Source organism: Dipodomys spectabilis, unplaced genomic scaffold, assembly GCF_019054845.1.
Source record: "Dipodomys spectabilis isolate Male_0828 unplaced genomic scaffold, ASM1905484v1 ptg000138l, whole genome shotgun sequence".
Classification (NCBI taxonomy): Eukaryota; Metazoa; Chordata; class Mammalia; order Rodentia; family Heteromyidae; genus Dipodomys; species Dipodomys spectabilis.
The window spans coordinates 12,221,960-12,294,048 of NW_024870815.1; the positions used below are offsets into that span (position 1 = coordinate 12,221,960).

A 72,089-nucleotide genomic window follows, 5' to 3' on the forward strand; every position below is an offset into this window, starting at 1 on the left:
TTGAAAGCTAATGCCCTTTCATTATCTTACTGTGAAGCATACTAAAACTATAAGCTGCTGGGTGCTAGTGGTTCACACCTGTAACCCTAGCTACTCAGGAGGCTGAGATCTGAGGATCATGGTTCACAGGTAGCCCCAGCAGGAAACTCCATGAGACTCTTATCTCCAATAAAACACTCAGAAAACTAGAAGTGGTGCTGTGGCTCAAGTGGTAGAGCACTAGCCTTGAGCTGAAGAGCTGAGGGACAGCGCCCAGGCACAGAGTTCAAGCCCCACAACCAACAAAAAAAAATTTTTTTTTAATAAAAAACTTATAAGCTTTCTAAACTGTCTTAGCATTAATACTTCTCCATAATGACACTTACTTGCCATTGAGTAAAAAAGGTCTATTTCCTATTTACCTGAAAGTGACTGCAAGTCAATTCTATCCATGATGCAAACTTGCTGTGTCTGTAGAGAACTGTGTCTGTAGACAGTATCTCTCAGTATTTAGATCTCCACCCACCTCCAACCCCAGCAAAAGAGTGTGACCTCAGGGTCTATTTCTTGCTTGTCCTGGTGAAATTACAAATACTTCCTTCTTTCTTTTCTGTGCTTGAATGATTTTATGGTTCCTCTCACTAGTGACAAATAAAATGAGTCAAACAAGCAAGGCAGCTGACTCCCCAGAAACCCTGAAGGAACACAGAACCGATTGTGGTTCCATAAGCCTGGAAAGATTATAGAGCTTGTGATAATCACTAACCAGCTAAAAGAGCACTCTACTGAAAAAGGAACATGACTGGGTAATAGGTTCATTTCCTAAAAACTGTGTGACTAACAAATGAGGACAGACCCACATGACAGACAGGCCAAGAAGGGCCCTTGAGGAAAAGTCTTTGCCTTTCATCCTAGGATGATGATAGGCAATTTACCTAATTCCTGTACACACGTGTTTCCATGTCTACAGGGTAGATAAGAACTTGGTTTTATTAGAGGATGATTTGAGGATTGAGTGAAACACTTGAAAGCATTTTGTACATTATCATGTGCTATAGAATTAATGTTAGTTATTAGTAAATGTGACAAATCACTACTGAATATAGGGCTTGTAACTAACTCTATAGACACGGTAAAAATTCTTTTCTAAATATATGAAAGATGTGCATTTATTTCTGGATTTAAATACCTCTCAATCCAGGGAATGAGCAAGACAAAACTTTAACTGATGAATTTGAGGAACAATGTTTTCAGTGATCAACACTAAATAAGCCAACTTTTATAAATTATTCTTTTCAAATCGAATTCTGGAGTTCTGATGTGTTCTAAGGATGTCACAAGCTGTGGCAGAAGCAGGAGTGTAAAGCATAGTAGTGAAACAGGCACAAACCCATCATCTCTTTATTGTCAAACAGGCCCCAAACCATCAACTCTATAGTACCATGTGAAAGAATGGAGCTGTATTAAAGTCAATGTGTAATTAAGTTAAAAGATTAAAAAATAAGGTTTTTGTGTGTTCTGTCCATAAAACCTGGGAACAATATGAATTTAAATGAAAAGCTACATAATTTTGGAAATTACAGAACTCATTTGTCACAATTAAAATTAGATCAAATTTATGAAACTTATTAAAATATTCATCTACTCAAAACATTCTTTTTCTCATCTACTCAACATACACATCTTCATGGTTATAAGCTAATTTTGAGATGCCAGGAAGCATTTTGGACCCAATCTCTTTGTCAAGATTAGTTCAACACCCTGGAGGGGAGACTGGCAATGTGGTGACCTGTAATGCAAAAACTTTGCTATCTCTCAATGTGATTTGTTTCTGTTTTATAAATAAGACTGGAGCAGCAGTGCCAATGGAGTGAAAAGTGAGGCTGACAGAAAAATCAAGACCTTAGGTGTTCTAGTCAGGAAAGGTCTGGTTGGGGAGAAAATGGGGGTGGGGGTGGGGCGAGGGCAGAGATGCACAGCCATTAGGGTCAAAGGAGTAAGGGATTCATAACTGGAGTAAACAAAATACCCTAACAAATATTAAGTTTAGGCCTTCATGACAATATGCTGGGGGAAAAAACTGCAAAAAGGAGATTTTCATTTTATGAGTATCTGGGAATTTTATGACATTATTAAAGCTGTTTATCGTGCTGGAAAAACCTCATCAGCTGGAAAGATTCATAGCATTCCCAAGGTGTAAATGTACATTTGGAGTTTTCCTACCCTAGCTTTTTCTGCGTCTCTGCAGCCTGATCTGCAGTCAATTCACAACCAGCCCTTAGCCAATCCACTGATCATCTGAACTTTGTTCATGGAAGCACTCCATTTTCAATTAAACAATGGCAAAGTAATTTTCTAGAAGTCCTCTAGAGACTCTGAAAAAGCAAAAATCAACTTAAAAGGTTTGAGTACTCTTTCTATATAATGTTACTTAAGATAACTTGTCTTTCCTAGAAAAATAAATAGCAAGGATTGCTACTTAAAATTTCAAATTACTCTATAAATTTTTCAGATTATTTTACCTTAGGGGCAGCAGTTTCTTGTGCTTGAGAACTATTTTAACCTAAACAGTGGATGATAGTAAAACACAGGGATATATATGTAGATGAAACGCATGTTGCTTGAGGTTCTGTTTATACCCTGGCATAGATATATGCAAATGAGCTGCATGTTATTTGGGATTGTATATAAATACTCAGTCAAAGATATATGTAAATGAATTCTATGTTTGGGATTTTGATATACCCAGTCAGATATATGCAAATGAGCTGCATGTTATTTAGAGTTGTGTATATACCCAGTCACAAATATACTGATTTGAATGAGATGTGTTCAAAAACAGGTTTCAGAAAATTCTTACTGAATTCAAATCATTCAGATAAATTTCTCTAAATGCCATCATATCTCCCAAGGTAATTTTGTGAAGTCAATAATGAATTAAATTGAAATAATTGCATTGCTCTGAGACCAAAGAGAATGATCTAGATCAACAAAATGTACATGGGTAATTAGCATGGTTTACAACCAAACACTAGTTTTTACAAGATGATTTGTGGTATACTGTGTCTCAGCAACAAAACAATGAACAGCTTCCATAAAATCATTTCCTGTGTATCATTCCTCCTAGTAATATTAGAAAACATTATAAGAATGTACTATTGACAGCCATAACACATGGTGTAAATTTCTATGATGTATTTGTTCTCAGATCATTGAGATTGTTTTCTGTGCATACCTGAGATCCCAGAACCACAAAAGCCCAATCTAGTCTCCTGACACACAATTTTAATATTTCATTTAAAACAACTGACAACTTTGCTTGTCCATTCAGAGTTTATTTGATTTGGTAATAGCTAGTTAATACAACATTTCCAATATATATGCGATAGAAACTAATCATCCCATTTGTGAAGATAGATGTAAGGCATTTTTATCAAAATAAAAGAAATACTTTGGTATTTCTAGAATTCAGAAAACAGAAATTATTATTAAAAAGCACTAACAACGCATTTTATAATATAGTCCATTTAACTGGCCACAGATTCCCCCAAACTAGGTATACAATCAAATATACCAGGAAACTATGAACCATTAAAGCACTCTAGATAGCAGGGCTGCATTCTAACTACGAAGATTGCCCTCAAACATCAACATCCGATGGATGTGAAGAAGCCCAAAATGGGACTTTGCAAATTCACACACCTACACACACGCACACACGCACGCACACACGCACACACGCACACACACACACACACGACACATCATTGCTCTACTTCAACTCTAAGAAGTACTTTGGCTTGGTGAGAAAAGCAGTGGAAAAGTGTAGAATAAACAGGTAGTGATTTGCTTTTGTAGTGATAATGCTCTGGGAAAGCACAGGTTTTATTCCCTTGTCATCCCCCTTATTTACAGAATGAAAACCTGTCTTCCAGTGGGGTAACCACCATTAACAAAAGCACAAAACATCCATTTCCCTGTGAAGACATGTGTTTAGGACCAAAGAGCATCAACACACTGGAGACAAATACCTTGCTTTAATGTAAAACCAATTACAAAAAGAAACTGTATCTCCTGATCTGAGCCAGCACATGTTGTTTATGAAGCTTCTGTGATGCATTTGGGATGAGCTTTTCACCATCAAAAAGCAGAAATAAAAACTGCTGCTCTTCAAAACAAAGATAAAGATACAAAGCTGAGATCAAACTTGGTACATCTTCCCCATAGCTGATCAGATCTTTTCCATTCATTGGTCCACAGATTCCTGAGTTATAGAGCATATAATTAAACATGATCAATTTCCACATTATTTTATAAAATACAACTTACTTTTTTAAAGAAAAAAACAACTATCACATTAGCCAAGCAAACAGTGCTAGAAAATGCTGGTTACAATCTACTGCCTACAGTAATAGCCAACACTGATGAACTAAGAAAAGGTAGATCATTAAAGAAAATCAGTCATTAAAAAGTATTTCATAGCACCAAGTAATAATAATTGTAATAGATATATAACATTATATAATAATATGTATGTATAATATAATATGGGAACAAAATATATAATATATAACATATAATAATATGGGAATATTTATATATATACACATTGTGGGAATAAAATAACAGAACAACATAGGAATAAAAAGCTACATGAAAAATTATAAAAGAAAAACTAGCCAAGGTGATTAAAGAAAAAAAAACACACACCTATAGTACAATGGTGTTAAAAGCCTAAAATCCCAGCACTCAGAAGGCCAGGGCAGAAAGATTTGAATTCAAGGATAGCCTTGTCTACGTAGCAAGACCCCTCCCCTGCAAAATATGGACAAGCAAAATGGGTGGACAAGCAAAAAGGAAAGGAAGAGAAGGGGGGGGATGAAGGGAAGGAAAGCCAAGGAAGAAAGATGAAGGTTAGCAGAAAGAACAGAGGGGAGAAGGAAAGGGGCAAAGGAGTGGGGAGAAAGAAGAAAGGAAAGTAAAAGCAAAGGACAATGGAGAGGAGGAGGAAAGGGAAAGAAGTCACTGGTTGATTTATATGGGTTGCTACCTATTCACTGGTGGAAAGGAATGCAATTGATTTTTGTATCACTATGTATTTTCTTCCATAATAGTATGAACAAGAATATTTAAAGCATGGAGCCAATGACTCTTTTGTGAAACTTTTCTTTTTAAGTAGTGATTCATAGGTAGCCAAGCCAGGTGTGGTAATGAACACTTATAATCTCAGCACTTGGAAAGCTGAGGCAAGAGGATTATAAAATCAAGGCTGGTGTGGGCTCCATACCAAGACTAGCTTGCTTGCTTCCTTGCCTTTTCTCTTTTTTTCCTTCTTTCTTTCCTTTAAGTGGTTATGCAAAGGAGTTGTCATTTAACAAAGCAGTTTATGAATACGATGTATCTTAAGCCATTTTATACTGGATCTTTGATATAGTTCAGATCCTTCATTTGGACTACATTTGAAAGTAACTTACAGTTTTTCTGAGCCTGGGGGCTTTATTTTCTATACCATTGCTATCATCTGATTTCCTGTGAGGAAAACAAAAAAGAAAATCACCATATGGCTACAATGCATAAATTAAGCCAGTATACCATCTGTACCACTGCTATTAGGATAAATGTCAAATTGCAACAAAACCAGAACTACTTCCTCCTAAGTCAAAATGTTGATTTCATTTTACTTTTTTGGATTGTTTGGAGGACTGTTGCCACAGCTAACAATGACAAAGACTTGTTGGGCTTGTACCAAGGAAGAGAGCTGTTTCTCCCTGAGCAGGAGTAGGGGCCTGGGCATAAGATAGTAACTCTGCCTTGTTTCAAAACATACAAGAGAACAGCCAATCAGGAACTCAGCCAGATTCCGAAAGACAAGTGTCATACAGTGGTGGTGATCATTTGAAGTTAATGGTAAAATGTGCATGAGAACAAGCTTCCAAATGATAGAACTGACAAGACTAGGTAATGATTCTGCATAATCAATGTCTTTGAATATCTTAGCAGCAGGCTGCACTCATAAAGCTACCAGGAGCAGATAATAAATCTAACCAAGCAACCAATAATGTCAGAATTGGAGGGTGTGAATTAAACATCCACTGAATTACTTGAAGGCGCTGGTTTGCTTTGTTATGCTGCATTTTATTGTTTTTACTGTTTTTGTAAACTAAGAAATCCCTCTGGACCATGAGTATCTACTGACAAACATTATATGCAAAATACAGTGTATGTGCAACATGCAAAAATGTTTGCCGAAAAATAATAATTTCTCAAAGGATTACTGCAGAGGGCTGCTACAATGAACTTATTACTCTCAACTAAGTGAAAGACACTGAAAGAACGTGAAAGGAGGCACTTCCAAGTGGTTCCTGTGGTGTGATAGAACATAATGAAGAACATGATGAAGAACATGGTGTAGATTATGTTCTGTACCTATTAGGAATCAATGTAGAACAAAAAAAGTAAAGTTCATTCTTTGTAACAGAGATTGAGTCATTTTGACACTAGGCCTAGAAAAGAAAAAAACAACAGTGAACAGGGCAGGTGCACAAATGAACATTAAATTATATGAAGCTCAGGGCCCATTTTACAGTCCTGGCAGCTTCCTTTCAGAGTGTGCCATGACTCGAGGAGGTCAGAGACGTGGGAGGTGCTGGGGAGCAGAACCAGGGCAAGTACATGAATGGCTACCACACTTCCCATGGCAAAGAATAAGAATGAAACCCTGTCTGTGCCAATCAGAAAACAAAAAGATTCCAAGTTCAGGTCAAATGTCCAATTTTTCCAGAAAGAGTTCAGCTCGTCCACACGCTCTCCCACCCACAAGAGTCTCCAACAACATGTTTTCACTGATCTGGTTTTATGAAAACCCTGAACTAATTATTTTGTTCCCTTAACCTGAACGCACATATCTTATAAACTGAGTCAAAGCACCCATTTGAACCATGCCTCTGACTATCTGAAGGACAGCTACTTGGCTCAATCTGGTTACTAAACACAGCTATGGATTCATAACCGTAAGGTGCTGGGGTGAGTGTCCTGCGATGTCCAGGGCTGTGTTATGCTAGAGATATTTGGCCACTCCACACTTCCCAGGTTCCCCTCTGCTGCCTTAGCTCACAGCCACAGGCTGCTACACAGACATTTAATTGCCTTCTGAGTTGCCTCTGTTTTCCAGCTTGGAGAAAGAGACATTCCCAACATATCCCAAAACAAACTGCCTCCTGGGGATTCTCCTCCCAGCCTTCTTATTATTCCCATATCTGCAGTGTGTGTGAGAACTCCAGCCAGTTGTTCAGAACCATTGGTGGATGTTTACAAGAAATAGATGCCCAGGTCCCACCTCAGAGCATATAACCTGGGGGACCCAGCCAGGTCTGAGTCACTGTCATTTCAAGAGCCTCTTTAGTGATTACAGCCAAGTTGAGAATCAATAAATAATACCTCCTTATACAGGCTGAATGTTTTCTTTGTATCTAAGTCTGTACTGAGCATGCATACATATATATATATGGATATCTATGACATATATAATATTAGTATATAATAACACAGCAGATGGATATCATAAGTATTACCATGAAACCGTTTGCAGAAGAGAAAACTGAGGCAAAAGAAGCAAGAACAATGGTAATAAGAGGGCCAGCACAGGCGGGTGTGTTCCCAAAGGTCGAGGCCACACAGCAAGGCAGGTATACAGTGTACCATACATGACTGTGCTTTTACTTTAAGTATAAACATCACATTTCCCTATTCCTTTGTGGTTTTCTCAATAGAAAATTAGTCTGTAAAAGGAAATAATACTTACAGCTGTTCAATCTGTTCAAATTCTTTCCCATCATCTGTATAACAAAAGAAGTAGACAATTAAGAATGGCTGATTCTTGTTTATAGGATATACACGTTCAATTTTTGAACCTGGCTCCTAAGTGACAAAATACACTTCCTATTGGAAGGGAAAAGAAGACAGATAACCAGAGATACTTCAACTCCTTCATAGCAGTGAGACTTTACCTGCATTCCCGTTGACTTAGCACCTAGGACTTTTAAAAATATAATTGAATGAATAATCTGCCATTTAAGGCACTACAAATTTACAAATCCACACTGGTTGAGGTGGCTTAGGCTGTAGTCTTAGTTAGCTACTTGGGAAATGGAAATCGCTTGAGGCCAGCCTGGGCAAAAAAAGTTCATGAGATTCTAATCTCAGCAATCAAGGCAAGCATAATGGGGCAAGTCTGTAATTCAAGGCTAGCCTACACATAACCTAAAGCTACACTCCTAGAGGCATGGCGCAAGTAGTAGAGCACTTACTAGAGGTCCTGAATTTAAACTCTAATACCAATACCCCTGGAGGGATGTTGGGGGGGGAGGGACACAGAATTATCTAAATGAAATTGTCTTTGCATCTTATAAATAGTAATCAATCACAGATTTTAACTAATACTCCAGGTATTAACACACATATCCCCTAGTTGGTGCCAGTGGCATCAAAAGAAAACCAAGTAAATTTTAGTGCTATTTTTTTCAGAAGTGGAAATAATAAAGCCATCAATAAAGGCTCATAGCTTATTACCATCACTGTGATTGATTCAAATACTAAGAAAATAAAAAGGATTTTCCCAAAAACTCTACTGGCACTACATCAGATTAAGTCATAAAATATTATCTAGGCAACATTGTCTAGGAAAAGGCAATCCTACCTGGGCCCTGCTTCTTTTTCTTTGTGTATACTTCACAAAGAAGGATGATGGCCACTAAAACGAACACTTCAGCAACGATGGCAATAAATGGTTTGAGTGGAACCAGGAAGCTCAGCACGACCAGCTCTACGTGGTCTTCGCTCTCACCCAGCTGGAATACTGCATGGCAGGAATAGAAGCCCTTGTCATCCTCTAGAAGCTGCTTTATCCTCAGCTTGGTTTCGTTGGCGTACGTTCCATTGATGACGTATTTATCATCCAGGTGTGTATCAATAGGAACCTAACACAAGGAGACAGTACAATATTTATATTCTATTTTAAAAAAAAACCAACTAGTTTCTCATGTGATCTAATTTTAAGCAAAGTTCTAAGAAAATTCCACAAAAGAAAAAACAACCCTACTTACTGGAAAAGCACATTGAGTTGTATGAGAAGTTACACATAAGAAACTTTAATCTTGCTCTCTCTGCTCTTTTCTAAATCTTTCTCAGCTCTTTCCTTCTCTTCTCTTTCCCAGCTCCCTTCTCTTTTCTAGCTCTCTCTCTGCTCTTTTCTAGATCTTTCTCAGCTCTTTCCTTCTCTTCTCTTTCCCAGCTCCCTTCTCTTTTCTAGCTCTCTCTCTGCTCTTTTCTAGATCTTTCTCAGCTCTTTCCTTCTCTTTCCCAGCTCTCTTCTCTTTCCTAGCTCACTCTTTCCCAGCTCTCTCTCTTTTCTAGCTCTCTTTCTCAGGCCTTTCCCCACTACATGGAGGGCCAAGATGGCTTGATGCCAGCTAGAACGATGAACAAACCTACTCCTCACCTGGAAAAAAAAAAAAAAAAGAAACCTTAATCTTATCAAGAGAGCAACAAAGGAAAAAGCACACTGGGCTGTCAGTCTTTAAGCATGAATGTTTGAAACTGTAAGTGTACATGCAGGTCATCACAGAGAGAGAGAGTAGATGAGAATTCAAGACTGAAAAACATCCCAGCCATGGGGGACCAACATTTCTATACCTGAGCAGCTCTACACAAGACGCTCACCCAGGGGAAAGTCACTGCTCTTTCCTCATCATTCCTTCCAAGAAACGTGGCTAGAATTTCTCATGCTAGACATGAAGCTGTAACCTTTTCATGTACTGATTCTGCCCCTTCCAATTTTGTCTGTCTGTCTGTCTGTCTGCCTGCCTGTGTGTCTGTCTGTCTCGTCTGTCTGTCTGTCTATCTGTCTCTCTCTCTCTCTCTCTCTCTCTCTCTCTCTCTCTCTCTCTCTCTCTCTCTCTCTCTCTCGCACACAGGTTGGTTCATTGGCTATCAAGCTGGCTTCTTAAAATTTACTGGGTTTCTTCACCAGGCTAACAAGATCTACACTAAGTTATCTGGACGCCATTCTACTTACTCTATTTAAATTAAATTTTATTCTCAGGCCATCTGATGCCTTTTTTGCTCTCTCAACTCTACTGTGTAGTTCAATAAATACTCATTGGTATACATATATTCTTAGAGGTGATCTAAGAATTCTGTGAGTTTATTATTGCCAGATGCATACGTGCAGCACTGCCTGGGAAGCTTGTGACAAAGGAGTGCCCCCTCTCTCACAGCAGATAAATCATACTACTGCGTCTTGAGAAGTACTCAGCTGTGTGGGGTGCAACTGCATGGTTACTACTGCGTCTTAAGGACTCAGCTGTGTGGGGTGTAACTGCGTGGTTACATTTTGCAAAACACGACTTAAAGTTCAAACCTGTACCCTCTTCTTCCCTGTACATTCCCAACTTAATATAACCAGAGTAGATGGCTAAATTAAAAAGACTGTAATGATTTGTGTAGCAAACACAAAAAGCACAGGCATAGGTAAAGTGACATATTCTAAAACTTGACTATAATTGATTTAAGCTGCTGTTTATCTGGTATCACATATGATTGAATAACTTAGGGATGTATATTTAAAAAATTGCATACTCCTTTTGTAATTATTAGTAAGGCACAAACAGAATGAATAATGATTAATATCTACACCTATATGATAGGCAGCTATTTCCTTGTGAAAGTAAATCTGCATTACCACAAAATCATCCTCTATATCTTTCCTCTGCCGACCTTGAACCAGCTAGGATGGCGTGAATTTCATGCTGAAATGATTTAAAATGTCATCGTTTAGGATCTGTTCTGTTTCATACATTCCTTCTAGAATTACAGCTTGCCCTTAGTGGGAAGTCAATCTCAATGTTTCTTAGCATCAGAGCAAGAGAAAGTTGTCCCATAAAGAACAATGCTCTAAATTGTCCAGCCTGGAGGCTATTGTGGAGAAGAGAGAAAGTCAAACATGATTTACTGAATTTTCTTTATTTTCTTCACATGGGCTCTTTGGGATGCCATTGCTCTTAGATAAATAAGAAACAAAGTATAATATTTGGGTTCCTCCTAACATTTGGAAAGCCATAAAAAGTCAATGACATGGAAGACATTGTCTAGAGGAAATGTACTCACTAGGCACTTACTGAACAAACATTAGACCTAGTACAAGTGACTAAATTTTTATTATGTTTTTCAAATGATGCATTATATTATTATATCCTGTCACAGATCTCAGGAGGAAGAAGCAGGAAGAAAGCCAGGCTTTCTTTAGTTTGATTGTTTCCCTCATTACTTGCATGAATGGACTAGAAAGAAAACATTTTAATGGTGATATTCTTTCCAAACTAGTCAACTAAAAATCAACTCTAGCTTTCTTGGAAAGAATTTAAATAAAGTATTTACCCCTTACCCCCCCCCCCAAATGAAACATTAGAAGTTCCTTGAGATGTAAAACATCATTTGTAACTATGTTTTTCTTTACGACACATTAACTATCAAAATAACAGAAGTATAAGTCATCCTAAAATTTCTGAATGTGTCATAATCTTGTTATTTTGTTTTCTCTAAACCCTAGAAATACCACCTTACCTGTGCACTCTCGTTCATTCTGTACCAGGTCCAATTTAAAGGATGACAGCCCTCACATTTACACATCAAGATAGTGGAATCTCCAACGTAAGTGATCAGTGGCTTGTTTTTTCCATGAAGTTGAGGGACTAGAAAAATTTAGAGAAACATATTAGCAAAACAGAAAAATGAAACTACTAACCTTGAAGATATCTTCTCTTTCATTTCTTTGTTACATATGGATTTCTTTAGGTCACTCTAGTTATATAAAAAAGAAAGCCACTAGAGGAGAAAGTAATCAGAGCCATAGTGAACAGTACAGCAAGCTCCAATATAACTGTCTCCGGTGGCAGAACTAACTGGAAGGAAAGTCTTCTATGCTTCAGCTGGAAGCATCTTCAAGTATTACTATAAGCATATTTTGGATAACAACTTCTGTGTTTAACAATCCATTCTTCTTACCTACTAATATTACTGCAAAGCAATTTTTAAAATTTTACCCTTGAGATAAATTTAATTAGAATACACTTTTAAGATAAGAGTTCCAGGTGAGAAAGTCTTTAGTTGATGTAAGTATTACAGGAGTAGAGAACAAAAGAAAATTAAGAGGAAAAACAAAAGAAGTGTAAGCAGGAAAATAAAATTTAAAAACATCTCTTTGTAGTCTTGTAAAAATGCAGAATAAATTTTGAAAAACTTCTTCATAAAGGAATGTCAAAGCAATTGAACTCTGAATTGAATTTAGAATTTGAACTGAATTTAGAAACATTAAGTTTTACAGGTGAACAATATGGTAAAGAAATTAAAGCACAGTAACATACACAATAGAATAAAAAATGAGAGAATTGTTTGGGGAAGGAAGTAGAAAGAGACTCTGATAGAGCGGTCACTATTGATTGGAATGCATTGTAAGCATGTGTGGAAATTAACAGTGAACTCTCCTGCTGTGTACTAATGTAAAATAATAATAATAAACACAACAATATAAAAGTTCCATAAATGGTCTACTTTCAGTTAATCTCAAGAGATATATTATCAAAATGGATACTGAAAGTGAAGACATGGGCTGATCAAGAATACTGGGGCTGGGAAGTTGGCTTAGTGGTAGAGCGTTTGCCTTGCATGCATGAGGCCCTGGATTCAATTCCTCAACACCACATCAGCAGAAAAAGCTGGAAGCAGTGATGTGGCTCAAGTGGTAGAGCGCTACCCTTGAGCTGAAGAGCCGAGGGACAGCGCCCAGGCCCAGAGTTCAGTCCCCATGACCAACAACAAAAATACTTTGTTGCTCTTTTTTTTTTTGCTTTTATTAATTTTAACGTGTTTTCACCTTTATGGGTACTTTTTCACTTTCTGTTTGTTTAGTTTACCAACTACAGGAAGAATGGATAAAATTACAAATATAAAAATTTTACTACTGTAAAATGTACAGTAAAATACTGAAAAGTTTATGTTTTTCAAATGCTTTTATACATGTTACTCTGCTTTTGATCTTCTTACACTTGAGAGGGACAGGGTAGGGAATAGAAAGACCAGTTTTAATTAATGAAATTAAGTGTTTAGATTAGCTGTATTTCCCAAGTGCTCCTGAATTTCTACTGGTCAAGATAATCTGGCATTTTCTAAATATGTGAATTATGAAGACCTAAAAAAAAGGAAAATCATTGATATTAACCATGAAAGAAATTATAACTTATGTAGTCACCAGACAAAAGTTCAGAACAGGGTTTTATGGGTTTTTGTCCCCAGGAGACTAACATTACAATGCTGAAGCAGGGAAGTCTTCTATCATTCTTTAGTGTTTAACAGAGATGAGTCCACTGGCTGCCAGTCACACACACCTCCCTCTGCATCATGATCACTCACCAGCAGGGCTGAATGAGGCACTGGCCATAGTGATGTTCATGAGAGGATGTTTCAATCATCAAGAGACTCATAATAGAACAATCTGTAAGTCAGTAAGTAGTTCCTATACTCTAGAACTAAGAGAATGCATTTGGATTAACTTCAACAGTCTACAATTACCCAAGATGTGGACTACCGAATTTGTAGTGACCCTAAATAAGGCTCTGCAAACACCTCCAGAGGAGCTCTTGGAATACCTCTGCAGACATGACTGAGGGCTGTCATCCCAGGCAGAAGAAACTAGTGGACTGAGCTGGCTGGCCAGGTCTCCTCAGCACTCCTGGGGAGATGCTAACTCACATTTTCTACTGGCCACCTTGAAGCTGATGAACCCTGAACCTGGGGTTAATTTCAAAGGTCAGTCATTTGTATAGGAAGCAGACAGATTGATATAATTGTGTAAAAAGATAAGCCTTAATGTCACTAGCTTTGAAAACATGGGCTAAGCCCTAACTAACCTTCTGTAGTTCAGTTGTAAAAGATAAAATAGTAACTTATGTGGTGCATGGTAATTAAATTTTGCTAGGATTATACACCAATGCAACTCTCTCTCTATTTGTTTCTCTCTCTCTTCCCACTATTTACCAATAGACAAATAACATTAAATAAACAAAAATAAAAGAGGAGGTGTGTCACATGTATGTTCTGTCCTTTTATATCAAGCTACTCTTTGCTACCCTTCTTTGGTTCCGTTTCCTCAGTTTGCAGCTACCCCTTCTCAGCTCATTTATAAACCCTGAAATGGAGAAAAAGAACCAGTGTAAGAAAATGGAAAACAACTCTTGGATCCAAGAAACTAAGTCATCCATCTGTCGTGATATGAACGTAACAAGTATATTTTAAGTTCTTGAGAAGAAAATGACTAAGTATCAAAATGTTAAATGCTCAATCAAGCTGAGTCACAGAACATTTTATTATTCTGTTTTTTTTTCTAATGGCAGGACAATTTCTTCAATAGATACTGTAGGTCGTGGCTTTTGAAGACCAAGCAACTGTCTGTGAACTATACTTCCTGCTTTATAAATTCCCTAATTCAACACTCCTGCTTTCTAACCCAGCCCGACAGAGGAAGGCTGTCCTGAACTGGTCATCTAGGGCCCTATTGTTTTAGAACTAGGAATTTGGAGGCATACATAATTCAGCTCATTCTCATTGGTTTCTCTTTCTGGTTCAGGTGAATAAATATTCTTTCTCTAGAATAGTAGGCACCAAATTGGGTTTGGGTAGTGGAGAAATATGCTAGTCTATCTGGGTTTATGGTTAAGATCTGGTGAGGGGTAACTCTTTCATACAATTTAAAGTAAAATTTGAAAAGAATAAAATAAAGTGAGTGATATATATATAGCTGCAGGAAAGCTGCTAGCCGCTCGTATAGTGAAACGTTCCTGGATTTCTTTGGCAAAACTTGTGTTCCTAGCAAGCCCATAATCGTGTTTTTTTTCCTTTGCTGTGTATTTCTTTTTCTAAGATTTTGTTTGTGAAACAGTGGTAAGCTAAATTATTATCATAGCAAAGCACTATCACGCTATCAGATCAATACCATATCTTAACTATAATTCTTTTGAAAATATCCAAAACCTAGAGAGTTTTTCATTACTTAAGAGAAATATGAGAACATAGAAGCAGTTGACGGTTAAAGCTCCACTTTAGAGAAAGAACGAGATCAGCCCTACTTTCAAAGAAAGTTTAACCAGGGAGGAGCAGGTGAGCAGGGATTAAAATTAAACTAACCTAGGGATTTTCAGAAGTCACTAGTTTCCTCCCCACCAGCAAAAGAGCAAAGGCCACACCTGTGAGCCTCCTGTGGTTAGGAACAAAACACATCCACAACACTGTGGAACAATGGCTCAGGCTCATCCTTAACACAAACACTGCTCTCAAAAGAAGAGTCTGAGACTGGCTGTGTTGGGCACTAGTGAAGGCCACCAATTCAGCTTGCTTTCTCAGTTGTTTAGCCTCTAGATATTCTAGTGCTCAATGCAAGTAAGCTTCTTTCCGGAGATTACGTCATGCTTTTTCACGCAAACAGGAACATTTGTGTTGAAATATGACCAAAATATTGATATTTGTCCACAGGATAAGAACCAAAAATGAAAAATACTGTGTTTTAGTAAGCTTCTGAGACAAATGCCTGAGACACAGAGCCAATACCTACACAGGGCTTTCACAAAAATCCTGGGTATTCAATGATACCGGTGAGGGACACAAGATTTCACAATGAAACCATCCCAAAGAGTCTTAAGATCAGGCTGTACACTGCAGATAAATGACAATGCCTTAGTGATGACATGGAGATGACATGGAAATTCTGTTTTCTGTTCATCTTTTCTCTTTCCTGGATTACCTCCTATCCTTTACCCACTCGTCTGTTCTGTTGTGTATAGTATGCACTATCTTCATAAAACACTAATTTATTTAAACTGTTCTGGAAGTCACAGTTAGTTTGGGAGCACTGCCTATATTTGTGTATATTTACTCATCTAAGGACATTATGACAGTAGTCACACTACACCGTTGATCTCTAGAAAGTTTTGATAAAGAAGGTCACAGGAGAATCTTGGGGCAAGAATAAGTTTCAAGATTCTGGTTAAGATTCAGGCTGATTCACTCTGCTGATGCAGGCTGGCAAGATGGGTTTAGACCCGAAGCAACAGCTCTCTAGAATTGTAAGACTAGAGATAGGTATTTGCATATTCATGAAATAAGCCAGTCGGCCTAAACGTTATGTTTGGCGAAAGACATTTAGATATCAGCACATCAGGAAAAGATGTTTCCATAGGGCCAATGACATCTTATCTGGACTTTAACCCCAGGATTTAAGGCTACTGTTCCATACTTGTCCTTCTTGGATAATTTCTGAGGAGGGCAGATGGCTGAGATATAACAAATCTCATAGCATTTAGTCTAATCAAGATCTTACCATGAATTCTAACTGGTTTTGTTTTTTATACCAATTAAAATTTTGCAGTTTCTACAAAAATTTTTAACACTGATGAACAGCATGAAAGTTTTCAGCAATTCAGAATATTCAACACATGAAACATTCATCTCTCATCTTTCTTGGATGAAATCACATCCAGATTTTGTTTCAATCAACACATTAGCAGCTACAAGTTTCCAGCAAGTACTTTATTTTTTTTGGGGGGGGGGGTGAGGGTGGGAGGTAAGCAACACTAGAGCTTGAAATCAGGGCCACACACTGGCTGAGCTCATACTCTCACCACTTGAGCCATGCCTTCAGACTTGTTTCTTTATTGGTAATTGTAGAGATAGGGGTCTAGCAAACTTTCAGCCAAGTCTAGGTTTGCACAGCAATCCTCCAGATCCTAGCCCCTTAAATTTCAGGATTACATGGCCAGAGTGTATTACTGCTATCTCTCCTCTCCTGGCATCAACTGGCATCACACAAAGTCAACAGGATTGTTTGCTTTTGTTTTACATAGTACTAATCAATAATGCTGACGCCCTTTTGCATTCTTCTAGTAACAAATCAACAGCTCTCATGAAGAAAGGAGCAGGGACTCTGAGAACCAAGTGTCTCAAGGCTCAAATTCATGAGCTATCTATAATTGACTCTTACAATCTATGGCTAAATAAAATTGGGGAGGGGTCTTAACTAAAAGCAGAGAATGAAATATGCCTTCCACCCATATTCAACAGTAGCATCACTTAGAAATTATCCTTGCTAGGAAAAACCACAAAGCAAATCATGTGCAGAATGAATGCAATAGGAGATTTATATTTTTAAAATGACTATTTTATTAGGTCCTTCCAAACCTAATAAAATAGTAACTTATAATATGAATTGTTATTAAGGTGCCTTTAACTCAATGAAATTATTTCTCTAAGCAATATCCAATTTAGATGATTTATACAAAAATACTTTTTTTAATTCTTTAAGGAAGATCTCAAAGGACTCAATTTACTAATTTTATAAATATCTTCAGGATGCAATATATAGTTAAAAATTAGATCAGGGTAAAGTGGTAAATGATTTGAACTAAACTGCTTCCAACAAATTAAAGAAAGTAAATATTTAGTGGGGTTTTTTTTTCTGCATTCCTCAAAGATCTGATTTAAAAACCTCGACTTTGTGCTTATGTTCCTGATAACACCTAAAACCAGCTTACCTTATCTCACCGCAGTTCAGGAATTCTATGACCTTCCTGAATAATACCTGGCATGAAGCTGACAGACACAGTAGCAAGGAAAATGTTTCTCATATACTTCACATTAAAAGGAAGATTTTAAGTAATTTAAGCAGTGTATGTAATTGTAAGTAATGTATGATAGCTACTAAAAATATGCATCAACACTTAAACTTTGACCAGAATAACTAGTACATATTTCTAGAAAACAATGGAATCTAGAAAAAAGAATTGACTATTAAAATCTATGGCTAAATGAAATTTGGGGAGTCTTAATTAAAAACAGAGGATGAAATATGCTTTCCCCCCATGTTCAACTGTAGCACCACTTAGAAATATGTTTATATTTATTGGATTTTTGTGTGAATGTGTTCCATGTTCTTTCTGTTTATTAGAAAAAGACAGAGGAAAACAGGGAAGGGAGGTAGGGAATGAGGGGAAGGAGAGAGAAAGGTACAAGAGGAAAGAGAAGGACAGCAGGGTAAGAAAAGAAGAGAAATAAAGGAATGAGGTTATATAACTGTAACACTTCTATACAGCATCTTCACAACAAAAATAAATTTAAAAAAATCAGTGTTTACATACTGAAACTGGATAAAAGAAAAAAAAAGGAAAGGAAAGAGATGGGAAATAAATGCGGTATCTCTTCCTGCACTACAGAATTAAGATTAGGAAAAGCAGAAGAGATGATTTCCAGGTGTTATCTTTGAAGTCCATGCAGTAGGTAAAGGCTTAGAAATAGAGACAATCATACCAATGAGCCTGACTCTGTGTAGGCCTAGGCTAATCTCTCTCTCTTTGTTTTTAATGAAAATAAAAATGTATAACAAAATTTAAAGAAAGCGAAATACAAAATCTTAAAGAATAAGCACACATATAAAACATTTTTTGAATAGTGGGTAAAATGTGGTTTGAAGGGATAATTTTCTTAAAAACTAATTTATTAATTAAGCTACAAAAACCTGATAATTAAAAAATAATAGTATTGGCACCCCAAGATAGGGACACAAGAGATATTTTTCTTTGTCACTGTTGTTTTTATTTTATTTTATTTTTTTGGTCGGTTGTGGGGCTTGAACTCTGGGCCTGGGTGCTGTCCCTCAGCTCTTCAGCTCGAGGCGAGCGCTCTACCACTTGAGCTACAGCGCCACTTCCGGTTTTCTGGTGGTTTATTGGAGATAGGAGTCTCACGGTCTCTCCTGCCCGGGCTGGCTTTGAACCGCTATCCTCAGATCTCAGCCTCCTGAGTAGCTAGGATTACAGGCGTGAGCCACCAGCGCCCGGCGTCACTGTTGTTTTTAATGCACTATGTGATCTTTTTGTTTCTGTTCTTCCCCCCATGGTATAACCCCTGTTGTCACTCTATTTGATTCAGGTACCTTGTATCATATATATACATTTCTATTTTGGAGAAGGGAAGGGAAATAACAAAACACTGAAACAAGGATACAGGTTGACCCATTGTAACAATGAGACATATAAGACACTATGTTGAAAATGAACTTTACAACTTGGGTGGGTAGGGAGGGAGGAGTTGGGGAGGTGGGGAGGAAAAGGATAGTAGGAGAAAAACAAAGGAGAGGGTAACAATGCTCTTATAGGAAATATACTCATTACCTTACTCATGTAGTTAAAACCCCTCTGCACAGTATCTTTACAATAAAAAGTATTTTTTAAAAAATAGTATTTGGCAGGAGAGAGAAAACTGGAAAGGGTGCCATTAACCAAAATGCGTTATACTCATAATTTGGCAAGTCAGATTGAAACTCTTTTCTACAACTGTTAAAAGATGGCAATAATAACAATAACTGATTTCAAAAAAATAAACTAAAAAGTAAAGAAAAATACTATTTGTAGATTTAGTAGAGCCAAAGCATGCAGACTTTATAAAGTCTGCAGTGTTGTGCTGCACCTGGCCTCTGCTTACCCACCTTTCCCTTGCTGACTCAGCCAATCAGTGGACTGCAGGCTTGTAAATCCCACTCACGGGAAGTGACCTTCTGAAGGGCACCGTCATATTTTCTATGTTTAGATAAACAAATACCATTGTGTCACAAATGCCTGCAGTACAGCAGTATCCAGAACATTGATGTACACTTGACGATACTCTCATGACAATGAAATCACCCAGCAACAAACTCCTCAGATCAGATCTCTGATACCAACAGCCAGGCTGTACTTTTAGGAATGGCTAAATTTTTTTTAAATGATGACATCTGACAATACAAAATATAGACAACCTTAGCACATCTCTATATTACTTTAAAATTGTATGGGTCTCTAAAAATCTCAAGTCCTAGAGCTACAAACACAGAATGCCAAGCCTTAAGTTAGTAGTCGAAGAACACACTAACTCAGAAATCTAGAACATGTTTTAAAAGCTCTAAACTTAGAGGGCTAAACTTGTAAATAAAATAAGACGTTGATGGGAGGCTGGAAGTGGGAAGGGTGGCTGCAAAACCACTTTCCAGTTCACCTCTTGTAATTCTTGGGAAAGCACATATCACTTCAGCTGCATTATGCATACTGAGGTAATCATAATTCAAAACCTGAAGGGTTTAGAGATCTAAGAACATAATGATGAAGTTATTATTCCTTGTTATTAATACTGACCTTTGATTTTAAATGTCCCTCTTCGTTCCTTTTCCTCTCCAAAGAAGCAAGAATAATCTCCCATTTGCTTGCTGTTAATGATGGTGAACCTAAAGACAGTTCAACTTATTAATACATTTTGTTTTCACAAATACTTCTGAATGAAAATGAAGATGAAGCCACTAATCAAAGCTTAGAAACAATTCTGTCAACAGGCAAATTAAAATCAGTATAACATTCAAGTGCTTTTAAGAAAAAGAATGCTCAAGCTGTAAAAATTGAGGCTAGCAAGTGAAGCTCTTGTTCACTTACGTGTATTGGGTGTACACGGTGTTTCCTGTCGTGTTGATGACAAAATTGTTCGGAAGTAGCTCATCACCTTGCTTCCAAGTCACGTTCACTGCATTCACATCCCCAGATGTGGTGAGCTGGCATGCGAGTTCCACTTTAGAAGCCTTTTCCAAAGTGATATTTTTTTCTACTGGAGTACTCACATGTTCTGTTATTCCCAAAAGGAAAAAATAGATGTGAAAGTTACAGTTATGGGTATTTTCAATCCATAAAACCTATTAAAGTTTTCCACGACATTCTAACAGGTAGTGTATAACCCATTTATGTGTTTGAGGAATGTTTCCTGTCAACATAGACCTGGTTACTAGTCATTCTCTTTTCTAGGCACAACTGAAGAAAAGCTCTGATATAACGTTAATATCACAAATAATAATATAATATAGCATAATACTAATATAGCATTTATATCGAATAGTAGTATAGCATTAATATCACAAATAATCACAATCTGAAACTGTGATGTTTATCTCCTTACCATCCTATTAAGGGAACAGGAGAATGAGGTAAGAGTAATATAATTGTCTTCATATGCTCTGACAGGGTAGGAAGAGAAACAACTGTAAAAGCAACACACACTGGTTAGTGAATCATGGAATGACTGTTTTAATTCTGCTCAGTAAGCATAATCTTGGTTTTTGAACAAATGTTTTGTGCATACTATGGATTGAATTGATACTGTCATTTACACTTTTCTTAAGAATCTGTAGAAGCTGGATAAAGACACAGATATAAGACAGAATTTATGTAAGTATCCTGCAGGTTGAATTTTAACTGAATCTGAAATGTCATTATGAATTTATAGTTATGGTTTGATATGAATTGTCCCCCTGCCCCCGCCAAAAAAAAAAAGAAAAGAAAAACAACTGCAGTATTGAAGGCATGATCCAAAGCTGGTAGATCCAGTCATTCAGAAGTAATTTGATGATGAAGGCTCTGATCTGACCAATGAGTTAATCCATGAGATTCATGAAATGGCATCACTGAGAGGTGATGGAAATGTTAGGAGATAAAATTGAGGTGGAGGAAGTAGGCCATTTGGTGTTCTGCCCTGTAAAGAAATGGCTTGTACTTGGATTTTCCTTGCTCTCTGCCCTCCTGCAATGATGGTCTGTCTGAGCATGGCCCAGAAACAAGGGAGCCATTAACCACAGGCTGAAACCTTTGTACACATGAATCAAAAACAAATCCTTCCTTCTGTAAATTGTTTCCCTAACGTGTTTATCACAGCTATGAAGATCTAATGACAGTCTAATACCAATGTTGCATTTTGAAAGAAAGGGAACTTTCAGTTCCTGAAATCTCCTAGCTGAACAAACAAGAGCATCTTCCAAAATTGTTAGAATTCAGTTGTCCTAAAACCCCTCCCCAGAAGCACTCAGGGAAGATCAGCTCTTATCACTAGAGAATTCTTCACACCACACCTGAGCAAACATTGTCACACAGCTGGCAGGTCTCCTATTTAATCTCCTATTTTACTCGAAGATAGATAAATCAGCTTCCCTTTCCTCTACTAAGCTCCTATACAGATGAGCCCAGATGTTAACTAAATGTCAGGCTCAGAAACTTAAACTTGAATTTACAGAGCTTATATGTGTAAACAAAAACCATTAATCTCAGGAAAGTGGAATGCTGAATCATGGTTATGAGGCCTCAGAGGGTGGGGGAAAAGATTAAACAAGGTTCACTAACAGGCACAGGAGCACAGCTGGAAAGAAGGAATAGGTTTACTGTGGTAGAGCACAGTAGGATAAACGCGGTTAACAATTAATTTCAGAAGACCTAGCACACAGGATTTTGGATGTTACCAACACAAAGGATGGAAAAATGCATGAGGTGCTGTATTGTCCGTTGCCCTTAGGTGATCGCATTTTCTTTTGAACTGATGTTCTCTGGGGCAGCCACAGCTGTTCTGAAGCACCTACACACTATTTGACCTTGGATGACACGAAGAATATCAAGATCGCAAAAAAATCAAGGGCCAAAGTTTTCTTGGGTTGTCAATTAACTTTTTAATGTTTAAAAAGATGAGATACAAGACTACAATCCTAACTACTTTTTTGAGTTAATTTTTGTCCCCCTGAGAACTACTATGACAGGTGCAATTAAATCGGTTCCTTTCTTGCTAATCCTTTTTGTCAGTTTAATTCCTGGTAACAAAGAAAAGTGCTCCCTCCCCCACAGTTTGTTACAAGGATAACATCCCAGAGCCTGCAGGTGAGATGTCTAGACCCCAGAACCAGCCACCAACCTTTATTTACCAGTCGATTTCCAGATTTCAGCTGGTGTCCAGCTGAGCGAGGATGGTTAACAGCCTCCTTTACCTCTTTTTCTCTAATCTTTAGGCTCCCAAACATTAATACCTTACACACACACACACACACACACACACACCAATTTAAATTCTGAGCAATTGTTTAAAAGAAGGAAAAATATCAAACATGCTAATTGTACCACTGGCTAAAACAACTAAAGGAAGTACAGTCTGGTATGCTAAGCATGATGTTTCAGCTGTTGGATTGTGGATCCAGACATTGAGCATAAACCACAAATACAAGAAATAGAAGGAGACACGACATTAAACTATATCCCTTTAGATTGTAGGGAAACTCTACAAAATAAATGATCTGGGCTTTTTAATAAAAAAATAAAAATAAATTAAATGAGGGTAATAAGATACTTCACCGAGTATCATATATGTATCTATGAAAGTAAAACTAAACTGTAATGTTTCAGGCTTCCATATTTGTCCTTATTATACCTAGAAAATTATAGGCAATACAGAAAAGTGGGAAGGCTTCTGTGTAAATGTCCAAATAGTAGTACTTACAAGAATCAGAAAAGGAACCACGTTTGAGAGAGGCACTGCACTATATACACCAGTTTCTTCTGGTGCAGAGCCCAAACGTACAAAGAAAGTGCAATAGAATTCAGGTTTAAATACCTCATTACTTTACATTATATTTAAGACCTCACAAAATGCAAAGTTTGCAGACAGGGAAGTACAGGCTAGCAGGAAGTGCTCTGTGAGTACATGCTCGAAATAACTGCTGTCTAACTGCAAAACTGCTGGACTTAATTCTAGGCTCAAATCAACAACAAAAACCAAGGCCAGGTACACACATCCTTAGCAAGAGTCAAAATATGCAGTGGGAGAAAAAAATGGAGTAAAACTGAAAGAATTTACTCATCTCAGCAGAATTACTGAGCTGAGCGCCACCTATATGTCAGCAATTACACTAGGTATGAATAATAAGAGAAAATATTTCAAGGTTAACTATATTCAATCCTGAGATTATGTTTACTGCAATGTTCTCCATGTGTGCATTTAGCTCTGGGGTAAAGCTTAGTTTTACCCTTAAAACTTGGTGCCATCTCTTGGCAAAACTCAGCTAATTCTTTTGTAATTTCATTAGTTACTTGCTTCAATGAATCTGCTACCTACAGCCTGTCCTCACCCCATGCCCAACTTAATATGGTATATTCTGCTGTCCCAACTCACCAAAGAAAAAGCTTTCACTTACAATAGAACCAACCTAACTACTAAACCCTGATGGTATTTATTCAGAGTTCAAGTTTCACATACATGATTTCTACAGAAAGTCAGATACTGCTAGAGATTTCCTATTCGTTGAAATTCCTTGTATTTTGCTTCACTTTTTTTTCTACTTTCACTTCACCACTGTAGTGAATTTTAAACACTTTGCTGGCTACATCAAATGCTACCAACTGCTCCTTTAAATGTTGTTGCTTTGTGGGTTTGTTTTGTTTTGTCTTGTTTTGTTTGGTAGGGGGAGAGTGGTGTTGCTATGTTTTCTCCTGTTCCTTTTGGTGGTACTTAGGACTGAACTCAGAGCTTCACAATTTGCTAATCAAGCACCATACCATCTGTGCCATACCCCTGGGATTTTTCTCATAGTTCTGGCTTTTTTTTTGGTACTTTTTTTATTGTAAAAATGCTGTTACGTGTGTTTTATAGTAAAAATGGGTTACAGTTACATGAGCAACAATATTCAATTTCCTATTGAACATTGTTGCCTCCTCCATTGTTTTCCCCCTACCATCCCTTCCCTCCCCCCTTCCCTCCCACTTGCACACCTACCTGCCCCCCCCACACACACACAAGTTGTAAAGTTCGTTTTCAACATAGTGTGTTGTATATCTCATTGTTACAATGGGTCAACCTGTATCCTTGCTTTTAGATGCGGTCTCTCACAACGTTGTCCAAACTGGCCTCAAAATATCTACCCTTCTATCTTTACCTCCTGAAAAGCTAGAATTACAGGTATGAGCCTCACTTGGGACTTTTAAGATAGAATCTCTAACCATTTTTTTCTGGGGCTGGCCTCACATAGTGAGTCTCCTATTTCTGTCTCCTAAGTAGCTGGGATTGCAGGCTTATACCACTACAGCCAGCACTCGCTGGCTTCTTTCTTTTCTTAACAATATTGTGTTCAATTCACTGATCACTGCTAGTATCTTTTACTTGAAAGACCCGAAGCTCAATTCTTGATCTAGTTCCATGCTCCACATGTCTACTAAACCTGGAAAGCCGTAAGTACTGAAAACTTGGTACATCTGAGTTGGTCCACCAGCCTTCCCTTTCCTTGGCCCCAATGCTGACTTCTGGTACAGCAGCATTCGGTTGATTTTACCCCACTGCAATATCAACCAAGTTTGCCCTCCTCCCCCACCCCAAAAAAAAAACTTTTTCACTGTTAGGTCTTCATTACCTTTCACCAGGACTAGACAAATGACCTAATGTCTCTTGGCTACTTTCTCTTCCTCCATCTGTTTTTGTATAACAAAATACCAAAATTATACCTCAAATTATTTAGTTGCTATCATTAAACAACTTTCATTTGTAAAATGAAGTGTCTGTAATGAATACCACCATTTCCACATTTGGCCCATTTTCTTGATCTCTAAACTAAAACAATACATATCCCATAAGACTGGAAAGAACCACAGTACAGCAAGCAGTAATCTCTGGTAAGCGCTCATTTCCTCTCGCCAAGAAAAGCTATGGTGTATGCTATCCGTCCTTGTGGGTTGATGACATCACTTCATCTTCACAACAGTTCCCATAAGGTAAGAACAATTTTACAGGGAAGTCCTGGGTAAGTCATCAAGACACTAGCAGAGCAGACTGTTAAACTTAGATGTGGCTAAGACCAGACTATCCTAATCCACACTACCCATCAGTTCTCAAAGACATGGAATTCTTATTACAAAGGAATCAACTTCATCACCTTCAAATGCTTTAGTCAAGATTTTAAGTTAAAAAGTATTAATAGCATTATTATTAATAGCATATTATAAGCAATGTACCAGTATGAACATAAAAGAGTCGAAAGGTGTCATCAAACACATTTAAATCACATTCTCAACGCAACACTTTTGTGGTATAATATAGATGCATTATAACCTTCCTTAGTGGCATGTCATTCACCAAGTCTAATTGTTATCTCATTGTTTTCTGCAATATTTCTGCAGGTTGGGAAGCTCAGCCTCAAAAGTACGTAGAACATTCTGTTTCACTTTTTTATTAATTTACTTGATTGTTATTATAGAGATGGTGTACGAAGGTACCACAATTACATTTCCTTCATTTGGCGTTTTCTGTTCCCGCACTCTCTCCCAGTCCCTCCCTCCCATCCCCATCCACAAGTTGCATAGTTCACTTTCATCAATGTCCAGTGAACTCCACGGCTGCACTTTTTCACCCTTTTTCTCTCGAGTTCTGTACCCTCCCTCCAACCCTACGGAAGATGTACATGTGAATATACCATACGTAAGGTAAAGAAGACAGGATCATCAAAAACTAAAACCTAAAAAAAATAAAGGAAGGAAGGAAAAAAATGTGGTCTCTTGTTTCCCTATCTTGGAGTTCATTTCAGTATATTATTTTATATAAATATGAAGAGGCATTTAGGCATTGCACCTTTGTGTTTCTCTTCCAAGAATATCCTTTTGGTCTCATTGTGTATATCTAGAATCCTGTATAATTTATCATATCCCAATATATTTTAGATCTAATTTCCACATATCAGAGAGAATATGCACTCTTTGTCTCTCTGAACTTGGCTTACCTTACTTAATTTGATTTGTTCTACTTCCATTCATTTCCCTACAAATGACATTATTTTATTCTTTCTAATGGCTGTGTAAAATTCCATTGTGTAGAGGTACCACAATTTTTTGGTCCACTCATCTATTGTGGAGCCTCTGGGCTGTTTCCATATTTTGGCTACTGTGAATACATTTCAAATTTAAGTCTTTTGTGGTTAGCTGACAAATGAACATGAGTTCAACAAACAACATTTCAACTTCCTGAACATTGCCCAACAGCAATGCATAAACATCCATGACATCTACATTTTTAGGATTGCAGAAAGTCTCCTAGTTTCTGAAACATATTACGTAAAGATTGTTCTTAGCTGGGCATTGTGGTGCATGCCTGAAATCCCAGCATGTGGAAGGTGAAGGCAGGTACATTATGAATTAGAGGCCAGGCCTGGAGCTATATAATAACAATCAACCTCAAACATAAATAAGACCAACAGTAAAATTATATATCTATAATCTATAATATATATATATAGAGAGAAAAGACCATAAATACATACATGCACTCAAGTCCAATTCTAAAATACAAAATAAAGTCTAATAACATGAAGTGCTAGTGAGGATATGGGAAAATTCTGTTCAAATATGTGAACAAGGAGAAAAGGCGAACTGTCCTGTTATTTTTGTGAGTAATTTCAAGGTGTCTTCCTGAACAAAGGTGTGTACTTCTACTTTGTGGTATTTGCCCTGAAAGAACATTCAAATATCCCAGGAAAGAAGGGTATTTGTTGCTATATGAATATATACATATATACACATAAGTATATATATATATGTATGAATATATACATATATGCACATAAGTCTATATATATACATATATATATGCAACCTCATTTAGCAAGTGTTAGCAAACTGATACATACTGTATATATAAGCCAAAGAAATGTAACTCCATATATTATATGACTAGATCACCAGCAAGTAATATTGAAGGACAAAAAGCAAATTTTAGAACAATACTTATGGATATTTACTGCTAATATTAAAGATTTCTAAGTCCTACTATATAGTTTCTGTGGGTAGGTACAGGTCTGGTATAGCCAGAGGCACACAGAGTAGTCACCCTTATCTATGAGTGGTCTGGAAATATTAAATGAAAATTCTAGAAATGAACAATTTGTAAGTTTCAAACTGGGAACCATTCTGAATAGTGTCCTCCCTCTGTCCTACCAGAGATACAAATGGAAGCACTGTTTCCTAGAGAGTGTCAACGCTATATTTACCATCTGTCTGCTAATAATCTGGCATCCATCTTGGTTATCAGATCAACTGTCATGGTACAAGGCAAGACTTGTATTCAAATAATCCTACTTTATTTATTAATCTTAGCTCCATAGGGCAAGAGGTAGTTGTACTAGCAATTTAGACTCTAGATCAGCTATGAGGCACTTCTTGTCACGCTCAACTTCATATAATAATTCTACAAAAGGTGAAGGAAACATAGATGTTTTGAGAGGCTACATGCAAAGAATGTTTATTACACTGTAACATTATATGTGGTTTTATTAGTTATTGTTACTATCTTTCTTTCTCTTATTTGAACTTGGGACTTCGCACTTGCTGGGCAGGCCCTTCCCTGCTTAAGCTACACCTCTAACCCTTTCTACTCTGGTTATTTTGAAGTCAGGATCTTGACAATCCAGACCATGATCTTTCTATTTATTTTAACTTTTCCCAGCACTGCTGGGATGACAGATATGTACCATCAGGCCCAGGGATTTTTTTGTGGTTTTATTTGTGGGTGGGTGGGTTTAGGTTTTTTTTTCCCTGTAGAGATGTAGTCTACCAACTTTTTTTTAACCTAAGCTTGCCTTGAACTGCCATCCTCCTGATCTCTGCCTCTTGAGTAGCTAAGATTACAGGAGTTGGCCACCAGTGCCTGCACACTTTAAGTCGTATTTTAAATTATGCATTATAACAAGAGGAGAAATGTAATCATTACCTTACTTATGTAACTGTAACCCCTCTCTACATCACCTTGACAATAAAATTAAAATTTTTTAAAAAGGAAAATACTCATGACCAACTAAATAGCAATTGATCTGTTATAGTGTAAGATTTGTTAAAACTCTGTTGTGTAGTTTTTTACATATGATTGTGAGAAAGAAAATTTATTATTAGTATTACTATTATTATTATGTTGAAAATGCAGAATTTATGAATGTTTATGTTCTGCTCAATAACATTAGAAAAAGGAGTCTATAATTCTAAAAAGGTAACTTTATAAAAGAGTTACTAACTATGCCATTTTACCTGGTTGAAGGAAATTTTGTAATAGCTAAATTAAATAAAACACATACTTGGATATCAAAAAATGTAAATGGTAGGTAAATAGATGAGCTGCATTGTCTAGGAAATCATGACAAACAAAAACAGCTGCTTATATTCTGTATGTATGCACAGTTTATTCCCCAAAATTCTTAATCCACAGTTGTTTGAATACATAAAGAACCCATGGATCCAGAGAACTGCCTGTATATAGGGTTCAGTACTTCTGGTGCTGTGAATCAACTAAGACTCTTGGAATATATCCCCTACTAATAAAAGGGAAAGGTAACTACTGAATAAAGACTCCTGAATAATACCATAGGAATGGAACTATAACTCAGTGATACTCAGACAGTGCCTGTCTGGTATGTGAAAGGGTCTGGATTCTATTTTTTCTTAGTACCACCACTTTTTTTTTTAATCAAATCATGTTTTTAAAATATTCCTATTGAGTATATTATATAGAGTATATAACTATTATGGATACACACACACACACACACACACACACACACACTCACACACACACACACACAGGCTGGGAAAGAAGCATTACAAATGGAGGCTGCCACTGGAGAAATGTCAGACATTCAGAGGAGCAATAAAACTTTGACTTCATCTGTCACGCTGTCTTTTTTTTTTTTTTTTTGTCAGTGATGGGGCTTGAACTCTGGGTGCTGTCCCTCAGCTCAAGGCTAGAGCTCTACCAAGTCTCATGGACTTTCCTGTCCGGGCTGGCTTTGAACCACGATCCTCAGATCTCAGCCTCCTGAGTGGCTAGGATTACAGGTGTGAGCCACCAGTGCCCCTCTGCTGTCTGTTTTTGTTGCTGTTGTTGTTGTTGTTTTGCCAGTCGTAGTACCTGAACTCTGGGCCTGGGCACTGTCCCTCAGCTCAAGGCTACTGCTCTACCACTTGAGACACAGCACCACTCCTGGCCTTTTCTGCTTATGTGGTGCAGAGGAATTGAACCTAGGGCCTCTTGCATGCTAGACAAGCACTCTATCACTGAGCCACCTTCCCAGCCCCATGCTATCTTTTTTTTTCTCACAGTATATTGTTTCTTTTGTTTTTAACATTTCTACTTTTTTTTGTCCGTACAGAGACTTCTAGAGTGTCTAGTCCTTTTGCTCCTGGGCTACCCATGTTGCTGCTTCAGCCTTTTGTACTTCTCCTTTTGTCCAATTCTCAAAATGGGACACACAGTCAGGAAGACATCACACCTTTCCAGAGAGGTCCATTGCATTCCTGCAGATAACTCCTCACCGGGGCTCTCTTCAGGGTTCTTTCTTAGCTTAGAGGCTCCATATAACGCATGTAATGTAACTTTGCAATCCAAACCTTTCTAGACAGCAGGCTCTTCTTTGAATAATCAGATGAATCTTTTAGGGTCCTTCTTTTACATTTCATTAGTATTAGTATTATTTTCAATAACAGATAACAATCAGAGTCCTGTGTTTTTCCAAAGGACAAGGCTAACACAAAGAAGCCAATTTGTCATCTCTTTGTGCTATCAGCTGACTTTTTCCAGCTTGTGTCAAACCTTCCACTGTGCTTGTAACCAAGGAAGGATCAGCTTTCGGGAGGTTTCCAGTTCCTACTTCTCTCCCTGCATAGATGTAATACTGTGTGCTTCTGCAGCCTGAGACTGAAGTGCGATGATCACCCACAAGGAAACCAGTGTCATCACTCCACAACACTGGTACAGTGGAGTCTGCCTTTACTTTCTTGTGGACTTACACATTTAAGAGAATGTTTACTGTATGTGACACATCCCCCAGGGTGACAAAAGAGTTTTCACATTTATCAACCTATTGGATCTCTGGAAATAATGTTTTCATATTTTTTTAATGAATTCACCTTTACTTACATGATTACAAGCTAATAAAGCCAATGAATATCAGAGATACAAAATAGCACCTCATTCTATGAATCGTGTTGAAGCTGTTGCTTTTGCCTTAATTTTCAAAGACAAGGAGGATCAGAACACCAGCAGCAGGGAGAAAAAAGTGAGATTGTAACAGGCCAAGTGAGGCCTGGTGGGAGGGACTTAGGTCATCTGGTGTCCTGTCAAGGGATTAAATGGCTTTCCTGGAAGCTTCCACCTCTTGAAATGTGGCTATAATAGGAGCAGTCCTGGGGCTCCATCTGTAATCCCAACCATGGGGGAGAAGGAAATCAGAAAGATCAATAGTGGAGGCATCAGTAAGAAGAAGGTGAATCCTACTTTAATTGGGCAAAAGCTTGAGACACTATCTGAAAAACAACTGAAAGCAAAAAGGCCTGAAAGTATGGCTCAAGTGATAAAGGGCCTACCTAGATATGAGGCCCCTAAGTTCAAGGGCCAGTATCACAAAAAGGAGTGGTGGACAATCCTGGCCTCCCCTCAATACCTCTCTCTCCTGGTTCAAGCTTTTTCTTACAAGTCCTCTGCTATCCTGGATGGGGGCCTTGCTGGAGCTTGTGCCATGCTGTTTGGACTCTCAAGCTCCAAAACTGGTGAGCTAAATAATCCTCTATACTTCCGAAGTAGCCTGTGTTGGGTATTTCATGGCAGTAACAAGAAATAAGCTGATAAGTTTATTCTCTTCTATGTGTACAGCACTGAGGGGACACTAGGGATAAATTTGTTGTTCAGGGGACATTTTAGCTATGTCTACCGGGTAAAGGCCAGCGAACCTGCTAAACATCCTACAATACCCAAGACAGCCCTTCACAATAAAGAACTGCCCCCTGGAACACATCAATATTTCTGCTTCTTAGGACAAACGTTGCCTGCAGCTGCTGTCAGACTTACTACTATGGTGGAGCCTCTTCCAGCTTCTCTTTTGCTCCCTGTGAAAATCAGCATTCACATTGTTCTTCTCTGCTTCAGCTTACTGAATGCCTCTGAGAAATATAAACATCTGCAGCTCCCAGGAGCCATTCTAAAACCTTCTTCTTTAGGGGGCCAAATCCAAGGCAGTCCACAGCTTTTTTTTTTTTTTTTTTGTCGGTCGTGGGTCTTGAACTCTGGGCCTGGTCGTTGTCCCTCAGCTCTTCAGCTCAAGGCGAGCGCTCTACCACTTGAGCTACAGCACCACTTCCGGTTTTCTGGTGGTTTATTGGAGGAGATAGGAGTCTCACAGTCTTTCCTGCCCGGGCTGGCTTTGAACCGAGATCCTCAGATCTCAGCCTCCTGAGTAGCTAGGATTACAGGCGTGAGCCACCAGCGCCCGGCTCCCACAGCTTTTTATCATCTCAATCACCTATGACCTGAGTGGTCCTTCTGCCTCCATAGAGGCCACAGAGCTGGCTTTTCTAGTCTTCACTCTCTTCCCAGGACTTACATTGTGGTCAATTTGCATTTGCATATCTGCACTTCCAGTGTGTGTTCAGGCTACTTCCTCCTCTCACCAGGACCCTGCCCGGTCATCTGCTCATATATTAGCTGGCAAATACAGTGTGCCACTGAGTCAACAAGGTTGCTGATGTGCTACCTACAGGCTGAGCAAGAAAATGGCCAGCTGATGTTTTGATTTCAGTATCACTGTTTGAACTGTAACACATTATTGAGACAGTAAACAGTACAATATGCAGATGACAAGAAAAATCATTGAAAGTAACAACACAGAAACACTAATTGCAGTAACATACATAACAACTGTCAAATATTGATATTAGAAAAGTTAGAACAATGATGTTCATTATCCAAACATCTGTTCCATAAAACCTGGTGAGAGGAAGGGGGGGGGCAGGAGAAAAGAGAAAGAAAGGAGGAAGGGAAACTTCGTAATTCTAGTCAGATCAATTATACTTTTACAAACTCAATATTCAGGAAATGTAATTGCTCATTTGACCTACATAGGGTTCACATTATTAGAATAGCTTTATTTTCATAGTTTTTGAATAAATCATGTCACACCTGCCTCCATTTCCTTAAAATATGCGTAAGGGTTTGAACTAAGAAATAAAGAAATCAGCCATAAGACAGCCCAAAGTATGATTAAAGGCGTTGATTCTGGTGCCAGACTCCCAGGGTTCAAAACCAAGCTCCACCTGGGGTCCTGGAATTGCGATCACTTCGCTTAATCGTTTTGCTTTTCGTTTCTCATCTCTAGATTATAAGTAATAATACTCATCTTATAGGGCTGTTAGAAATACCATGTACATGGTATGTGATTAATACCATGAATTTGTTTAGCAAATAATTCATATTCTTTTAAAATATTAATTACACAACTAGGCTCTTAAGAATCAAAATATTCTCCCAGGTACAGGTTTAGTGAGCTTCCCACTCTCATCAAATAAATGTGCTGAGAACAGCTAGGGTCAAAATTGGTAACTGTACTTAACTCACTCTAGGGGGAAAAATGATCTAATAGAAAGATTGAACTTCTGAAATGGCCAGAGCGAAAGAAAAGATAATAAGGAAAAAGATGAAAATGCACTAACTACTTTTCTTTGTTTTTCTTCTTGTAAAGATACTGTACAGAGGGGTTATAGTTACATGAGTAAGGAAATGAGTACGTTTCCTATCGAGCATTGTTACTCCCTCCCTTGTTTTTCCCCTACTATCCCTTCCTTCCTCACCTCCACAACTCCTCCCTCCCTGCCCCCAAGTTGTAAAGTTCATTTTCAACAAGGTATCTTATATGTCTCATTGTAACTGTGGGTCAGTCTGTATCCTTATTTCAGCATTTTGCTATTTCTCTTCCCTGCCCCAAATTAGAAAAAAATGTATATACAAGATGCAGGGCACTGGAATCAAATGCAGTACGGCCTCCATCAAAAAGAATGATACCACCCCATTTGTTAGGAAATGGAAAGACTTGGAATAAATTATATTAAGAGAAGTAAGCCAGACCCAAAGAAGCATAGTCCCAAGGTTTCCCTTATTTGCAATAACTAGTATATGTCTAGGATAATCTTACCAGACAAGTAGAAAAGGTCAAAAGCTATGTACATATGACTATATAAGATGAGGCTAAGTGAAATGAATCCCAAGATACAGACATAAGAAGTTTTATCTTCGTTGCTGTTGTTTTTAATGTACTATGTGATTTCTTTGTTTCTTTTGTATGTTCTTCCCCCTAACTACGTTTTTTTGTGGCTGTCAGCCATAAGGCTTGCACAAGGCTAGTGCAACACTACTTTGAGCCACAGCTCCACTTCCAGTTTTCTGGTGGTTCATTGGAGATAAACAAATTGTTTAAATAGGGATACAGGTGGACCCATTGCAACAATGAGATGTACAAGATGTTAGGTGGAAAAACAAACTTTACAACTTTGGCAGGGGAGGGGGAGCAGGAATGGTAAGGGGAAACAAAGGAAGAGGCAACAATGCTTGATAAGAAATGTTCTCATTACCTTGCTCTTGTAATTGTAACCCCTCTGTATGGTATTTTCACAATAAAAAAAAACTTAAAAAAAAAAGTCTCAAGGGGACTTTTTTGCCTGAGCTGGCTTCGAACCACAATCTCAGCCTCCTGAGTAGCTAGGATTACAGGCATAAGCCACCAGAGCTGGCTACTAACTACTATTTACTGATTAACAATAGTAAAATTAACAATATATAGAAAATAAATAATACTGGCACATCAAACTAGCAAGGACAATATGAAAATATTCACAAAGTCCATTAAAAGCCCCTACTTGTGCAGTAAGGACCCTCAATGGCTCTTAATAATCATGTCTTAAGCTCCTAAGACCACATTGTGGACAAGACAACCATACATGAAACCATTTGGTTTACAGATCAGGGAAGTGACATTTTAATGTAAGATCAGTTTTTGTTTTTTTTTATTGTGAAAATACTGTACAGAGGGTTTACAATTACATGGGCAAGATAATGAGTACATTTCTTATCAAGCATTGTTAATTACTTAATTTTTTGCCAAATAAAAACAAATTCTAACCTATCTTTAAAAGAAATAAAAAAGGCCTTGTTTTCTAAAAAGCTAAGTCAATAAATAAAGAAGGACAATACACTGTAGTAAAGGTTCCAAACTTAAGATCTTCAAGATTCACAAAATCAAAGAGGAAAAGCCTTTGTTGTGGAAGGAAGGACAACCAACTGGCAGGACTTAAAGGGAAAATGAGAAAATAAGAGAATGTAGATAAGCAGCGTACTACTCAGGTTGTATCTTGACAGTTGGCTAAGATATAGAGCAAGTTGCAGTGCAGAAGTCCCTGAGGAAAAGAGCTGACACAAAGTTTCATCAAGTCAAAGGAGTAAGTAAGTAATGAACAACTGAAAACACCTGTTTTCTTTTTTTTTTTTTTTTTTGCCAGTCATGGGCCTGAACTCTGGGCCTGGGCGCTGTCCCTCAGCTCTTCAGCTCAAGGTTAGTGCTCTACCACTTGAGCTACTGCATCACTTCTGGCCTTTTCTACTTAGGTGGTGCTGAGAAACCCAGGGCTCATGCATGCAAGGCAAGCACTCTACCACTGAGCCACCTTCCCAGCCCCACCTGTTCTCTTTATAAGTGTAGGAATAGTAGTTTTATTTACATCATTAGAATAAAAGAAGAGCTAGGAGTTAAACCGCCTAAACACCTTAAGCAAATAACCAGCCTAACATTAGTTAACAAGTTAAGGTCTATGCTGATACAATATTTCCAGGTCCCAATTGTCCTGGGTGAGTGAGAGTGATCTCCCGTGGACAATGTTGGCAGATTCATCAAAACATTGGCAACCTTAAGACATCTTAACTTAAAGAGACAACCAACAATTAGAACATGCAGAAAGAAAAAAGAAGTTAACAACACAATAATATTGTCATTATTTTTTATGAGGATAAATTTCTAATACTGGGATAAGGATAAGGATATTTGGAAAACAAAAAATACCTACCTACACCAACTTATAAAAGTATTCTTCCACAATGGAAGGGGTGACACTGACAAAAATACATTGTAAAGCCCCCCTTTGGGCAACCAAGTAAAAATAATACTTTTCTTAATTAAAATAAAATTGTTCCACCATGCTCAGCAAATGTGTGCACGCGCGCGCGCACATGCGCACACACACACACACACACACACACACACACACACACACAGAGTCAAGTAATACAAAGTACAGAAACAATTCATAAGATTACAAGATATAGTTTAAAACTGGACATAACTGTGTAAAATACTAGTTATTAATTTCACACACAGTCTTAATTTTTTTAAGTTGTAATTATGCTATTTTATCCTAATAGGCCTCAGACCCCTCACACTAATTTTAAAAACTCTGTGCTTACATTTGATTAAAAAGCAATTCTGAGAAATGGTAAGTCCAAGCTGAGTCTATTTCTGGCATTCCTTTTTCCCACAGCCCTGCCCTTCAGTCCTGGGACATCATCACTAGTTTCTCTGGCTGAATGCTTTCCAGAAGACACACTTCTGCCCCCATGCAGAGTAATGGTCTTAATGGAAGTAACTCTTGGGAACTGACAAAAGCATAAGAATGTCTACTAAAACTAATCTTCCACTGCTCTTCCACAAACACCCCTCCTTCTAGGGCTTTCTAGGGTCTAACAGGTCTAGAATAGCTTCTTTCTCCCAATCACACAACACAATGTCTATATGATATTAAAAACCCATTATACTCAAGACATCTGTGTAAATTACTGTATGGTGTTCCCAATGACCAGGATCAGATATTAGTAGATGTGGAGACAAAAAGCAGTAGTTTAAGTTAAAACATTTTCTTGAGCCCTATTTTGACACCACAGTATTTGGAACCTGAGATACCTACCTGTCAGTGATATGTTATGAGTCTCCAAGGGAAGGTTAGAGTACTTCGCTATCATTTCATCCCGAACAGGCAGACTTGTAAACTCTGAATCTGAAAGAGAAAGAACATGTACCAACACTCAGTACTTTGTTCAGTGTCACCCCTTCAACGTTGATCAGCACACACTGTATCCATAACTGCTTTGTTGAATGGGAACAACTTACTTTTATTGAAGGTAATAAAAATATTTTTAAACAGAAAGTATTTTAAAACAGCAAAGTAAGCAGGGTGCTGGTGGCTCACACCTGTAATCCTAGCTACTCAGGAGGCTGAGATCTGAGGATCACAGTTCAAAGCCAGCCCTGGCAGGAAAAGCTGTGAGACTTACCTATAATAAACCTCTCAGAAAACCAGAAGTGGCACTGTGGCTCAAATGGTAGAGTGCTAGCTTTGAGCTGAAGAGCTGAGGGACAGGGCCCAGGCCCAGAGTTCAAGCCCAATGACAAACAAAAAAGAAAAAGAAAAAGGCAAGTTATAGGGTATATTTGGGGGTGAGTGGATGGAGTAAGAATGATGGATGAGGTGATATTGATCAAGAGGGGTTTGTACTCACAAATTAACATACTGTATTGAAACCCCTTTGATGACTACTTAAAGACAGTATGTTTAGTTTAAAAATAAAATAAATACAAATCTAAAGTAAATAAACTGATATATAATACAAAAATATTTAATAATGTATTCAGCTATTAAATATGACCCAATTGTTGCAGTTTTATTTTCTACTTCTTATTTAAATTGACAAAGCTGATTTATTTTTATTTTTATTTATTTTTTTTGTCGGTCATGGGGCCTGAACTCTGGGCCTGGGCACTGTCCCTCAGCTCTTCAGCTCAAGGCTAGTGCTCTATCACTTCAGCATCAGCCCCACTTCTGGCTTTTTCTGTTTTTGTGGTGCTGAGGAATGGAACCCAAGGCCTCATGCATGCAAGGCAAGCACTCTACCACTGAGCCACCTTCCCAGCCCCAAAGTTGCTTTTTTTTTCAGGTAAGGGGTAGGTTTATTCATTGTTCCAGCTGGCACCAGGCCATGTTGGCCCTCCACAAGGCTGGGAAAAGACCTAGGAAAGAGAGCCTCTGGGCCTGGGCTAGGCCTCATCTAGGGTAGGGGCGGGGAAAGGTGTGGCCACATCGAATCCAGATGTGAACTCAGCGGCTGATTTTTTTTAAGATAGATTTTTTTCCCTTGAAAAAAAGCTTCATACAATTGCAATTTCTTTACAAAACATAATATAGAAGTGAACACTGAGAAATGAGGTAAGAATGACAGAAAACGGAAAGAAGAGGCAAGGAAGAAGTACAGAGAGGGAGGAGAGGGAGAAATTAAACTGTAGGTGCTGGGCACAGCAGGGCAGAGAAACAAAATGGCTGCACAAGTTGTGTTGTTGTTTGTTTTCTGACTACCCTCTTCCCCCTTGCTGGCACTTCCCTCCTCTTTTAGAAACATTCATTAAAAAAAAAAGGGGGGGGGGCTGGGAAATTGGTTCAGTGGGTAGAGTGCTTGCCTTGCATACATGAGGCCCTAGGTTCAATTCCTCAGCACCACATAAGCAGAAAAAGCCGGAAGTGATGCTGTGGCTCAAGTGGTAGGGCACTATCCTTGAGCTGAAGAGCTGAGGGACAGCACCCAGGCCCAGAGTTCAGCCCCCAAAACTGGCAAAACAAAACAAAACAAAACAAAAACAGGTTTGCATTTCTCCCTCTCTTCTTCCCCTCAAAGCTTTATTTTTGTTTTTATATTGCTTACTGTTCTCCTCTGACCTTAGGGTATCAAACTTTATCTCCTGCAAAAACTAACCCAATTCCACAGGATGAGTCATGGGGGAGGGAAAGCTTATTATTATAAACTTGGCTGCATTCTTCAAGCCTTCCACTCAATTTAAATTAAACTCATACATTCCTTACTGCACTCTAAAGAAAAATACGGTGCTCAGAAATTCGGGTGCAAGATTAGAATTCTAGACCTTTGCTTTGCAGTATTAAGAAAAATGTTACCAGGTGGACCCATTGCAACAATGAGATGTACAAGTTGTTATGTTGAAAAACGAACTTTGCAAAGGAGGAGGCAGCAATGCTTGATAAGAAATGTACTCATTATCTTGCCCGTGTAATTGTAACTCCTCTGTACGGTATTTTCACGATAAAAAAAAAAAAAATGTTTTCAAAGCTGATCCTCTTGGTTGCCTCGGTTTTACAGGTGGCTTTTCCAAAAACCAAAAGATGCGCGTAGCAAAACCTAATTCTCTACAAGGCTGTGCTTCAAATGTTCAGTCATTTCTAATATTGCTTTGGACACTGGCATGTGCTTTTTTTTGGGTCCAGTCATGGGGCCTGAACTCTGGGCTTGGGCGCTGTCCCTCAGCTCTTCAGCTCAAGGCTAACTCTAGGGACTTGAGCCACAGCGCCACTTCTGGCTTTTTTTTTTCCTGCTTATGTGGTGCTGAGGAATCGAACCCAGGGCCTCATGCATGCAAGGCAAGTGCTCTACCACTGAGCCACTTCCTAGCTCCTGGCATGTGCTTTTTTTTTTTTAATAGTGTCATCTTTAATAACACACTTAAACCACTCCAGCCTCTGAAAGTGATTATATGTCTTAGTTTCTCATTGGACTATCCAGAACCGAAAACCTATTTTCTACCCACATACAATATTCATTTATACTCACAGTCACATCCTTTCTTCTCCCTCCAACACGCGGCTAAAAAAGGTTCCCATCAACATTCTTATTCCTAATGAAAATGATTTTTCCCAGACCTGAGCATAGATCACTCAGAAACTGTATTAAAAAAAAATTATCTCAGGAAAGTCAAAGCAGATGTCACTTGCTTATGACCAAATGAATGGAAAAGAAAGAGCTGTCTGTGAATTTTGTAAAACGTTTAAATTTTGGTATCTTAAGGAAGAACCTCATTAGGATCCATTTTAGAAGAAAGAGATAAAAGGAATGTAAGCATACCTTGAACAAAAATGTAAACTAAGAAGTTAAAGGAATAGGGGGAAAAATAGGGGATTCTACAGAATTCAAGAATACAGTAGGCATTGCATTTATTTTATTTATTTAGCCGTAGTGAGGTTCAACCTCACATTAACTAGGTAAGCCCTCTTCCACTTGAGCTATCTCCAGCCTCTTGTTCTTTTTTTTTTTTTTCCAGGTAGGGTCTTACACTTTTGCCTAGAACTTGCTGCCACTGCTAGCTCTCCATTTCTGAGATTGGGTCTTACTAACTTTTTTTCCCACCTTTAGATGGCCTTGAACTGTAAAGATACTCCCTTCTCTGCCTTCCAACTAGCAGAGATTACAGGCATGTACTACCGTGCCAGGTGTACATGGGTGTTTTTGCCACTACTTGTAAAAGAATGCTAGGTAGAAATTTTCCAGAAATAGTTAAGAAAGGGATGATTATGATCATTTCAGGAATGCATATTAGTATGGTCAATATTCAGGGAACATTCCTGAGCTGCATCTTTTTTCAAATGAATGAGGCGTTTGGTGGAAGCTAGCCATTTCCAATTGCTAGTGCATATATTAAAAGCACAAGCAGACATACTTAAGCCTGATGCCATCTTTACTTGCCCTAACCTCATATGCCCTTGAAAGCGTCAGCCTCCACCAGGCTCCACTTACCACTTAACAAGCAGGCCCCATGGGCAAAGAATCGTGTGTAATGATTGCTATTTTTGCTTTGGGATGAGATCCTTTCAGAGAGGCAATGTATACAAATAAATGCTATCGTGGAAAGTAGGGCAAAGAGGAGCTAGAATAGTCAAAGTGAAAGGCTCTTTGGTTGGACAAGGTGTTTTTTAATAAAAAAAATAAAATAAAATAAAAACAGACTGAAAACCTCATTACTTTCAGTGGGAGGACAGCTGGCAGAAAGCTGACTTAGCTAACACTGACGTGTAAAAGAAATTGGCAGAAGATTCCAGCAGAGGTGGTTTGAATACTTCCCTGAAAGGATTAAGCTGAGTCACCAAAAAGAAAGATAAAATAGGAACACAGGGATTTTTTGTGTCCCAATCCAACTTCTGCCAGTGACTTGCTTACTTGGGGGTTTCACAATGGGATCCAGTGAGCTCAGCGCTTTCCTGAGAACAAGTCTCCACCACAAACACTTCTATAATGCCAGGAGACTTGGAGTGCCCGAAAAGACACCAGGGACCAAAGATCAATGCAAGCGGCAATGAGTCATTTATTGATGAGCTCAAGCACGGACCCCTCTGTGCACTGATGTCAGTGCAGACGAGAGGCCCCCAGCACAGGGTTACAGCACTTTTTATATGTTCTTTGGTAGGGGTAAGGCCTCAGTATGTATTGGCAACAAATCAATACACCACGCGGGAAATTTAAATCATAATTCTAGTGGATGATTGGCGCAATACAAACCGGGAAAAGCTAATACAAAGTTAATAATTGGTCAGGCTAGAGGACTGTTGTGCTCTAAACTAATTGGGCGGTACTTCTAGGGTGACTTAGGGGAAGTGGTTGCCAGATGCCACTATCCCTGATCCTGGGTCTGGGTGGGAGTGGTTGCCAAATGGCCACTATCTCTGATCCCAGGCCCGGGGGAAGTGGTTGCCAGATGCCACTATCTCTGATCCCAGGCGGAGGGGGGGGGGCGGGGGGACGGGGGGAGGGGGGGTGTCTGGAATGAGTACTTTGTCATGTACTCCCTGCCGGAGGGTCATTAACTTCAGCTCCAGATCTTGGAGTGTCTGGGGCTCGAGAGGGGTAAAATAGCAGCTGCATTCTAATACAAAATGGCAAATACAGGTCTATCTGGATATATAGATATAGATATAGATATATAGATATATCACGCTTCTCACTTCCAGGAAGGATGGACTAAGAAAGCTGTACACGTACTGAATACTGATGCTAAGATTATAACCCCACCCACCCTTTTCTTGACCATTTCTAAAAGTTTTGCATCTGGCATTCTCTTACAGATGCAAAAACAGAGGCAAAAACCACAAGAAAGTGTAACAATCAATGACTGTTCTAGAGGTAAGTAATGTTCTCCTCCTTCGTCTGGGGACCTGGGGCATGACAGCTCTACACCCACCTTCTACCTGTGAGGGCTTCCTGAGAAATAGCAAAACTATCTCTACTTTTCTACATTTTTAGATATTTTTCACATGCATTTTGTAATGGACAACACTAGATGGGCTCACAATTTATGTCATTAACACTTTGAAAACAAATGGCATATATGTGCTGTAACAGCTACTAAAAATATTAAGAGAACATTTGAACTCACTTTACTTTAGGGCTTCCTTTAATTGAAGCAAATTTGAAGACAAGGAAAAAAGTTTGGTTGGACTTCATCTATAAAATTTCATAAGCTAGGGCTAAGGCATAACTCACTGGTAAAGTGATGGCCTAGTATGTACAAGGTACTGGGTTTAACCCCTAAACACTAGAAAGAAAGAAGAAAGACAGACAGACAGAAAGAAAGAAAGACAGAAAGAAAGAAAGGAAGGAAGGAAGGAAGGAAGAAAGAAAGAGAGAGAGAGAAAGAAAGAAAGAAAGAAAGAAAGAAAGAAAGAAAGAAAGAAAGAAAGAAAGAAAGAAAGAGAGAGAGAGAAAGAAAGGAAGGAAGGAAGGAAGGAAGGAAGGAAGGAAGGAAGGAAGGAAGGAAGGAAGGAAGGAAGGAAGGAAGGAAGGAAGGGAAGGAAGGAAGGGAGGGAGGAAGGGAGAAAGGGAGGAAGGGAGAAAGGGAGGAAGGGAGAAAGGGAGGGAGGGAAGGAGGGAAGAAAAGAAAGAGGGAGAGAGAGGGAAGAAGGGAGGGAGGGAAAGGAAGGGAGGGACAGAAAAGGAAGAGAGGGAAAGAAGGGAGGAAGGAAGAAAAGCAGGAAGGAAGGAAGGAAGGAGGGAGGGAGGGAGGGAGGGAGGAAGGAAGGAAGGAAGGAAGGAAGGAAGGAAGGAAGGAAGGAAGGAAGGAAGGAGGAAGGCAGGGAGGGAGGCAGGGAGGGAGAGGAAGGGAGAGGAAGGGAGGGGAAGGGAGGAGAGGGAAGGAAAGAGGAAGAAAGAAGAAAAGAAAGAGATGAGCTGGAAACGTAGCTCAGTGGTAGAGTGCTTGCCTTGCATTCATGAGGCCCTAGGTTCAATTCCTCAGCACCACATAAGCAGAAAAAGACAGAAGTGGCACTGTGGCTCAAGTGGTAGATCACTAGCCTTGAGCTGAAGAGCTGAGGGACAGTGCCCAGGCCCAGAGTTCAGGCCTCATGACTGACCAAAAAAAAAAAAAAAGGAGCAAAGAAAAGATATAAGCTATTAAAGTTATCATTCTTAGTAGTCCATCAACATATTGATTGCTTTCAATATTGCATACTGAAAATTAGTTAAATCTTCATCCTAACATTTTGATACCTAGCATTTTGAATTATACAAGACTCCATCAGAAAAACACAATTAAGGAATGGTGTAGATATACAGACTATTTAGAAAACAAAGGTTTGGAAATAAGAATAGATTTCTTCAAAAAGTCACCAGTGGCTCACACCTATAATCCTAGCTAGTCAGAAGGCTGAGGTCTAAGGATTTGAATTCGAAGCAATCCCAGGTAAAGAAGTCCCCATAAGACTTGTATCTCCAATTAATCATTTAAAAACCAGAAATGGAGCTGTGGCTCAAAGTGGTAGAGCACTAGCCTTGAACAAAAGAGCTTAGGGACAGTACCTAGGTCCTGAGTTCAAGCCCCACAACTGACTAGAAAGAGATTTTTAAGCCATTTAAGCAATAATATGGCTTAGCTATAACTATCAAGCTTTAAAATATCTACTTACCAAATAAAGTTAATACTTCATAAAAAACGTATTTAGAGTTGTATTTCTGGGTCCTAAGATATATAGAACTTGTATCTCTTAGTTTGTAAACTGGATTAGAAAATTTCAAAGGAGAGAAAAGAAAAGGGAGGAAAGGTTGTTTTGAGTTCTGGACATTACAACCAGAAAGAATTTATCAAGAAAAGAGCAAAGAAAGTTTGTCAAGAAAATAAAAGTCTTTAATCCTGACATAACAATTTCTAAGTCAGCCTTTATAAGACAGAGACAGGTAACAGTCCAGATAAGAAACTGGTATTTGTTTACATAGAACAGAACCTATTGGACAAGATTAATTTAAAACAAACAACAACAACAACAAAAGAAAAACAGCTGGGTACTGGTGGCTCATGCCTGCAAGCCTAGCTACTCAGGAGACTAAAAGCTAAGGATCATGGTTTGAAGCTAGCCCAGGCAGGAAAGTCTGTGAGACCCTTATCTCTAATTAGCCACCAAAAAGCTGGAAATGAAGCTTTGGCTCAAGTGGTAGTTGAGTAAAAAAGCTTCCAGACCTCATCCAATCCCTAACTGCAAGCAAAATGTGTACTTTCATGTAATTATATAAAACATTTTTCATTAACAGTCCCCATAACAAAGAAATACCCATGCCAAGATGTCAATGAAGCCATAGTTGAAAAATCTTCGTTTTGTTTTGTTTTTTGTTTTGTTTTGTTTTAGAGAAACCTTCATTTTGAATAGCTACATCATACACCCCCCCCCCATCCTTCATTCTTCAATATGGTGATTTCTGATCATCTTCAAATGGCCTTTTCATCCTATGCTCCTGCTCTCCATAGCCTAAGTACAAATATTTTAAAGCATGAAGACTTCACACCAATCATTACCAAAAACCAGCACCCTCTAGCCAGGTGACTATTGGGGACTTGTTTTTAGGAAGAAAAACCTCACCTTGCATAGAGCATTGAAATCAGGAAATAAAGTTGTGGCTATTAGCTAGCTCACTGCTGTTGGCCAACTTACAAAAGCACTTCAGACTTCAAGATCAATCAAAATTCTCTTTCAGGTTCTCAGAACTGTGCAACTGGCTATAAAAAGATTCTGATGTATCCCTGAGATTAGGAATACATTAGTTCTGATGACCTCAATAACTTTAAAAAATACAAGAAAAGTACTAAGATTGCCTAAAATATTTTGTTAGGCTTGAATAACGATGATGTTTTATCATAATGTTGAAAGGATTTTTTTTCCCCTTCCACATCAATATACATGTGCTAACTTGTTTATTCTCAGAGTTCACCTTACCTTGTGAAATATTTAAGCGATTATGCAAACAAATTATCCAAGATCATACAATCTGCAGATTTAATCTAGAACACACATCCTCCGCATAGACTGTCTAGTTCTGGTTTAAGGACATACACTGCTTTGGAAAACAGTACAAACCGAATGACCATCTCTTAACAACTGTTGCAGTTTGATGCCTTATGTTACATTAGGCTTTCTCAAAAACAACTGAACTTTTTGTTTCTCTTCAAATAGCCAGGAAAATGCAGAAGTTTCAAGAACAGAAAATGTTTCTCTCTGAGCCAAGTGAGAGCTATATTACTGACCCGATGATACATGTTCTTCTAAGATATTACTATATGCTTACTATGAAGAAAATATGCTCTCACCATACCAAAACCACATTAAAATCAACAAGCTAGCATTTTTGCTACACCAGTACATCTCCCCACCCAGCTCAGTCTTCCCACACCACCAGCTTTTCCCCTTGGCCAACCTCCATCCTCCCACCTAGTACTATTTAGTAAAAGATCCAATTCAGAATCACACATTGACACAAACTCCCATGTCACTCTGGTGACTTTCACTCTGAACAGCTCCTGTCTCTCCAGATTCTCCTAACCTTGGCACATAGGAAAATCCAGGCAAGTTCTGTTGTAATATATTGTCAGATTTTAAGTGAACACCTTTGGCAGAAACATTGCAGAGGGCCTGCTGTCTCCTTACTGTGTCCTATCACATAGCACAGAAATAGAAGCTTCTGCATCATTCCTGGCTTTTCATTTTGCTTATTTGATTATAAAGCAGAAGGCCTCTGTCCATAAGTGACTCTTTCTCCCACTATATTTATAAGAACTTTGTGGATGGTTTCTTTGAAACTACCTAATGCTTTGTGTCTCATTAAACATTTCACTGATTCATTTCATTTCTCCCTATCAGCTCATTAGGACTATTATGGGGGAACTAAGATAGGAAGATTCTAAGGTCAAGGCCACCCACCCTGGTCTATATGGCAAAACCCATCTCAAATAATAATAACAATAATGATAATGATAATAATAGTCATGCAGTAGTTTTCTGTAAGCTGATGTTCAATGTGTCCTAGATTTTTCAATTGGAACCCCTTCCCACTGGCTCCTTTAAACATGATTCATCATTCTTTAGGTTTGCTGACACAAATGTTCCAGACTTTTCCACTCCACCTCTAAAATCAGCCATTTCTCCAAGATGTCCCATTACAATTAATATGGTCCTTGAATACAAGATCTGGTACTGAATATACAAATTGTTTGGAGATCACTAATCCACCTCAGTGGAACACAAAGATAAAGCACATACAATAGTGAATAATATACACACATGTGTGTACATAATATGCATGACATGTTGCATATATTACCCATGTATTTCACAAACATAGGTTGGCATAGGTGAGAGAGATTTCATTTTATTTTTTTATTTTTGTGTGTGTGTGTGAAAATACTGTACAGAGGGGTTACAATAACATGGGCAAGGTAATGAATACATTTCGTATCAAGCATTGTTGTCTCCTCCTTTGTTTCCCCTTCCCATCTCCAACCACCCCCCCTCCTCCCCACCTCATCCCCCACCCCCCATCCTACCCCCTACCCCCCACCTCCGCCAAAGTTGTAAAGTTCGTTTTTCGACATAACGACTTGTATATCTCATTGTTGTAATGGGTCCACTTGTACCTCTATTTAAAGGGTTTGTTTTTGCCCTTCCCCTCCACAAATTATACCAACAGCAAATACAGTGAAAGCAGGGGTTATACTGTGGGGGAAGGACATACAAAGCAACAAAGAAATCATCTTATAAATATGTTAGAAACAATAGCAAGCAAGAAAAACCACTTGAGTCCTTATCTTGGGGTTCATTTCACCCAACATCAACTTATCTGACCTTTTCTGCTTGCCTCAGACATATACTAGTTATTTCAAATAAGGGAAACCATGGGACCTATGTTACTTTGGGCCTGGCTTACTTCACTTAATATAATTTTTTCCAAGTCTTTCCATTTCCTAACAAATGGGGCAATGTCATTCTTTCTGATGGAGGCATAGAATTCCATTGTGTATATATACCACATTTTCTTGATCCATTCATCTACTGAGGGGCACTGGGTTGGTTCTATATCTTAGCTATGGTAAATAATGTTGCAATAAACATGGTTGTGCTGGTAGCTTTAGGATGATCTTGTTTGTGATCATTTGGGTAAATGCCCAAATTAGGATTGCTGGGTCATAGGAGAGCTCTATGTGGAGTCTAGATTTTATAATCATGAATTCACAGCAATGGTTCTGGCACAAGTCAGTATCACAGAACTCTTCCTACTTTTCCCCATTATTATTTCCTTCTCTGTAGCATAATTCTTAGATCCTGTTATCCTTATCTATTTATTTGATCAGTTTCCTTATACAGAATTAATCTCCCACAAAAGTCGCACAGTCGTCTTCCTCACCACTGAAGCTCCATCTCCTGTGCTGGTTGGCCCCTCTTGCTTGCTTTTCAAAGCACTCATGCTGTGTGGGGACCACATAGTGGATGTCTAGCTGCTCCTACACAGGAATGTTGGTCCTCTTGCTTAGCTCTGAGTTCCTGTGCAAATCATCCTTTGGCAGAAGCATCTTCATCACTGTGCTCAGGGTGTATCATGCCACCCTGAGCTGCCCTCCTCCTGGATGCCTTCCTCACCAGCATCTGGATGCCTCTGGCTTCACCCTTCAGGTAAGAAACCTCCCTGCTCCTGCTTCCCCAGTGTCTTATAGAAACTATTCAGGGAAAGATGGGAAGGAAAAGGAGGGTCAGGAAGACAAAGAGCCAGTTGAACTAACAAATGCTTCACACTGTAAATGCCTTAAAGATACAAACAGCTAGTGCCACTGGATACCTATGGCTCATGCCTGTAATCCTAACTACTCAGGAGACTGAGATCTGAGGATCATAGTTTGAAACCACCCCAGGCAGAACAGTCCTTGAGACTCTTATTTACGATTAGTCACCAAAAAGCCAGAAGTGCAGCAGTGATTCAAACGATTGAGCACTAGCCTTGAGCTAAAAAGCTCAGAGACAGCACCTAAGACCTGAGTTTAAGTCCCAGAACAGGCATGCGTGCACGCATGCATGCACGCACACGCGCGCACACACACACACACACACATACACACACACAATCCTTAATGTCTTCTACTGAGACAGAGACTAACAGTGTCACTAATATAGGCACTCAATAACATTCTTTCCAACAACAACTTATTACTAGGCAGTTTCTGTTGGAAACTGGTGTAGAAAGAACAACAATAATCACAGAAGCAAACAAGCCATGTTCACTGGACAGTAAGGTGTTGATTTAGAATCTCAGACATTTTCAACTATTCCAATTTGTTTCAATAGTGCAAAAAATAATGCTGAAAGAATCCCATTTGTGTACTAACAAGCCATGTTCACTGGACAGTAAGGTGTTGATTTAGAATCTCAGACATTTTCAACTATTCCGATTTGTTCCAATAGTGCAAAAAATGATGCTGAAATTTGTGTACTATTTCTCCTATTTAAGTCTCCTATTTCTCTTATTTAATTGAAAAAGCCTTAGATGAGTCAAGGAGAATTCTTGGGCCTAAATTTAGGCTAGGATTCTGTCAGCATGTCCTACAGATCAAAGGGAACATTTAGCTTCAAAAGTTGCAAATATTCCTAGCCATGCCAAGTTATTTCAAAGATAAGCAACCACTATGTTTAAAAAAAAAAAAAAAACAGGCTTAGGAGTCAGACTGACCAATGCTTAGTTTCCTGCTCTACTGTGTAATAACATACAGCTACTTGGGCAATTCTTTAACCTGGCCCCTAATTTTCTCATTTGAAAGCCAAGGATAACAAAATTGATTTCATCAGGCTATAAGTTACACAATGCAGGTCCTGACACACTATTGTTCTATAGCAAACACAATAACATATACCCATTTTTATTATTGATCTTTGCCCCCAAAGTCTTAGTTTAACATAATACTTATCTCCAAAGAGTTCAAAGCATCTACATAAAACCCATACAGGAGTAGGGTAACGATGGAGGAGGATTCTGGTTCAGGGCCCTCTAGCCTCTAGTGAGACTCTATCTCAAAAAACCAATGCAGATAATATTACACACTTGTAATCCCAGCTTTATAGGACATAGTCATAGGAGGTTCACAATCCAAGGTCCTCTACCTCAAAAACAAACTAAAGTAAAAGGGGTGAAGGGTATGGTTCAAGTGGCAGAGCCCTTGCCCACTAAGCATGCAACCTTAGTACCACCAATAAATGCAGCAAAATTTCCATTACCTTGTAGCAAACAACAAACTGAATCTCATACAACTCAAAACAGACTCCAGAAAACAAGCTGTAATTTCCTGTCCATTTATAATTCTAGCCTGAAATTAGATGCTAACTTCATACCTTTCACATGTCATATTTTATAACTTGAACCCAAGTAAAGCTAAGAGGACATGACTTAAACCATGCATAAACTTTATACTCTCCCATGCATGACATGTATTTACACCTACATTTATTCCATGCGTTTTTTGTGGGTTGCTGTGGGGTTTTTTGCCCTTTACAAAGAAGCCACCTGTGGATTATTACACCTAATGCCAAAAGAATAAGTACCTAACAGTGCATTATCTAAGTCAAGTCATTTTAAGGAAGTGATTTTCAACCTACTTTGACTCACATGGTAAGTTTTGAAAATTAGTAATGTACAGCCAGGCACTGGAAACTCATGTCGGAGGCTGACTGGAAGGATCATGGTTTGAGGCCAGTCCACACAGAAAAATTTATGAAACTAGTTCTCAACAGGGATGATATAGTATGCACCCATTATACAAGCTACAACCTGCAGGGTAACATAGAAAGATCTCGCCCAGGTGCATTCTGCAGCACAAAGCAAGGCCCTCACAATCGGAGCTGGAGGCATGGCTGAGAGGTAGGAAGGTATGCATGCTTTTTATAAACTTATGTATGCTAATAAAATTCTTCAAAAGAAATCCAACAAAAAGAAAAGAAAACGTACTTAATGTCCTGGCATCCATGGATCCCAGGACAACAAATCAATCTTTTTGATGACAGGATTCAAGTATCCCTATCTTTAAAGCTTTCTCACAATTCTGGTAAGAATTCTCTTCATGTAGAAAACCAAACTTCTATGACTAAGCCAGAATGCACTGACTCTGAAAACAACAGTTCAGGGCTGGAGCTGGAGTCATGGAGCACTTGCCAAAGGGATGGAGGGAGGGAACAAGTAAATAAGTAATATGGAGAAGTGAATCATGTATGAGAGAGTCAGTGATAGAAATACAGGAATACCCAGAAAGTAGAAAATCATTTATGAAGAGTATGATGGAAAGGAAATGTGGAATAGAAAGATGGAGAGATCCAAGCGATCCAGAAGGTTTTGTCCAAGTTACTTCACAATGACTCCTTTTAAATGGTATGTATAAAACATGAAGTGTTGTTCCTTATCTTTTTTTCCATATAGTATGTTCATTCTACAAGTTAAACGCTCATGAAAAGAGTGTCCCATAAAAGGTTGAAAACCAAGCCAGATGGTGGTAGCTTACACTTGTAATCCTGGCTATTCAGGAGGCTGCGATATGAGGATCATGGTTCCAAGCCAGCCAGGACTGGAAAGTCTGTGAGACTCTATGCTCAATTAACCACCAGAAAACCAGAAGTGGCACTGTGGCTCAAAGTGGCAGAGCACTAGCCTTGAACAAAAGAGCCTAGGCCCGAAGTTCAAGCCCCGGGACCAATCCCCCCCCCCCAAAAAAAAAGACTAATAACTTTAGTTCCTGGTGGCTAGTCTTTACCTGCTTGAGAGAGAGGTATCCCATTATCCTTCCTAGATGCTAACACTTAAGAGATTTGTGTATATAGGAAAGCAGGTCAAACGGACTAGCTCTGACACAAAAAGCTGCCAAATATGTCAGGCAAAAATGCCAAAAATGCCAAAAATGGCAAAAAGGAAGGAAGGGAGGAAGGAAGGGAGGAAGGAAGGGAGGAAGGAAGGGAGGAAGGAAGGGAGGAAGGAAGGGAGGGAGGGAGGGACAGAAACAGGGCTTGATACTGTTCGTACTTAAATCCCTCTGTCAAAGTTTTATAAGCAAGCAACAAAACAAACAAAAAACAAACATCTTTATTTTCAAAGATCAAGGTGTGTCGAAAGAAGACATAGATACACAAGTCATCAGTTGGTCAAGCTTTGCTTAGTTGATTGGTTGGGTCTGGTGCTTTTTCCACTCACCTCTTTAAAAGAAAAAAAAAAAAATCCTCAAAGCCAGGCACTGGCCAGGAGGAAGCAAGGTGATATTTGAGCCTTAAGGTCCACTCCAGCCAAGGGAGTTGGCCCTGGGGAATGTGACTTCGACGCCTGCCACATTAGCAAAATCCCAGAGGCCACCTCAAAGCTCTAACAACCCTCAAAAAACCTGACCCTGTCCTACAACCAGCGCCCCCACCTTGCCCGGCCCTGGTCACCCGCACCCCCCCTCCTCGGAGCAGCGCAGTCCACGGATCCCCAGATACCCAGACCCCCTCCACGGGTAACCTACGCCCAGCCAATAAGAGGCCTCGGCCGCGGCTCCCCGTCCGCCAGCATCCCGGCGCCTGGCGCCACCACCCGGGTCCGGGCGCCCGCGATTCCCCCCCGCACGCGCGGGGATCGATCGGGCAGCGCGCGCCCCTTCGAGGAAGCCAGAACGCTCCCCAGCCCGGATCCGGCACACCACACACCTGCGGGGTCCCCCAAGCTGGGGCGCGTCGCAGCCAGGAGGAAGAGGAGGAGGAGGCGCCCGGCGGGCGGCGCTCGGGTCGTTCCGGGACCCCAGAGGCCGGTGAACGCGTGCATGGCGCCTGCAAGGTCGCCTGTCGTCCCGGTGGAGGTGGCGGCTCCCCGGCTCGTCCCCCGTCGGCGTCAGGAGTCCCCGGGCGCACAGTGACTGGTAACCCGGAGCCCAGGGCTGATCCCGGGGACCAAGCTTTAAAGGGAAGGAGAAATGGGAGGGGCCGGGCCGCGCTGACCTCCTCCCCGACGACGCGCTCCACGCACCCCTGGCCGGCCCTGCATTGCGCCCGTCCTCCCCACCCCCCCCTCCCCATCAATTATGCAGCCCGCAGCCGGCTGCAGGCGCGCCGGATGTGCGGTGCCACCTCCGCGCCGCATCCTCTCCAGCCTCCGCCCTCCCAGCGTGCCCTGGCTGGGGAGGGAGCGACGCCGGCCAGGTGATGTCTAGCCCGTCTCCTGGGAGATGGGGAGAAAGCTCCGCGCAGACTGCTGGCTGCATCCTTTGGAGGCCAGGCTTTCCTTAACTCGCGTTGGCGGGACAGGTGAGAGGAAGAGGACTCTTCTCCCCGGGCGGTTTTTTGTTTTGTTTTGTTTGGACTTCTGTATGAAATTGCATTCTTTGTGTGCGACTGGAAGACGCGATCCGGCTGCCCTGCATCTTTACACCCAACCTCTCTTAGCTCTGCCAACTAATCAGCATGGCCTCTTCTCTAGTCTCTGAAGGTTTAATTGGTTCTCTCCAGATGAAGGCTTCTGGGTCCCAAGGCCCCAAACTGTATCTGTTTTTCTTTCCCTTTTGTAAGAGTGTTCCAGCACCCAACAAGAACTCAAGAAAGCAAAAACAAAAACTGCCTAAAGGAAACACTGTATAAACTTCACAACGATCCCACTAAACTATAATGCAACAAACCATTGCTTTATTGGAGAAGGAATCTAAGATTATTATGTAACTGAGGGGTAAGATTTCATGATGCTTAGGATGTTTCAACACATTAAAAGTGTTTTGTTGTTGTGTTTTGAGACAGCCTTTGGGTATCTAGTGCAGGCTGCCCTCAGACCCCCAAGCTCACGCAGTCCTCTTGCCTTAGCACTCAAATCACCCTGACTAGACACTATATTTTAGCGCGATTTTTATTTTGAAGTACTTCTCCTCCCTTTACTCTTTAAAAGTCAGCCTTGGTATTTATAATTTAAAAACAGATCAGTGGAAGAGGAGAGAGGAGGGGAAGAAAGAGGAGAGGAGATTTTGCAGAATAAACTTTCCTTTTTTTTAATTAGTATGTACACTTAAAATATTCCTGTTTCCTCATAGGTCCCATGGTTTCCCTTATTTGCAATACCTAGTATATGTCTGAGTCAAGCAGAAAAGGTCAGATAAGGTGATGTTAGGGACATGAACCCTAAGATATGTATTCAAATGTTTTTTTTTCTTTCTTGCGATTGTTTCTAACACATTTATAAGATTATTTCTTTGTTGCTTTGTATGTCCCTCCCCCACGGTATAACCCCTGCTTTCACTGTATTTGATGTTGGTATAATTTGTGGAGGGGAAGGGCAAAAACAAACCATTTAACTAGGGATACAGGTGGACCCATTGCAATAATGAGATGTACAAGTCGTTATGTTGAAAAACGAACTTTACAACTTTGGGGGGGAAGATTGGGGGGGCAGAGGGAGGATGGGAAGGGATGGAAAGGGGAAACAAGGGAGGAGGCAACAATGCTTGATAAGAAATGTACTCATTATCTTGCTCATGTAATTGTAACCCCTCTGTACAGTATTTTCACAATAAAAAAGAAAAAATAATATTCTTTTTTCCAGATTAATAATATATGGGCAAAAGTTTGGGTGAAAATATAGATTATATAAATTGGTATTTAAAATATATGTGAGACAGAATTTATCCAGCAACAGTAAGTATAGACCCCATGCCAGGCACTGTATTCAAAATAAGCTGCAGAAACAGTAAGGATGTTAATGAACCTAGAGAGCTGCTTGTGAATAGCTCAAAAAACACTCACTTACAGTGATTTAAGCATTCTGAACAGAACCTTTGGCGGCTCCCATTAAAAGCAGCAGCCCAGAGAACACACAGTCACATTCAGTGCAAGTTTTATTGTCAGCAGAGGGCTTACAGGCTAGCTCTCTCAGGATAGAGAGTAACAGCCTCTCCTTGGGCAGGGGAGTGATTTATATTATCTGAGATGAAGGCAGGCTGGGAGCAGGAAACTTTGCGGCCAACGCTGGACACTGGAGATAGCATATAGCCAGAGCAGGACATCCTATATCTGACACATGACCAAGACAGAACATCCTATATCTTACATAGCCAGGGCAGGACATCTTGCATGGTCATGGAGAAATAGCATTGAGCAGGACATGCTGACTGCTGATGCACCTGGAGCTAGGAGTAAGTCCAGTTTGGGTGGCAGTGGGCAACTGTGGCTGGGCTTGGCGTGTGGATGACCCGAGGTGGAGGCTATCAAACCAAAATAGGGGTGAACATGCTAGCACCCATGACCTGTCCCTATCTTGCTGTCCTGCATCCTCTGTGTGCCAACTGCAATCATTTGCTATACCTTGGGAGAATGTTACCATACGCATTGCTCAGAACAAACAACTCTAAGCTTTTCTAACTAGCCTTATAAAATCATTAATCTGAAGTGCACCCTTTAAATGAGTTGACCCTGCTTAAAGAAAAATTCTCATTCCAGTTGAATCAGCCTGTTTATGAACAGGAAAAGGTGACTTATCCAATTTGAGGCTCATTTTTGCTGTTCTTCCCGTTCTTGGAGAAAAACGGTTGAGAAAGAAACATCATTTCTTTGGGGTTTGAACTCAGGCAGTTGCTTTATCTTTGTGCCACATCCTCTGTCCTACAAGTGTTGTTTGGCTAAGCTTTTGAAACGTCTTTTCACTATTAATACAGTCATCATTATTTGATATGTTTTAGCTTTATCTCTACTCCACTTTCTAAAATGTTCCCTATTGAATTAAAACTAGCATTTTTCCCATACAGCTTTTTTTTTTCTGACTTTACCATTTCAATTTGTCTTCTCTCTGCTTGGTGGACTAAGAAGGAAAGAGGGTCCAAAATCTCGTTTTTGGCTGGTTGACTCATGTAAGAGACAACTTGAAAGATGCTTTTGTTGGGTCTGGGATTAAAAGTTTGGCACCCAGTCCAAGCACACACATACACACATTTTGAATCTCTGACTTTTGATCTCTGCCATCCTGTGGTTGCATTGCAATCACCTTAGGCTGCAAGAAAAAACATATCACAGATAAACATCTTGTGACAAGAGGTAAACTGCCCCTTAGATCAGCAATGCTTTTAATTTTATGAATAAAAGGCAAAACTGCCCCCAAAGAAGAAAACAACCAAAAGCTACCTACCTGCTGGACATCAGAGGCCAAGACTGAGATACTGGTCAACCAGGCCACTCCTGTGACATGGGACTCTCCTCAGGTGTCTCTGTTTGCCCTGATGCCAATATTGGTACCACTGACACCTGAAGATGGCTGAAGATGTTCCAAAATGCTGTCTTCCCGTGGCTGCCATGGAATAATTGTCTTTTGTACTTTATGTTTTTTGCTTTTCTTTTGTTCTTGTTTTTGTTTTTAATTTGGCATATAGGCTTGAGTTGGGTGGTCCTAACCTAGGACTCCTGCAGTTGGGACCTGGGATCTAAAAGATGGATTTCACTGGCCCTACTGAATGAACAATAGTAACAATGTGTTGTTTTGCCTACACATTAAAGTAACAGTGTGTGAGCTTCCTGAGCCAGACCACAAGAGCTTCCCCTTCCTGTCCCTTGAAGCCTCCCTCTTTGAGCACAGCTGCCAGGTAAATAGCACAGTGACCCTGAGACTCCCATGCTGTGAGAAGCCCAAATTACAAGGAGGCCTCTGTTCAAATAACATTAGATCAAATTCAAAAGGAAATCTAAGAGTTTATTGTGCATACAAAAGAACAGTTTGTGAACTCAGCAGACTTCAGCCCCTTTGGCTCTCAGGAGATACAGTACAGTTTATAAAGCACACATGAGGAAGTGCATTGGTCTTTATTGTGATTGGCTATTAAAAACATGCCTTCCTTTTATGGTGAGCAGAGATAAATAAGCTTGCTTGTCCATGATTGATCTGTTCAACCTTACACTTGTCCTGACAAGAAAGAAAAGCTGTTCCTGCAACAGGGCTACAGTTGGTAGGAGTAGAAGTAGACCCAGATTTTGACAATATGTTAATATCTTATTCTTCCTTTAGATCTCTTTTGCAATTGAACTGAGACGGTGACCATCCTTTAAGCCTCTTTCTGATTACATGTTTCTGCTATCATGGATATCAAAAAGTCTGAAATTAAAAAAAAATTCAACAAGGTCTTCCAAATATTCAAATTTACGGCTATTTTTTGTTGTTTAATTCTGTGCACGTCATTTGGTGTCTCAAAGATTGCAGATAAACAATGCTCCTCAGAGACCACATTGCCCAACTAGTGTCATCAGTAAGACAGATAGATAATATCAAGAGTTTGAAGAACATACTAGACCAAATATCCCAAAGCCAAGATGTAATCAACAAACTCTCCATTTATTACACCTTCCTGATCAGAAAAGTATCTGTATCTGTTTTCTTAAATCTCTATGGTCGGAAGCATGCATGTTTTCCTCCATATTTTTCAACAAACACTCCTATAGTCTGTTTCATCGATGGAAAAATAATGTAAAGGATTTAAAATAATTGGAGAGTCCTAACAGGAGGATTTTGCAATGCACACTTGCATCATTCTCAGGGTTTACTTCCCAAATAGGAGGTTTCTCAATATTGTTTTTAGTTAGCTCATACAGTCGAGAAAAGTTGGAGACGAGGACCAGCAAGTCCAAATTCTTTGGACTTTTAAGATAAAAGCTTCTGAGTTGTCACAGGTCTAGGGTAAATTGGAATGGCATTAAATTTTACTTAAAGCAGTCAAGCTCCTTTTGTAGATAATCTAAATAACGTTCAACTTCTAGTAAGAATTATAGTAAGAGGAAGTGATGCTGTGGCTCAAGTGGTAGAGCACTCGCCTGGAGCTGAAGAGCACAGGGATAGTGCCAAAGCCCAGAGTTCAAGCCCCAGGACCGACAAAAAAAAACAAAAGAAAAGAAAAAGAATTATAGTAAGATATCACTAAGTCTTAGGGTTCCAATAAACCAGTTGTTGTAACAATACATTGCAATACCTGAAGCTTTGAGAGATGAAGAACGAAGAAATAAATCATCTACAAGTTGAATTCAAGGAAGATTTATAGTACTGAGATTGTGGAGTTAAAATTATGAAAACTACAAGGGATCATCAGTTGCTTCCTAAGGCATCACTATCCAAGCATAGTGCTCAGTTTTAAGTAAATGCTAAGCAATATCACAGTCTTTGTCCACAGGAGTATTAAATTTAGAAAAGTAGTAATATACAACTTGATTGTGAACTGCTTGGATTCAGATGATACCACCGGATAGTATAACATTTAGATTCACTACCATAGAGAATCTTGAAATTACAACTTCATTTGTCTCTCTCAGGTCCTAAACAAAGCCCCACCCTTCTCCTTGAAAGGTAAGTTAGGCCTGATAGAAGGATTAGACCATGGGATAATTAGGTCTTTTTTTAAAATAAGTTTTTCAATGAGTTTTTGGTTGTGAAAATACCGTATAGAGGGGTTACAATCACATGAGCAAGGAAATGAGTACATTTCTTATCAAGCATTGTTGCCTCCTCCTTTGTTTTTCCCCTACCATCCCTTCCCTTCCCTCCCATCTCCACAACTACACTCCCCTCCTCCATGACTAAATTGTAAAGTTCGTTTTTCAACATAGTGTCTTGTACATCTCATTGTTGCAATGGGTCAACCTGTATCCCTATTTAAATAATTTGGTTTTTTCCTTCTGTTCCCCAAATTAGTTCCTTTTCATCAAAGTGAGTCCCTATATTGCTTTAGGTATCAGTAAATTGTTGAGGTAATTTAAGGAAAACTTAAGAAGGGTCAATCATAATTTCATGGGGTTGGCACTTTCAATCTTTCCTATATTATAGAAGAGTAAGTCAATGGAGTGTTGGGAATTTTGGAAGGGTGTGTGTCTACACATTCATGGAACTTTATAGTTCCCTCAGGAAGATAAATTTGGTCTTAGAGACCCACAATGTCTCATTGTCTGATAATTCACAGATCCCTAAGGTCATTTATTCCAAGAAGAATTTTACTTAGCTCCCTAGTAGAGTAACAGATGTCTATCAAGGAGATTCACAAGAGTCAATTACATAATCAGAACAGTGTAATACTCAGAAAAAGACAAGAGTAATCGTCATGAGTTATAATAAAGAATAGAATTGAAATTGCTACTGAAATACTTTTATTATTCCACCAATATTCTTTTAATGAGTCACAATGAAATTTAAAGGGAAAAATTCTGCATTTATTTTTAAGTTTAATTTCTCCTTGTTGATTTAACTGAATATTAGAAGAAGGTTACCAGGTAATTTCTGATAGCCCCATCAAGATAGAGCTGTTTAGAAGTTGAGGCAACTTTATTTCCTTCTTATTCTTTAACAAAAGGCAATCTATTTTTCCTCCCCAGCCAAGACCTCTGCAACTGTGTAACTGGAGGGTCATTAGTTTGTTTGCCTAGTGGTTTCATTATTATCTCCGGCCCTTTCAAAGGGCTCCACTAAGTATTGCTGTTCCAGTGCTTTCTAGTTTACTTTCTTTACTAAGTTACTCATACCTGTGTGCAGCTCATTCACAAAATGGGGCTGATAAAGGCACTTTATCATTCTGGCCTTGAAGGCAAGTATATTGTTGAACATTTTTCTGATAGCACATAACAAATTTCATCCTTTCTTGTGGTTTGATTGAATTTTGACTGGTTTATGACCCAGATTATCCTCATAGGGAAAACTTCAGGCATCACTTTTAGTAGTCATTGGCTTGAGGTAGGCTTTGAGCCCTTTTCTTATCTTCTCTTTAGAGGCACTATTCACAGGATTCCCAAAATGCCTACTTAGGGTTTGGGGACATAATTCAGTGACAAAGAAGTTGCCTAGGATTTAATTTTCTGGGCCCTGGATTTCATGTCCAGAACTGGAAAAAACAAAAATCTACTTGAGATATACTAACAGGGATTTTTGTTGCTGTTGTTGTTGTCTTTGATTATCTCCGTGCTTGATGTCATTGACTATCTGTCTCAGCAGATTGGTATTAATCAGGATCCTTGAATCATGGTCTCATAAGGTTTAGATGGTGGTAAGTGTCACATGACAGTCTACTTGTTAAAAACCTGGACTCCAGGGGTGGCACTTTTGTTGAACCTTTAAAGATGAGGCACAGTAGGACCTCATAGTCTTTGGGGCTGTGCTCTCAGAAGGTAGTCTGACATTTCCTTCAAGGACTGTTACAAAACCCTGAGCTTAGACCAGTTCCTCTTTGTTTCTGTGGTTGGAGGGATGATTCCTTTGTTCCTACACCAGCTCCAACTATGATATTCCATGAGCTTCTCCCTTCACCAAAGGCCAAACAAATAGAGACTGATCTTAGATACAGAACCTCTAAAATGGTGAGCTAAAGAAACTTGTTCTGCCTTATAAGTAACCTATATCGGGCATTTTATGACAGTGACAGAAAGACCAGCTCCAGAAATATTAACTCCTTCTGTAAATTTGATTTGATCCCTTTTGTGATCGCATGGCTATCCATGTAGGAAACAGGGGCTTCTAAGGATGATGAGAAATAGGTACACTTAAACCACAGCTTCAGATTTTATGTTTTTATAGTTATATTTATTTGGTGAGTAGCACTGAATGGTAAGATGTTCTGCAGGGAGGCCTAGGAGAAAGGAGGTACCAGATGTATCAAGAGCCTTCAGAAAAGATCAACCCTAATTGAATGACATGCAGTACCTCCGATTGATGCTTCTTGGAACAGACAAATTGCCCAACCTGGAGTCACAGACCAGGCATCTGTGAAACATAATAAATTCGTTACTTTAAATCATTTAAGTTTGAAAAAGCTGTGTCACCACAATCCATAATCTGAGCAGTCTGCTCTAAACCAATATGATCTGTAGGATTCATTTGAAAGTTCCACAGTTTACAGTCTTGTAACTTGAATTTCATTGTTGACGTGAGCTTCAATTTAAATATTTGTTGTTATTCATATTTTCATTATTATATCTTCTTTCCCAACTAGGATAAACTTATTTTTAGTACCTGAAACCAGTTACTTAAATAATAATTTTGCTGCACTCTGGTTTTTGCTTCTTAGAAATTACTGTAAGTAATTTCTGTACTGTAAATATTTCTTTACTGTAAGTAAAGCAAGTTTTGTTTTTTGTTATAGGAGTCTACGCTGGGGTTGAAAAATGCTAGAAAGGCTTTATTTTTCCTTTTAGTATATAAGCTGATACTGAATGAAAGTTTGTGGCAGGGTTCTGGGAGGAAATGGAAATGATTTTGTGAATGTAGGCATGGATTGACCCTTTCTGAAAATAATATTTGATTTCTGTAAAAATGTTTGGAGGAAAAATTTATCAGATAATGAGTATATATAAAATACCAAAATATAGAAAAGAATTTACTAGTGGTCAAAGTAGAAAAATAACAAACAAAAATTAATCCAAAATAAATTGGGCACCAATGGCTCATGGCTATAATCCTAGCTACTTAGGAGGCTGAAGTAAGACAGCAGTTCAAAGCCAGACCAGGATGCATTCTCAATCAGTAGCACAGACCTGTTGTCCTGCCTCTGTAAGAGACTAAGATTGGAAGGGTCATGGCTCTACACCAGCTTGTGTAAACAAAAATTCATGAAACACCACCTTAATGGAAAGAATCTGAGCGTGGTTACATGCACCTACTATCCTAGTTACAAGAAGAAGCCTAAATTAGGCTGATTACAGTCCAAGAACATGCCTGGACAGAAAGTAAGACCTTTTCTCAAAAAAAAGCAGATATGCAAGCATGAGGCTCTGCGTTCAAACCCATAACCCTCCCTCCCCCAACCCAAGTTCAAGTTAAGGGAAATTTTGATGTCCTCCAAAGCACCTGACCTGGTTCACATGACCTCCTCGGTTCCCTTGCCTTGAGTGCGGCCAGATCTTTGGACAGGATGAGATCATCAGTCTCTGGATTATTCTACATTAATAACACTCCATTCTACCCAACTGGATGGAGAGATTCCTGGGGAGAGAGAGAGATGATCTCATGTTTATCTAGAGGAGGTAAAGAATTACCTAAAAAAAGGACCTCCTCCAGGAACTAAATATCTCAATCCTATAATCACTGGGAGCCGAATTCTACTATCCAGGGAACTTCAAAGAGGCCCCAAAGCATTAAGAGAGGGTACAGCTTTGTGAGACCCTGAGCAAAAACCCAAAGACTTGTACCTGAACTCTTGAATCATGCTATTTCTCAGATTATAAATTGGTGTTGATTTTAGCTTCTAAGTTGTGACAATTTGCCACACCACAGTAGAAAACTGGCAGCACAGAGTTGCCCACCAGATGTGTCTCTACTTAGTGTCAGTAAATGATTCTCTAGTTGAGCAGGAGCAGGAATGTATGTAGGAAGAAAAACTTCTCTGGTCACCTTTGAGGGTATCAAGAATTAATGATGGGCTGGGAAGGTGGCTCAGTGGTAGAGTGCTTGCCTTGCATGCATGAGGCCCTGGGTTCGATTCCTCAGCGCCACATAAGCAAAAAGAAAAAAGCCACTTGAGCACTGTGGCTCAAGTGGTAGAGCACTAGTCTTGAGCTGAAGAGCTGAGGGACAGCGCCCAGACCCAGAGTTCAGGCCCCACGACCAGACCTAGAAAAAAAAAAAAGAATTAATGAGAAGTTCTAACCCCTTGCTAGGCTTCCATCTTTTCTAATTGATATCCATGATGCACTGTTATTTTCTTTTCTACTTTGCTAATATATCCTAAAATATGTGAGTAGTACATGGATAGTACTTGATCTTAGATATTGATATATTCTGACCCCACCTGTCTACACCAGTAAATATGATCTGAATCTCATAAGTATGTAGAGAAGGGGACATAACTAGTTAGATATAAGAGCCAATCTACTTCTAGGCACCAGTGGCTCAAGCCAGTAATTCTAACTACTCAGGAGTATGTGATCTGAGGATCATGATTCAAAGCCAGACTGGGCAGGAAAGTCTCTGAGATTATTATCTCCTATTTCCACCCAAAGAAAAATGAAAAGAAAAACCTGAAGTGTATTTGTAGAGCACTACCCTTGAGCAAAAAACCTCAGTCTCCAAGTTCAAGACATAGGCCTGGCATAAACACAGACGGAACTGATCTAACTGAAGATGGTGATCTCTTCAATGTAAAAGGGGTAGGGGGAACATCACATCTCAAAGGGAAAAAACTTTCTCTCACTTCCTTTTGCTTCTTCTCCCTCCCTTCAATATAGTCATGATGCCAAGATTGGCAAAGTTGAAATCATTTGCTAACAAGCCAACTTCTCTAAAAGCAGTAGAAGAGGAATCAAATAGAACTTGATTTCAAAATACTCATACTAATTGGGAGTATAGCACTATTTGGATTTTTTGGTAAATCAGGATTTTCTATGGTTTACCTCAGTTGAAAAATAAAGTCATGTCATGTTCCTTAAAAATTCTCACCAGAATTCTCCTTCTACCACCTATTTCTAATCACTCACTTTACAATGAGAATAATATCCAATATCTAAGATCTCTCATGATGTGGTCTTGAAATACTTCTTCAATTTACTTTTCAACATCTTCCCTCATCCAAGTTCTACTTACCCAGAAATATGTAAAATTCCATCAAAGTCAACTGTCATGTATGTGTGTCTCATATCTTTCCTTTGGATTTTTAAAAAATTGTGTGTATGTGTGTGCGTGCGTGCGTGCGTGTGTGTGTGTTTGTGTGTGTGTATGCAGCTCTGATGCCTAATTCTAGGTCAGTTTCTGTGTATACTCTTCTCTTGGAAGCTCTTCAGATTGTACCTTGCCAAAAGCTTCTTCTCTGCCATCCACTACATCTGTGCACACCCTCCCTCATGGTTTGGATCTCGAGTGTGCCCCAAAAGTCCATGTGTTGATGACATTGAAGTCCATTGTGGAAGGCTTGGTCCTCCATCTACGGCATTACTAGGAGGCTGTAGATCCCTAATGAGATGGGACTAGTGGAAAGAAGTTGGCTTGGGGAAAGAATACTGGGACCTCAGTCCCTCCTGTCTCTCTATCTTGTATCTGCACTGCCACGAGAAGGACAAATATGTTCAGCCACATATTTCTGCCATGACGTTCTGCCTTATTTCATACCCAAAAGCATCAGGGACAAGGACCCCAAATAGAAACCTTTGAAAGCCAGAATAAACCTTTCTTTCTTTTAGTTGATGTTTCTGAAGTATTTGTCAGAGTGGTAGAGAACTGACCAGCAGACCCAGTTCACAATGCTGCGAATCTCTATTATTTAGCTCCTTAAATGCTGACACAGTAGCTAGTAAATCTTGGATACCCATGGAACAGGCCCAGGGAGACCTTTTCCCTTTATACCACTAAGTATTATCCCATTCTATAATGCTCAACTATCTGTTTGCCAGTTCCCACCTGACTATATTTACATTGGTTAGGATGCTCTCCATTTACAAATAACTCAAAATTAAGCCACTATATTTATTTAGTGATTCATATGAATATATTTGTAAAATAGAACCGTGGAAATATTTCTTTGCCTAAAATATATGGGTTTTACAACAGTGGGAGATATTGCCCCATTTTTTTCTTCAACATTTCAGCTTGCATTTATCACCAGCAATGAGAGGACTTGCTTCCTTATGCCAACATCTGAAGATCTGTTGGATCACTGTCAAACTACTAGATGAAAACGGAGTGAACTTACAATGTCATTTGTTTTTCTTTTCATTATGTCAGAGTCAGAGAAGTTTATATATGCTAAAATAGGTGCAAACCTTGTTGCAGGCAACAAAATCTAGTCTAGCTAGTTCTACCAGAATTATAATCTCTTAAAGGAGATTAAGTACTACTTGAGATTGTTGAAGAAATAGGCTCAGAGAGAAATGTCCAGAAACAACAACAAACATGCAATAGATAGCCACTGAAATAGATGTCCACTGGTGTCTCTTCCATTAAGCATAAAGTGCTAGAGACTCAACATCCCAGTACCTACCACTACCCCCTTTCCCTGGTGACCAGGTACTTGTTCTTGTTCTTCCTGCTGCCACCTACACTGGCAAAATGAGTGCATTGGTGAGCTCATCTCTAAAGCAGTCTCACCCAGGCGTGCCTGTTGGTTGAAGTCTACGTCATACGCCTAGCTACTAGCTGCAAGAGAGGCTTCTCAGTGGAGAAGTCCAGGGTTGCTGATATGAAAACTTACCCAAGTATAGGAAGTTATTCAAAAGATGACAAAAATCTCAGAGAGCTATGTCAGTACTCCCTATATCAATAGGCCACTACTCTTTGTATTTAGTCTTAGAAACAAAAGCAGATGCTCCTGACTTACTCTACCCTCCTATGTACTTCTCCAGTGCAAGTACCTCTTCCCCCCTACCCAAGAAAAGGCCATGCTTCAATGGAAGAACAAGTCAAATCTCAGGTGCATCCCAAGATGCTGGGAGAAACCTACCTAGGCACACTTGCCATGAGCCTTTGGAAAAATGTACCAAAATAAGCTGATCTGACTGAATTTATTTTATACTACTGTGAAATCTCCTTCAACTTTTCTTTCCTCACACCTTCCCAGATGTCAGAAGATGTGTCAAAAACAGTGAAGGATACATGTAGGAAAGGTTCGATACAATACAGGTTGTGTTCTGCCTTCATTTTTTTTTTTTTAGGGGGGGCTTCTGGTCATGGGGCTTGAACTCTGGGTCTGGGCACTGTCCCTCAGCTCTTCAGCTCAAGGCTAGCGCTCTACTACTTGAGCCACAGCACCACTTCCGGCTTTTTTCTTTTTGCTTATGTGGTGCTGAGGAATCGAACCCAGGGCCTCGAGCATGCAAGGCAAGCGCTCTACCACTGAGCCACCTTCCCAGCCCTTGCCTTCATTTCTGCACAGAGGCATATAGTCCCATCCCAGTGTGCAGGTATCTCCAGTGTTTATGGAACTTCGGCTGTGTGATGAACACTCTGCTAACATGGAATATTCCACATTCAAAGACAGTGCCAGAGACAAGGTCCTGATTCTTGGATGTCATTTGCACCAGCAGTAAGTGTAGAGTGTGGAATATACAAATGTAGGGAGCCAGGAAAATGGACGCTTCTTTCAATTATCAGATCAATTAAATTGAAGGGACATTTTCAATTTTCATCAGTATTTAGTCAGAACTGAAATTTATTCTTTGAGAGAGATGTCTTATAATACAGTATAAATTATAAATCTACTACATTTTTTATTTTATGATAGTATGTGAAATCTAATGACCAGAAAAGAAAGGTTGATAGGACGAACTAGAACACCCAACCATACTACAGCTAGTCTACTGTCTTTGTCTACTGTCCAATCTGGTTCCCTCTGACCATCAGCTAGCATGCATTTTGCTTTTAATTTTTCACTTGAATGTACAAAATAAATCCTTCTCTCAGAGGGCCGGAGTGTTTTGTCACAATATCCATCTCAGGCTGCCATGACTTCTCAATCCACTTACCATGAACAGATAGCTCTTCATGTGCCAATCTTCCCAAGATGGTGACTGATCTTGCCTATTTGTTCTTTGTCATGATGATGGCAAAGTGTCACATGGCAGGCAAAGTGTCATGTGGCAGTCATGCCTTATCGTTAATAAGAGTCTGTGTCCTCTGGCAGAAGTCTTCCTTATTAGGGAAACAGGAACTTCAAGTCTATAGAATCCTGAATTGTGGCAACAGGAAATACAGTTGCTCTAATTTGTACTGCTTAGCTCCTGGGCCCAAATAATTATGTTGATTTAAGGTGTAAACTGTGCCCAACAAGATGGCTTTTTGTCTTCTCAGAGTATTATTCCTGAGCTGTCACTTTCAGCCAAGTCAACAGGCAGTTCTATGCTTCTACCGAACTGGCAAGTCTGTATGACAGGATGAGTCATGACCAATAAATCACATGGTCATGTGCCCATTTCTGTTCTTCCTTTTCAAAGGATGGAAGGAAGGAAGGAAGGAAGGAAGGAAGGAAGGAAAGAAGGGAGGGAGGGAGGGAGGGAGAGAGGGAAGGAGGGAGGGAGAGGAGGAGGAAGAGGGGGGAAGAGGGAAAGAGGGAGAAGGGGGAGGGAAGAGGGAAGGGGGGAAGGGAAGAGAAACAAGGGAAAGGAAGGGGAATCACTTTGGTACAGTGTTGTGTGGAATTCTGAACATTTAATATTTCATTTGGAAGAAGTGTAGGCTGAGACTATGAACGCTAGAAATAAGAACCCACACTAGGATTTAATGTTTATTTCTATCTAAATGATTTTTAAATTTCTATCTAAATTGCTGTACTATCTAAGAGTTGAAGTGGCAACATAAACAAGACAGTTGCTTTCTTCTGGTGACTGTGTTGAGTCAGAAATGTAGCATTAGTCTCTGTGTTGACACGTGGGAGACTTAGTATCAACCACTATGTTTTCTCATTCTTGGGGTATTATTGAATTCTGTTCACTCCAAAATTCATATTCTGGCTCTTACTTTAGTAATAGAGTTGTAGCAGATCAGTTCATGTGGAGCCATATTGGAATATGGTAGGGGGCTAAAATTCATTTGTTGAAGCTCTAATCTCAGTGAGAGTCCCTTTAAGAAGGAAGGCCCTTTTAAGAAGGTAATTTCGATTAAATAAGATCATGTGGATGCACCTGAATCCATATAACTTCTCTCTGTGTTCTGATGTGGCCCGTTCTCCATGTGTATCCATGCAGAGTGTAAGAACATGTTCTTATAAGAACAGCATGGATGGGCACAATTGGAGAAAACTCGATATAAGAACACAGAGAGAAGGTGGCCACCTGCTGGCCAAACCTAAAGATCTCAGGAGAAAGCAAACACTTCTCTTTCAAGGATCCTGCAGTATTCAGGAAGCTTCTGTAGACTAATACCAATGGTAGGGCCTATGTAATGGAGGCTGTGATGTTCTAGTCCAGCTGGACTGGTACAGCAGTTACAACCAAGACGACTTCATAGTCAGCTTTATCATACAGTCATCTTAGGAACGCCGCATATTTTTGTGCTTGTTTTGGATTCGGGTGGGGTGAAAAGACCTAGGAACTACATGGAATAAGGTTGTTGATCATCACTGTTGCATGCTTTAGGCTTTAGGGATGGCAGGAATCTTTTTTTTTTTTTTTGCATGTGACATTAGTTTTGATTTAAGGAACTGTTAGCATATGATATTAGTCTTGATGGACTGCCTCCACTTGGTCTTTATTACAATAGTTCATGTTCCAAAGTCTGAAAATCTAGCACAGGTATCAGGCCAAAAATCAAAAATGTTTATTCCAATTAAGTGTTGAGAGGCTAGGAGATTGCCAAATGCATCTTCAGAGCCTGTTTACCAACAGTGAAGCAAATCTAGCCAGAATTTTATTCATTACATGATTCTTGTAATAATTTCTAATTAAGGGGCCTTGACTTTTATTAGAGCCACTTCCTATTTCCTCCTAGTCCTCCAACCCTTGATTGTTTTTCAGTTACATCATCCCTGTTAAATATCCCTGTTGCCTGACTATTTTACCCTACAGGTGCTATGATCTATTTCCCACAGATTTCCCAAACCTTTTGCTGTCCCTCCAGCCGTTCTATTCATTCCGGCAATTTTATTCATTTAGTTTCTAAGGATGCTATACTATCTCCCGCCTGTTTTCTATCTTTTCAGATCACCACCGCTGTTACCAGTGAGCCTAGTTCTATAAAGACTCTTACTTCCTGAGAGAGGATCTCTCAGTGGTTAACATTTTAGTGGTGCTTCTATAAATGATGAATGGAGCCAAATGGTTGATTCTGTAGCTACCTACTAGTTGATTACAGCACCCCTAAGTGAGCTTTCTATTTTTTTCTTCCACCATCAAACCTAGCAATCTAAGCACTAAAGGGATTTTTTTCATATTTCTAGAATTATTTTTCTAGTGATTCAGTAGCATTTCCTTCAACCCTTGAAAGGGTCTTAATCTTTTCTCCCAGGGAAGTGTCCCTATGTTCAACCATGCTACACCCATACTGAACATGCTACGTTCACCATGCTACATTCACCCATGAATGTTCACACATTCACAATCAAAGGTCTTCAGAATGCACCCTGTGTTGTGTGCTTTTGTGAGTACCTGCTGGAAAATGTGAATTATCAGTTTCTATCACATCATGATGTTTTGGAAGCTCAGGGTTGAACATTTTTATTTTATATCCAGTTCATGAGATCATGTATGACTTCATGACTTGGTAGATCAGATCATGTTCTGGCTGTGATGGGCTTAGCCTTATTCAAATATGGTGTTGGGTGAATACAAATGTGTGGATGTACTGTCAATCAAGAGGACAGAAGCTCAATGAGTTTTTCCTTTTATTTGCTGGTCATGGGGCCTGAACTCTGGGCCTAGGTGCAGTCCCTCAGCTCTTCAGCTCAAGGCTAGCACTCTACCACTTGAGTCACAGAACCACTTCTGGCCTTTTCTGATTATGTAGTACTGAGGAATCAAACCGAGGGCCTCATGCATGCAAGGCAAGCACTCTACCACTGAGCCACCTTCCCAGCCCAGAGTTTTTCCATTTTATGTTATTGGAAAGCAATGCAGTCAGGCATAGTGGTACACACAGACCTGTAACCCCAGTACCTGGGAGACTGGAGCAAAAGGAACAAAATTCTGAGGCCAGCAGAGGTTTCATAGTGAAACAGGGTCCCAGTAAACAGAAGGACAGAAGGAAAGAAATTATAGTCTGTTCTTCGGTTATGTAGAGAATTCCCAGTATATTTCAGACTACAGTTGTCATAGCATTTCTAAAACTTGATGGGAGGATTGAAGCTGTGGCTAAATCTTAGAGCACCAGCCAATGATGGAAAGTACCAGGTACCAAATTTAATCAAAGTCCTGGTTTCAGAGTGGGGGAAAACTTGACTGAAATGAAGCCACTTTAGGGAGTGGAGGGCTGTACTGGGGCTTGAACTGAAGGATCAGCTGGCACTCTACCAATTGAGCCACACCTCCCTCTCCACTGTTTATTTTTGAGATACAGCCTCACTTCTAGCTCTGGAGCACTATATTTCCTATTTTAGGTTTCTTGTCATAGCTGGAAAAACGGATGTGTTGCTGAGTCCAGCAATGGGTTCAGAAGGGCATCTCAAAACCTTTTCTGTCCTGGTAGACCTTAAACCATGATCCTTCCTATCTTTCCCCAAATAGCTAAGAATATGGCCTTGAGACATCCTGGTTTGTGAAACCTTAAGGCTTTCAGTTTACCAGATTCTAATCATCCACATACTGTTATTAATAAAGCAAACTAGTTCTATGACAGTGATCCAAATTCCTGGTATTTTAGAAACCATTCCCACACAGATCTTTCAAGTACTCATTTCTTAGTTCAGTTGAAATATTATGACGAAATCTGAACATGTCCACACATGCTCCTGTCTACCATCTTATGACACTAGTTGAGCTTTCCCAGAAGTGTTTCCACCTACCATTTATACATTTCAAACACATCTCATGACCTTGAAGCTAAATGTCCCCTCCCTTCCCCCCCCCCCCAACAAAGTTCTACAAACATTCCTTTAGGACTGTACTCCTGAACTGAACATGCGCAGGAAAACACCTACCTCCAAAGTACTTTCCTACCTCCATAAATTCGTCTCTCTAATAAAATCCCCACATTTGCTTCCTTCAAGGAGCACAATACTTTGGAAATAACTCCCACACTCTCCTACCTGAGGCAGGCAATAAATCTTTCTCCTCTCTATAATAAAAGAAAGGAACAGTGAAGGCAGGAAAGTAAGAAGGCAGGAAAAGAGGGAGAGGGACAGAAAATGAAAGAGGGGAGGAGAGAGGAAGAGCAAGGGAGGACATTTCCACAAAGATTCTCATGCTGTTACCTACATACTTGTGTGTGTGTTTGGAGCGGGGGGGGGGGGGGGGGGTGGAGAGTGTATGGTTTGTGCCTGTAACCCCTGGATCATGCTGGAATTCAGTGTCGTTTTAGGTGCAATGTGTGTAGAGGTTAAGGAGAGTTAAGATCTTCTTATAAGAGAGTTGCCTTGGATGCCTTTGTTATGACATCTTTTTGCAGATGAGAACCTGTGTTATCACAAGGAGAAATGAGAGCTGCTCCTCTGGTAAAGGACATCCCATAGGACCTGGATATTTTAGACAGCTTGAGCCATTGCAATCATCCCTTCTAGCCCCATTCTAATTCCCCAGCTTCACTTGCAGTAAGAGAACTTCCATTCACATCAGAGATTTACTAAAATATTTACTATAGAGCTTCTCAAAGGTTGAACTATGTTGTTTGAGTTGAACTATGTTGTTTGATATTTTTAGCTCCTTTAAGGTTGTCAACAGACAGAAGCTTCTTGTTTCTTGTAACAGTGACTTGAGGCAGGATTTCAAGACCCAGGCCAGCGTTCTGTTTTATTAACTTCTCTAGCACAGTTGGAAATAACTACCCAACTCTACAGTCATTGAACTCTCAAACTTCACATGCTGCTCCATACCGCTGGCACTTATTATGCCAGGCTTTCTTATCAGGGGTGTTTTATTCTAAAGAAAAGCTGAGTTCTTTGCTACCAAATCATAATAGGTGAATCATATTATTTGCACTTTCCCATCTTTTCTCTTCCATGAAGAAATCTCACTGTGTCTCCTGAGTAGACCCACTTTTACATTTTTGTATAACTTTCTACTTATACATGAACTGTGGAAGAAGATGCAAGTCTATGCACCAAGAATAATGTGGTTAAATGACATCATAGACCTAAAGCAGTCAAGAGGCACTTTAGCGACTATCTACACTAACCATCAGATAGCATGAACTCAACGTCAGTGTAGGTGGCAGTACTGGCCATAAACAGAAGATCTTCACAGAACCTGCATTCTATCTCTGTTCACTCAAGAAGCAAGGTATCAAATGGGTGTTGACATAGGGGCAGAGGCTAGCTTATGTAATTTTAAAACTTAGTCTCAAGTTTCATAGACTAGCTTGGAAGGCATAACTCATCACATGGACACTTCATCATATATAAGAAACCTGTTCAGAAAATGATGGAAAAGCAAGAATCAGGCAAATGCACAAATACTGCATTTCATTTGTGATGAACAACTTAGGTCATTTGTCTGTTAGTATTGCTGTTATGTGTGTATTAATTTTTCTCAATATGTCATTTGTCAGAGTTTATTACCAAGAATAATTTGTTATACAGGCAGTTTGACAATTTTAAAAAACATGCTTACAAACATATAAAAAACAACAACAATAAAATCAAAATAAAAAAACAAGACCAAAACAAAACAAATAAGAACCAGAAAAAGGGCTGAGAAGGTGGCTCAGTGGTAGAGTGCTTGCCTCACATGCATGAGGCCCTGGGTTCAATTCCTTAGTACCACATATCTCAAGCCTAGAAAACCTTGCTTTAAAAAATAGTTTTTTCCTAGTACTTTTTATTTTCTCTTTTTTTGGTTTAAGTCTGCGATGTATTTCCCCTTGCCCTCTAGTGATTATGATTCATCTTCTTTTCATACTCAAGCATCTTTCAGTATAGAATTTTGTGTTCATTTAGGCTGAATTTTTCTGGTTCTTCCTTTTTTCCTTTTCTTTTTTTTTTTTTTTTTTGTTGTTGGTTATAGAGCCTGAACTCTGGGCCTGGGCGCTGCCCCTTAGCTCTTCAGCTAAAGACTAGCGCTCTACCACTTGAGCCACAGCACCACTTCTGGCTTTTTCTGCTTATGTGTACTAAGGAATTGAACCCAGGGCCTCATGCATGTGAGGCAAGCGCTCTACCACTGAGCCACCTTCTCAGCCCTTTTTCTTGTTCTTATTTGTTTTGTTTTGGTCTTGTTTTTGATTTTGATTTTATTGTTGTTGTTTTCTATATGTTTGTAAGCATGTGCTCTACAGAGCTACACTCCCACATCCCTATCCCTTTACTTATTTTTTACAAATATTCCCAGATGTAATTAAAGCTATAGGAAAGAGTGGCTAACCAAACACATTCAATGGAAAAGGAAGTTTATAGAATCTGATGGTTTAGTCCTCTGGAAGTAATAGCTGGATTGCAATCCAAGAGATTGAATTAATGTTTGCATTGTAAAGAAGAAACAGCTTATAGGAGACAAAGTCAGAGAGGTTGATGCTTCTATGTGAAATTTAATCTCAGTCTTTACACTGAGCATGGGGCAGTGCTAAGTGAGAAGATTTTCCACAATCAGTGATTCATATGTCTCCATTTTCATCCAGATGTTTGTTTCTGCAGAAAGGTTTTCCCTAAAATAGAACTCAAATAT

General features: G+C 39.4%; 1 protein-coding gene across 2 annotated transcripts; it reads right to left on the minus strand.

The window, feature by feature from the left end:
- Positions 1-3,293: 3,293 nt before the first annotated feature.
- Positions 3,294-51,935, minus strand: Emb (embigin). Of its 2 annotated transcripts, none has more exons than XM_042690633.1 (9): positions 51,585-51,935; positions 36,699-36,788; positions 20,535-20,721; positions 20,244-20,332; positions 11,599-11,726; positions 8,675-8,954; positions 7,781-7,814; positions 5,454-5,508; positions 3,294-4,243 (listed from the first exon to the last, which is right to left on the minus strand). In XM_042690633.1, exons 1-9 carry the CDS (start codon positions 51,697-51,699, stop codon positions 4,226-4,228), a joined length of 996 nt encoding a protein of 331 aa, XP_042546567.1. In that variant the 5' UTR covers positions 51,700-51,935; the 3' UTR covers positions 3,294-4,225. The 2 variants fall into 2 exon arrangements, with proteins under 2 accessions (XP_042546567.1, XP_042546566.1); XM_042690632.1 differs by having other exon boundaries at positions 20,535-20,724.
- Between the last annotated feature and the right edge of the window lie 20,154 nt (positions 51,936-72,089).

Bases quoted from the DNA above. Each gene is read 5' to 3' on its own strand.
- Emb (XM_042690632.1), bottom strand. From the start codon at position 51,699: ATGCACGCGTTCACCGGCCTCTGGGGTCCCGGAACGACCCGAGCGCCG. The intron at 20,333-20,534 runs GTAAGTGAACAA...AACTGTCTTTAG, and splicing joins ACCGTGTACACCCAATACAC to GTTCACCATCATTAACAGCA. The intron at 11,727-20,243 runs GTCAGTATTAAT...AAATTTTTCTAG, and splicing joins AGGGACATTTAAAATCAAAG to TCCCTCAACTTCATGGAAAA.